Raw genomic sequence first — 64,795 nt, forward strand, 5'->3', positions numbered from 1 at the left:
CATGCATCCTCACTACCCCTTCACAATGACTTTTATTTTAGCCTCTCCGTGCTATTAGTCCATGTTATCAAGTGACTAATTGCTATGGCTATCTTTTAGCAGGCATGACAACCAAGATATCTGATGTCAGAATACATGGGCTCAGATAGGGAAATTCCCTTCGTGCCATAAAATGATAATGCTGAAAGTGACCTTAGAACATAGAATTTTGTGGAGTTTTTCCTTTTATTCTGCTTCATCTTTCACAATATGACTAATAAGGAAATATGTTTTACATGATTACACATATATAACCTATATGAAATTACTTATCATCCTAGGGAGGGAGGAGGGGAGAGAGGGAAGGAGAAATTTGGAACTCAAAATTTTACATAAAAATGAATGTTAAAAATTGTCTTTACCTATAATTGGAAAAAATAAAATACTATTTAAAAGAAAAAAGAACCTAGAATTTTACATCATTAAACATAGAATATTAGAGCTGGAAAGGAACCTAAAACATGGAATGTTTGAGGGGGAATAGACTTCAGAATGTAAAATATCAGAACTGGAAGAGATCTTAGAACATTAGAACTCAAATATAGAAGTCCTCAGAAACCATCTAGTTCAACTCTCTCATCTATGAAAAAAAAAAAAACTGACTTCTTGAGAAGAACCATGTCCAAGGTTAAACAATGTGTTGGTTGTTGAACCAGGACTTGAAATGAAGACTCCTGATTCTAGGTCCAGTGCCATGGCCATTACATTGTAATGTACTGTAATTTTTACTTTAATAATTTATTTTAATGTAAGTTCAAACATTCATTCCTAGGAAGATGTCTGAGAATTTTTAATAAATGCTCCCCAATCCACAGCAGGCAAGGTAGGTGTCTATATTGCTGAATTGCCTCTCCCAGAGGCTCTAATACTCTGTCTGGCCTTCTATTGCTGCCTTTATTACCTGCTCAGATTCCCGACCCAAACTCTGTTCTCCCTGACCTTGCCTAGTTCCTATGCCAGACACATAAATGCAATCCACTGACCAAATAACCTCTGCCACACAACTAATCTTCATCTGAGTGTGATTAATTGCCTCAACCTCTACTTACTAAGTGGCAGCATTGGCAAGTAATTCCCCACCACATTCTACCTTGAATTACACCTTATCTGTATAGAAGCACATATATATATATATATATGCATAAGAGAATGTAAGCTTTTGGAAATTATGGATTGTTAGTTTTTAACTTTTCATCCTCATTGGTTAGCAAAATGTACTGAGCATGGAGGATATTTAAAATGTTTGTTGAATTGAATTGAATCAGAATCACCATCATTATCCCTACACTGACTATTCATGGAGTGGTGAGAAAGTTTTGTGCATCTCTGAGTGAGAATCCTATCCTCCTAACAACAACAACAACAGTAACAATGATTATTAATAACAATAACATCTTGCTCCTATGTAGCACTACAAGGTTTGCAAAGCTCCCTACACATGTTGTTTCACTATATCTTCATATAATCCCTGTGAGCAAGGTGCTATTATTATTCTTAGATGAGGAAACAGACAGAACAAGGTTAAGTGGCTTTCCCTAAGGTGTCACAGGTAGTAATAGACAGAGACAGGAGATGAATGCATGTTCTCTGATGCAAAGTTAGAGTTCTTTCTGCTGTACAGCACTAATAATATCAGGTATCTTCTAATTCTAAATCCTATGATCTGTATTTTCTATATAAAGAAACTGAGGCCCAGAGTGGAAAAAATGGCTTATGCAATATCACAACTAATAAATGAGGGAAGTGGGAATCTGCCACCCCAGAGCATCTGTCTCCAAATCCACTGCTCTTGCCATCACACTATTCTGTATCTTAGAAATATACGACTAATGTATAGAAACATCAAGGAAAAAAAGGGTTTCCAAAGAAAACATGTCGAACTGTCTAGTAAAGACCCAAGGGACCAAAAGAGATAAAGAACAGAGAATCAATGTGGTTGGCATAAACAGAGAAGGCTTTTCCTAGAGAGAGTTTCATAGGAGCCTGGCTTCAAGAGCTAAATTAGGAGATCTCTGAGTAAACGGAGTTATCTCAAACTCCTAACAGACATTATTCTACTCCAGGTGGTGCTCTACCATGTTCTTAGAAGGTCAGCAGGTCCTATTAGTTTACGTCAGTGACAGAAGAATTTTTTTCCACATATGGTTGTAATATGTACAAACAAAGAGAGGTAGGAAAGTTTAAAAGTAGTCCAAAGAATTGGAGACAGAATATTTAGTAGACCATACTCCCTATGAAGTAATCTTCCTTTGCATAGATCGTCATAATTATATAAGGGAGACACTATGGTGCAGTGAAATCAGGACCTGAGTTCAAATCCCACATCTGACAATTATTACATATGTGACCTCAGACAAGTCACCTAACCTCCCTAGGTCTCAGTTTCTTCATCTATAAAATCCAGGGCTTAGACTAGACAACCTCAAGGGGCACTTCTAGATCTAAATATTGATCCTAGAGACCTATTGGAATCCCTGTCTCTGAAGGTCTTGAAGTGAAGGCTGGATGATGAGTTATAAGGAATGGTTTAGAAGGAGTTCTTGGCAGGTAGGGATTAGACAAGATGACCTCTGAGACCCCTTCTACTCTGAGTCTATAATTCTATGGAACTAAAGACTGGAATAGGGAAATGAACAGCCAAAGATAATAAGATGAATAAGTGATAGGCACTAGAATAAGAACCCATTTCTTCTAACTGTCCAGGGCTATTGCCTCGATATGCATGTGACATTGGACCAGAAGGATTAGGGTTAGGGGAGAGGAAGTGAAAAGGAAGAACACATTCAATGATAATGTGGCCCTGAGAACTATGTGGAATAGCATGGATGGAAAAGATATTTCCCAGAGAGTTTGATGGGGACCTGGAATCAAGGGCTGAGCTTGGTTGCTTCTTACTGATCAAGGTCACTGATTGACAGCTGAGGTTCTATTCCACTGTTCTTAAAGTATCATTAAAAAGTTAAACTACTTTCTCATGAGGCAATATTAGAAACCTAAGGATGTTTTTCCCGAGAGTGGCTGCAACTCCTTTGCCTGCTCCCAGGACTGGTCATTCTAAAAGGGCGGAGTCCCACTTACCTCAAGGACTTTGGGCCCCTGTGCCCTGAGGCATAGATTGGAGGTCAGATAATTACTTTGTTTGACCTCTAATGAGGAAGCTGGGGAATGAGTCTCAGTGGCCTCCTAATCAACTGAATCAACAAAATGTGAAAAGCCCAAAGCTGTTCCTGGATCCAGGTGCTTGCGACCCAGTTTCCCTAATCCTGCTCTCTCTCTTTTCTCTGCTACGTGGAAGATTGGTCTCTCATCTTGGATCACCTCCCTGCTGTGTATTTTCTATTCTCCATAGGGAGAGATGAAGAGACAGCACAAACAGTGCCCTCAGTAATAGTGTGCTGAAATAACTTTAAAAAGCCAGGTAAGAACTGATGGAGGTGGGATGGGTGAGACTCATTCAGATATTCACGCAGTGTCCATCTCTCCTTTCTGGCTTAATATCAATTACATCCCTGCCGCTATAATTATTGGTGAGGAGACTTTAACTCTACAATCCACATGCTATCTCAAGAGCCAATTTTGAACAGTTAAATATTAATATGAGTAATAGCCCAAATACCACCCTAGCCTGGTGATGCCCAGGGAATAGGGACCAGGATCCAATTTACCCACAAAACCTTGCCTCACCTGCTTATATTATCTCAGGCTCTCTCTTCACCAATATCTAATAAAGGAATGATCTCACCCCAACCACAGGGAGAATCCTTGACTTTGGGCCTTTGCCTCACCAGCTGTGGTCTCTCAGGGAGGTTGAGAGGGTATTAATGAATGAGTGAAAAAAGCATTTATTAAGTGAGTACTAGTGCTAGTCCCTCTTTCCCTACCCGACAATGTCCCCCAATCACAAAAGAAAGTTAGGTGAATGACTCAATATTATAATGTCATGGTCAGTCTCTCTAAAGTCCTATTTTATCTCCAAAGCCCCATTTAGCTTGGAAGTAACCCTTACTTCTAAATATCTATGCCAGAATCGTGCAGGCTCTCACAGGTTCTGCCAAGGTAAAATGGACTTGTGAGCCCAGAGCATACTGATTTTTTTTTCTCTCCAAGGGCCAGTTTTGTTAAGATCAGTCACCTGGTTAACTAAAAGATGCTTTTTTCCTCTGCCATAGCAGTTCTCAAAGGCTATCTACTAAGTCACAAAGGAGCTGTAATCTGCACTAATGGAGGGACAACTCACGCCAAGGAGATCACAAATAATTTTCAGAGTTGAAATAAGTAGGGATCTTTCAGGTTATAAACTACTTAGTCTTGAGGTTGTCAAAAGTAGGGTGAAGGAAGCTGAGACTCAGAAGGACAGTGTGGAGGGGCCATAAGGCAGCCTAAATAGCCTTAGAGTAGGAAAAACATACTGGCTATGCAAACTTGGACAAGTTCATTAACATCTCAGTGTTCCAGGTAACTACTTAAGACATGGAGTTTCAGAATAGTATATGATCTATGATGGTAAAGGAATTTTCCCCACTAAGAAGTAACTTATAGCAGTGAAGTCCCAGATCCAAATTTTATTTAAAAAAGAAGTATTGTATAAAGAAAAGAATAGTCAACTTAAAATCAGGATTAGGGTTCAAGTTTTGGCTTTAACACAAACTAGTTATGTGATTGGAAGCATGTCTTTGTTTCTCCATCTGTAAAAAAAAGAAAGAAAATTAACACTGGGATAGTCTGTAATGAGGAAAACATAAAGCACTACGTAAACCATAAGGCACTATGGACATTTTGTTTGGTACAGAGTTATGAGTCCATTGGTATAAGGAACTCCCAGTCAGGAGACTCTCCCTGCAGATACAGAACAGCAACTATTTGGAAACTTGTAATTTTAGAAAAGTGCCTAGGAAATAGAGAGGTGAAAGGATTTTCCCAAGGTCATACAGTTAGTATCTATCACAGTTAGAATTTGAACCCATTTTTTTAAATCTGACATAAGCTGTCTATCCACTATGCCATACTCCTCTATATGATGGAAATACACTTTTTGTTATTCTTGTTATCATTGTCATCATCATCAGATTTCACATTATCCAGGCAATTGTACACCTGTTCAAAAACTTAATCCCACCAAGAACACATATGGGCACTATGCCCCACTTTGACAGTGACCACTCCAGAAACGAGAATGGTAGATGGAGGTTCCATTAACATCTGTTGCTTTCTCTGTTTTAGCCAAACTCCCCTCCAATCAGTCTTTTTCAGGTGATGAGAAGGGGAAACACAACCATCATCTCTGAATTCCTCCTCCTGGGACTCTCTGAGCAGCCAGATCATCAGCTCATCCTCTTTGGGCTATTCCTGACCTTGTACCTAGTCACCATGCTGGGGAACCTGCTCATCATTCTGGCCATTGCCTCCACCTCCCACCTCCACTCTCCCATGCATTTCTTCCTGGCCAATCTCTCCTTCATTGATACCTGTTTTACCTCCACCACAGTCCCCAAGATGTTCATGAACATCTGGGCCCAGCATCAGACCATCTCCTATGTTGGGTGCCTCACTCAGATGTATTTCTTCATGACCTTTGCTCTTCTGGATGACTTTCTCCTTGCTGCCATGGCTTATGACCGCTATGTGGCCATTTGCCTCCCTCTCCACTACACCACAGTCATGAGCCCTACACTCTGTGTTGTGCTGGTGACTATGTCCTGGCTCAGCTCCCACCTCATTGCCCTCTCCCTCACTCTCCTCATGGCTCAGTTCTCCTTTTGTGGATCCCATGTGATCCCCCACTTCTTCTGTGACCTTCTACCCCTTCTCAAGCTTTCCTGTTCAGACACTAGCATCTTTCAGGTGGTGATGTTCATTGATGCCAGCTTGGCTGGTTTCATCCCATTTGCTTGCATTTTGTTCTCCTATATCCACATTATCTTCACTATCTTCAGGGTCCCTTCTGCTGATGGAAAGCACAAAGTCTTCTCCACCTGTGGCTCCCACCTCTCAGTGGTTATCCTCTTCTAAGGGACTGTCATTCTGGTATATTTGCGGCCCTCGTCTTCCTACTCAGCAGAGACAGGAACCATTGCATCTGTGATGTATACGGTGGTAACTCCAATGCTAAATCCCTTCATCTACAGCCTGAGGAACAGGGACATAAAGGGGGCTCTGAGGATGCTGTTCAGCAAAGGAATGATTTCCTCTTGGTGAACTGCCATTGTCCTTAGCAAAAACTCAGGGACCAGTAGTCAAGCATCCACTCTGATGATTGATGTTAATAAAAGTGTCTTGGTTTGACAGTCATGTGGCCCATTTTTTGTGAAGTGTTTCTCAAAAATCTTCTGTATGTACTTTCCTTAATGACTCAAGTATCAGATAACCCAAGCATCATAAGACAACAACATCAGAGTAAGGGTATCTCAGAAGAAGCTCTTTTCTTCTCTGGGACAAACCACTTTTTGTCCCCAAAAAGCCATGATGCAATCTGAGGGTAAATGAGGAGTCTCTGCATGCTGAGGGGATAGAATCTATTATTGTACTGATGGGCTAATTAACAGCAGACTGACCCCTTGTAGGAGGTCAGGGACCATACCAGAAGATGGAAAAGAGATTTTTAGTGAATACAGCCTGTAAGTGAATACTCTTTCAGAAGCAAGAAGTCATTCAGTACAGACAAGCAAACATTGTAACCCATAGGTTATACATGACAGGAATGTACAAAGCCACCAAGAGAGGCCAACTGGTGACAAATAGAGTGTGACATGAAAATGTGGCAGTCCCTTCCTTGAGAGAAACTTATTTATAGTGCAGGGTGGACCAGACACAAAGTCCAGAGCACCCAAGTCAAGGCAGCATGTGATGAGAAGGGCAAGGGAATGAGAGTGAGAGACTGACAGAGAGAGAGAGACAGAGAGACAGAGACAGAGAGAGACAGAGAGACAGAGAGAGAGAGAGCAACAGAGACAGAAACAGAGACAGCGAGGGAGGGAGGGGAGGAGAGAGGGAGAGAGGGAGAGAGAGACAGAGACAAGAAAAGAAGGAGTTAGAGGTACCCAAAACGAAGTTTTCCCAGTTAAGAGTTTGGCTAAAACCTAGCCCTGCATCTGGAGGAATTGAAGAGGATGGGATTGCATAAAGTAGGGCAGTGATTAGTGCCCAAGTTCAAGGTCAGGACATTTCAGTGGAAGATCTCTCTTCTTCCATAATCTCTTTTTCTTCCATTGAGAGCTGGGGCCTAAGCTGAGAGTACCTTCAGTTTGGGAACATGGTCAGTGACCTGAATTCATGTATGTAGGCAGCCTGATGTGAAGGACTAAAGACCTAGAGCAGAGTTCTTAATCTCTTTTTTTGTCATGGCCCCCTTTGACAGTTTAGTGAAGCCTATGGACCCCTTCTCAGAATAATATCATCAAATTATAAAATAAAATATAGAGGATTAAAGGAAATCAATTATATTGAAATACAGTTCTCAAAATTTTTTGAAAGTTCACAGAGTTCTTTCTGGTTAAGAGTCTTTAAGTTGAGGAAAGCTTCTAAGTACTTACAGGATGTTCCTTTGTGGAAACTGAAGGTTGTTTATCCTGGAGAAAAAAAACAGACATGGATGCTGTCCCCAGATATCTGCAGGACTGTCAAGTGAAAGAGGAATCAGAACTAGTAAGCCATGGGAGGGAGATGCAGAGAGGCATCCTATAGCTCAATATAAGGTAAAACTCACTTCAGGTAGGGGTTGGACAAGATCATTTCACATTTCATAGCAAATTTCCACTAGTCTATAAAAGCTTGACAGCAGAAGAAATAAGAATTTCTTATGTACTATAAATTTTAAAAGTGAAATTCTCCTTATTTATGAGTGTCTCAGGAAGCAAAATATGGTACAGTGGAAAGAGCTTTGGCCTGGGAGTCCGGGGTTCAAATCCCACCTCTGATTCTGTACATCAGTGTAACCTTAGGCAAGTCACATCAGATCTCTTGTCTTCAATTTGCTCAGCTATAAAATAAGAGAGTTGGAATAGAAGGCTTCTAAGGTCTTTTCAGGCTCTAGAGCTCTGCCCTTCTGATTCTGCTCCTCCTACTCCCAACTTCTTCCATCTCTGTGAACCCTGGTTCCCACTCTCTGGACCCCAGAGAGCTAGGAACTCCACTCACGATCTGTGGTAGATAGTGTGTCCTGATCAAAGATGCTGTAGAAGAAATTACCGCTTCAAGGACGAGTTGGACAAGACACTCTGAGGTCCCCTCCCTTATGCTGACTTCTTTTGGATGTTCCGGTAGAATTTCATGAATGGAATCCTTACTGATTGTGTACTGAATGTGGCCAGAAATTAACTTAACTTGATTTCTAGGATGGGCCTGCTTTCATAGACAGGGCCTTGACTCCCTGTGTCCCTCTGTGCCTCCCTGGGACTGTAACTCAGGATTTTTCCACAGCTGGTCATTGATATGCCACAATATGATGAATCAGGGCTGTGCTTTGGGGATATCTCTTGTTATATACACTCTAGGCAGTGACTAGAAAGGCTGGAGGGTGGTAGGCACTATGGAAAGGAGGGAGAGAGAAGAAGTATTTCTAGCAAGACAATCTATAAGCCCTCAAGTTAAAGAACGAACTTGTGTAAATAATAGGTGAGGCAACTAAGTAATGCAGTGAACAGAGTGCTGGGTTTGAAGCCAGGAAGATTCCTTTTTGTGAGTTCAAATCTGGCCTCAGACACTTATTAGCTGTGTGACCCTGGGCAAGTCACTTAACCCTCTTTGCCTCAGTTCCTCAATCTGTAAAATGACCTAGAGAAGGAAAGGGCCAACCACTCCAGTATCTTTGCCAAGAAAACCCCAAATGAAGTCATAAAGAATTGGACATGACTAAAAAACAACAGAACAAAAAAAAAAAAAGTAAGAACACCACCAACTATAACCCAGAAAGGATACATCCCTTTTGACATTGTCCAGAGCTGCTCTTGCCCTGGAGGAATATTTTAGTGCTTAGACTACAACCTACTTACAACAAATATTAAATGCTTACTAGTATAGGACCCTGTGGGTATCACTAGGGATCTACTGGAGATAAAAGATGAAATATTAATGACTCACATTTAGAAAGCACCATCTAATTTACAAAACACTCCCTTCACAGAAACACTTTGAGGTAAGCATGACAGGTATTATTGCTCCCATTAGTAGGCTGTTCAGTCGCTGATTATTTGTTCAGTGCTTACTAGGTGCCAAACACTTGGAGAGGTGAATTGTCTTGCCCAAGGTCACACACCTAGTAAGTGTTAGATCTGCTACTAAAACTCAGGTCTTCTGACTTCAGGAACAGTCCTCATTTCAATACAACATGTTGCGTTATGACACAGTCCTTGATCTCAGAGAACTTAAATTCTAACAGGGTAAATAAAATGTTTACAAATAGACATAATACAAGAGAGAACAGTCTATGTAAAAGAGAGACTGAGATAAAAACTAGGGGAAATCTGAGGTGAGAGATATCACTTTTAATAAAACACAGGCAAGGGGGTGGTTGGGGAAGGTTTTAATCGAGGAGGTAACATCAGAGTTGGACCTTAAAGGAAGAAATGCATTTCAATGGGAAGAAATTGGAAGAAGCAGCATACATTACACAAAAGTAGGGGCTCCCAGTTCTAAAATAATGTAATCTTATGACTCAAAATGGACAAAATCACAGAGACTAGAAAGAGCAAGATGAGAATAATCCATTTGATTCTAATGTAGAGCATGAAAAGGGTAGTAGTATAAGATAGAATGATAATAATAATAGTATTTATGAAGCACTTTAAGGTTTGCAAAGCATTTTACACATGCTATTTTATTTGATCCTCACAAAGACCCTGTGAGGTAGGTGAGGAGGAAACTGAGGCTGGCAGAGGCTGCATGTGATCCTAAGATCACGTACAGCTATTATGTGTCTGAAGCAAAATTTGAACTTAGGTCTTCCTGACTCCAAGTCTTCTCTATTTTCTATGTCTGCGAGTAAATTAAAAGAGTAGGTTAGTGACAAGTTGCAGAGGGCCTTGAATGACAAGACAAGTAATTTATTAATTTTTCATTAGGCAATGGGGAAACAAAAGAAGTCTTTTGAGCAGAGAAACGGCAGGATCCGGACACTGTATTAGGGACATAATTTGGGCAACTAATAATTGTGTATAATTCCACATACATAATAATTCCTTTATACAATTCGTGTGGAAGGATGCATAAGAGAGGGGAAAGACTGGAATCAAGAAGATATGATACAGACACAATTCTTATTGCCGACATCTCACCAGTCATAGGAGACATATTAAGATGAAAAGAATTTTTGGGCGAACAAAAAATTGGGCAATAGTAAATAAAACAAAGACAGCAAACACTTTAATTTTAAGTTACAATGTAATATTTCTTCTCTGGCCCTGCTCTCTACAGTTTATATCAGTTCCTTTATTCTCCTCTACATCAAGTTACAAGCCTGTCTCCTCTCTCTACACTTCTGACAAGGGTTAACAGTTTGATCCCTTTCTGATGATGCTAGCTGATGTGAGACTCACAGCTCTAAGGAATAGGGACTAGACCAGTGATTCCATTGCCATAGGGCATTCACAAATGAGTAAATTCTCTCTACCAATGCCAGTTAGCACCTTCTTTACAACTTATAGTCTTAGAAAGTTGCCTAGAGTACTGAGAGGTTAAGTTAATTTACACAGGATCATACAGCCAGTATGTGTCAGAGGTGAGAGTTGAACCCAGGTCTCACAATCTCTGACACTAATTCTCCATCAACCACACCACATGGCAACAGCAGCAGCAGCAGAAATTGCAATGGCAGATGTGGTGGTGGTGGTGCTAATAGTCATAGTCAGCATAAACCTAGTTGAGTCATGCAGATACATTCATAGAAAGAAGGGTTTGTGATGACAATTCAGAATCAGGTTATCAACACCAGTAATTACTGTTTGGTTATTATGTAAGGAAATTATAGAAACTGTGTAACTAGGGACTGTAAAAATTTATCACCCACTAAAAACCTAGCAAGATATAACCTGTTGGATAAAATTATTCATCAGAAGCTCACTGCCTTCCATAAACCAGCAAATTACAAAAGCCCATATCATTAATATGGACCTCAAAATCCTGGAGGAGTCAAAGAAAGTTTCAAGAAATAAGAAAAGCAGTGCCTTTCAACAGAACCAGTCTGAGTTGCAAAACATTTGCAAACTATTGGAGATGTGAACATCTGGAAGACAGTGAGACTCACAATAACTGGAAATATTTGGAATGTTTCAAAATTAATCTTCCCCCCTGGAAACCCAAACCATATTGACTGAATTCTAATTTTACCAGCATTTTGCTACAGCTATGAACAAATCCCAATACCTGCTGGTATCGATGTTAAATTAAAAAACAATTATACTTTTCTTTAATTCTGAGCATTGGAACCTGTTGCATGAAGTAGAATCTCTTGTGACTATAAATTTGATTTGCTTATTGCCTATGATTTCACTTTAGTTCTGTCAAAAGTATCTCTCAGTGGTTCTTAACATTTTTTGTGTCAGGAACCCCTTTGGCAGTCTGATGAAGCCTCTGGATATCTTCTCAGAATGATGTTTTTAAGTTCATAAAATAAAATACTTGGAGTTGCAAAGGAAATGGATTATATTAAAAACAGTTATCAAAATATTTTTTCTCAAAAACAAGCCCATGGATTCCCTGTTGAGAATCTTTAACCTATGTTTACAAATCAGCAGCAATTCACTGTACAAACAGAAACATGCCAACGGCCTCCAACTGGGAATGCTGGATAATTTGTCCATATTTAAACCAGGTCAAGATGGATGTAGATTGCTGGGAAAGTCAGGTAATAGTCCTGCAAAGGTAGTGACTAGATCTTTCTGATCCAAGTCCCCTGCTGTTTTGCTTCTTTCCTTTGAAATAAAAAGTTTTTGATTTAGAAGACCGCAATCCCAGCTATTGTACCTCTTGAATAATGTGAAATTATGATACATAGATCAGCTGTTCAAGAAATATCTCTGACCTTTACTCATGATCAAACAGAATTCAGAGAGTACTATCTCAACATATCTATGAAATGTTAGTCTATAACTTTCAGACCCAGACATAATAGAACAATTTCCCCTGCTTTACAATAAAAATCCTCTGATAGCTAAAGGAGATACCTAAATGTCTTATGTAAAGTTCAGTGTCACTATGCAACCTTAAATACAGAGTGATGGGGATACAGATGTGCAATCATTTTCTTGTAAATATCCTATGGGTGGTCCTGGCCAATTCCAGTGTAACTTGCTTTATGAGCTGAGTGTATTAGATAGGGTATGTAATGTGCCTTTTCTGTCTTAGTCCACGGCTTTATTGGCTTATATCCCTAAAGACTGATCTCCTCTAACAATTCTTGAGGATGTTGTTTTCTAAAAATCAGACTCCAGAAACTGAGAAAAATGCTTGGAGAATACTGGTTGTGTCTTTTACAGCCAACTCTCTATGACACATGACTGTCCCCAAGGTTCTACTTCCATGCCTTATCTTATGCATGATGTCATCATGACATCACGCATTTTATCAAAGTTGGTGGGGAAGGGAACAGCAAGAGGATGACTGAAAGAGAAAAGATTGGTTGAGTCCAAATTTTCCCTTGTGGCTCAGCAATGCTGTATGAGCTGCGCTGTTTGCCGAGCTTTAATATGGGAAAATCTATAGAAGTGAAAAGAACAACTCAACCAGTCTTGGGGAACTTTTATACATGTTAAATTTATTCAAATGCCTAAATGCTATTCCTTTGGATACATACTGGTTGTTATTGGTATATATTAAGGTCAGATGGAAAGCCAATCCTAATTTAAAGCAGAGCCTAGCACTGTTAGTGGCAAGTCAAGATATGGCATAACTTTGCCTAACAATATTGACAGATGCACTCATTTTACAGGACAAATTGTAAAGAAATATGCAGAGCAGTGCATATTGAACAACATTTTCATCACCTATGTTACCCTACATCTAGGGGGGCAGTAGAATGATGAAATGAAAAATTTAAAGTAATATCACTAAAATACATGCTGAAACTAAACTTCAGATGGTCTTCCCATAATCCTCATAAGTAGAACATCTACCACCAACAGGAAAACTGGACCTACTCCATATGAAATTCTGATGGGCAACTAAGTCTCAGAACTGCCACTGGGTGATAATACTGGGCTGAATTATCGCTAGATACTAATGAAATGCACCTAAGCCTTTTCTGTACAGACACAAATTGCCTTGCCCAAAGAACCAGAAGAACTCTGTCATCCTGTCCAACACAGTCATTGGGTCTGTGTGAAAGTTCATTGGTGGAAGACTTCCTGGAATGACACTCTAAGGGACCATATTAGGTTCTCTCTAGCACTGCAACATCAGTAAATAAACAAGGCCTTTCCGTGTAGATCTGTGCTTTGCAGTGAGTGGATAGAACAAGAGTTAGGAAGCCCTAAGAGCAAATCCCACCTTGCTAGCTTGCTAGCTGTGGGATCCTGAGCAAATCGTTTAATCTCTCTTAGCCTCAGTTTCCTCACCTATAAAATGGAGATAATAATAGTATTTACATTACAGACTTGTTATGAGAATCAAATGAGTTAGTATTTTAAAGCACTTTGCAAACTTTAAAGTGCTACAAAATGCTACTTATTATTATTATTATTATGACATTGGTTCCACCCTCTGGAATGACTGACTTACTACTGCCCACCTTTCTCAGAAAGTCTAAGCAAATGCTGGTTTAAATTCTGTGATGGAAAGATTCCCTACTAGTGAAGAGAACTTATCAAGTCAGAACATAAAAGATGCAAACAACTTCATTAAGCCTTCCTGAAAAAGGAACAAAAACTCTTACTAACCCTTGAGTCCCAAAGTGAGGTTAATTAGCCATGCTTTGAACCCTGTTGTTGGGGCTGGCTTGCCCAGGTCACCCTTCCTTGGCACCTTCCTTTAAGTAGCACCAGGGATGGTAAAACAGGCTTTGGGATGTTGAACTGACAACACCCTTGACACCTTCATTCACCAAATTGCCAAATACCTAAACCTGACTAACTTCTAGATGTGAGGACATGAGTCTGTCCATAGGGAAGAGGGTATCTTCAACATCACACAAAGCAGATGAATTATTATCTAGTTAGCAAAGAGATATGTGTACCTTAATAGGATAGCAATGCTGTGTCTACATCCCTACCTTCCCTAGCACCCTTATACATAGAATTATCTGTATACAAATGAAGTTTAAAAAGCTAAACAACGATCCCAAATAAGAAGAGGATCCTTCCAACTAGTTAGGTAACTGGATGGACCTCGGGAAACTAGAGGGCATGATTTGGGAGGTATTTCTGCATCCATCTCTTACTTATATCATATCCTTGTCCTCAGGGTTATGCTTGGTCATTGCTTAGCTCTGCAACAGCAGCTGTCTATTGGGCATTTCAAGCTAAATGTCCTGCAGGCATCTCACACTGGACAGGTCCAAAACAGAATTCATTATCTTTTTCCCAAAACCCACTTCCTTCCAAACATCCCTGTTGCAGTTGAGGGCAAAAACATACCCAGCTTCATAATGACTCAGTGTCATCCTTGATTTCTTACCTTCACTCAGTTCATTTATTCAATCAAGCACCAAATTTTGTTATTTCTATCTGGACATCTCTAGCATGTGTCCCTTTCTCTCCATTACACAGCTATAACCTTAGCTAGTGAGTGGTCCTCATCACCACTCACCTGGATTATTGTTTTCACTCTAATCCATCCCCATACAGATTTTCCTAAACCACAAGTCTTGCCATGTTGCTCTTTACTCAATAAATTCCAGTGGCTCCCTATTATCTCCAAGATCAAATATAAACTCTTCTGGTTGACATTTAAAGCCCTTCACAACCTGATCCCTTTCTACCTCTACAATCTTATATTCGACTGTAATCAACACATTCTTGTGTACTGCCACACTGCTTTACTTGCTGCTCTTCACACAGATATTCTGTCTCTTGAATAATGCCTTTTTACTAGCTATCCTTCTTGCCTAGAGTGTTCTCCTTCCTCGCCTTCACCACTTAGAATCTCTGGCTTCTGCAAGACTCAAATCAAGTGTCACAAAAAAGAGACTTTTCCTGGTACCCATTGCTTAAATGGGGACTTCACCTCTAAAGTTACCTTGTGTCTACTTGTATGTAGTACACATATGTACTTTTGTATGTATTTTGTTTATACCTGAATGTGTACAGGTTATCTCCCCCAATAAAATGTAAGATTGCAACAGCCAGGGACTCATTTCACTTTTTCTTGTATCCTCATGCTTAACACAATGTCTAGCACATAATATGGCTTAATAAACTGCTTGGAAAACTGATTGATTTATATATTACTGACCTACTTGATTCTTTTATGAAACCTCCTCTAAACCCCATCACTACAATTAATGATTAGGACAGGCTTTCATGTGGAAGAGATGAACTTTGTTCTGTTGGACCCAAGTGGGAAAACTAGGAACTATGTGTAGAATTTGCAGAGGCAGATTTCATCTTAATAACCTCACAACCTCACAATTAATTCTCTATATTTGGAATGCACTGACTCATGAGTCTGTCATGGGATCCTCATCATTAGAGACTGGTTGACCACTTGCCAGAAACATTTTATAGAGTATTTCTATTGAGGAACATCTTAGACAAGATCACCCCTGCAGTCCCTTCTAACCTCTAAGATACTGAAATTCTGTAATTCAATGCATTTTGAGTTCTGTCCCAGCTCTGAAATGATCTGAAAATATGTACTTCCAATCAGGCCAAGATTCTCACCTAGAAAATTAGTCAAGCATTATACAAGTAAACAAATAAGTTTTTTAGAAGTGGCAGGGATTTCCAAGCCATGTAACCAACAAGATGTAGGACTAAACTTTTTCTCTGATCCTCCTGAATGCTCAAAATTCCACAAAATAAAAATTATGAGCAAGAAGTAAAATAATTGCAGCTGTCTCCATAGGCCAGGACACCAGAAAGTCTAACAAGGTAAAAATCTGATGAATTAACACCAGAAAAGGCTAATCCTTAATCTCTGAAATATTCATTCAATACCTCTTCCCACACCAGTTCACATGCTCTGGCAGGGTAACACAACCTAACCTATGGGCTTGTGCTCCAGTACCCATTCAGCAATTTTCCTACCTCTGCTGTAATTTCTGCCAGCACATTCTGCCCCGGTTCTCATCGCACTGTTCTGTAACTACAAGTAGCAGAACTCAACTCTCCCCACTCACACCCTCTAAAGAGAGGAAGTGGAAAAAGCAGGGGGAGGGGCAGTGCAACTCAGCCATAAAACTGAAGAGGGAACTGGGGCAAGGTTCCGGCACGTATTGGTATCAAGGGTCCCCAAATCTGAAGGAAAGGGGACTAGCATCCAATGGGGTCAGTGCTGTCTTCCCAGAAATCACCTGCGGCAGAAACTGAAGCTGGTGAAAAATTTATTTCTCAGTGTGAGAGGAGGCTCAGACAACTTTGAGGTCTAGCCCTCAAAAGATCACCATCAAAGGGAAAGGGGTCAGAAAATAAGTGATAGGATAATATAAGAGGAGGGGGACCAAAATTATCTAAGATCTCAGAAGCAAGATAATATAGTTAAAAACCTTTAACACAAGCAGATAAATGAAGAAAGAAGCTAGGTAAGGTGGCCTCTAGTATGTCTAAATGAGTCCAAACATCTCTAATAAATATTAGAAGACAAAGAAAAATTGATCAACACTTGATGAGTCAGAAGACCCTGTGGATTCCCAAGAGAGCATGGAAATAACCACAGTGATTATTAATCTGCAGCTCCAAAAGAAAAAAAAAACCTTGCATCAATTGTAAAGTGTTATATGATAGTGATATTTTTTTCTTGGCAGTGACCTTTTAAAATAGAAACATATAGTATAATGGTTAGGTTTAACTAGGAATCACAAGAAAGTACAATAGAGTGCATAAATAATCATTACCTATCATATACATTGTACTTTAAAATGATGACAGTTGTTTTAAGCTAAACAAAAGGTTTTCATCTTGAAAGAATTCTTTTTATCTCAATATATTCATGGGAGACTTTCAAATGATCTGAATATTTTATTACTTGCGGAAAAATGAATCTAATTTTCCTGATCTGTTTTTATGTAGTAACAAAATTTATTTTTGAATCTTTTTTTTAAAAAGACTGAAAAAATAAAAGAAAAAGTAAGGTATCTCAGTAAAAGAACATAGGATCTTTATATAAGCAAAATGTATTGATCTCAAATACAGGATGCCTAGAGACAACTTAAGAATCATAGGTATTCCAGAAGAATATGATAAGTCAAAAAACAAAACAAAACAAATCTGAACCTAAGCATCAATTTTTAAAAAAGGCAGGTGTTCAATATAACAGTCATTTGAAGCATTCATTTTTAAAATGGTCAGATTATTTGCTTTGAAAACACCCAAACAACAGAAACACAAGAAAGGCAAGCAAACACAGTAATCAAGGAAAGCGTAAGTAAAGGAATAAATTACCCAATAACAAAAGGGGGGAAAAACCTAGAAAAAGAGATGCCAATGGAGTTAAAAACATCATTGTTGGCATTGTCATCATCTTCATCAATAATAAGAACATAACAAGGGAGCCATTAAGAGATTTCTTTCTAAAAGCACACAAGGAAATAAGGGTGAAGGTAGAAATAAAAAAAGAAGTGATGGCAGAAGAATAGGTCTGAAATACCATGGATTAAACTTGACAATAGGTGAATCAATATTTTGTAAAACTAAACTGCAGAATGGGAGGGCATATAAGAGGAGAGAGAAGAAAAAGAGAGAAATGTGTGATATACCTTAATCAAATCAACGGTAAACAACTCCTACAGTCTCTTGGGAAGAGATACTAAATAAAAATGAGTGAATGGCAAAGGTAGAGGATTAAAAAAAAAAGGAGAAATAAAGAGAAAATCTCAATTAAGTGATAAGAGGGGATCCCACTGAACAATACTCCCATAGGGAGACATATGTGTGTATACATACACACACACACACACACACATGCATGTGTATATAAATATGTACATATATCACTGAGAGGTGATGACTTTATAACAAATATAATCAACAAAGATTTGGTAACCAGAGATACAGCAACTTCTGAGAAAATCTTATACCTCCATAGGCAGCGTCTTGCCTCAGAAGAAGGGAGATTAGAACTCTTAGAAACAACCAACATACTAAAGCATGGGAGGGCATGGATGCAGAGAAGAGATTTCATGGCAAATTGGAAAGAAAACTATCTCAATCTTCTGCAGGAATGAATATTTCTAAGAGTGAGGTACAACAGAAATTCAAAGAGAAGGGGGCAAGATCAACAAGGCAATAACAGAAATTTTCAGAAAGAACTCAAAATAAGTACTTTCAGAAGTTTTAATTTCATGAGACAAAGAGACTAGATAAAGAAAGAAAGAATAAATAAATATAAGGACCATAAATCAATGAATAAAAGTTTGGAATTGATATAAAGGGCAAAAAATTAATGAAGATAATGAAGGAAAGATAACTTTTTTAAAGAAAAAGTGAAGAAAATTATAAAAAGCCAACAAGAAAAAGAAGCTTAAGGGGAGGGGAGGAAAAGGGATTTTATTTGACTGATTAACTCAGAGAATCAAAAAGGGAAACAATTAGATAATTAAATAAAAGGAAGAAAGAAAAAGGAATTAATAAGTTAAGTAAAAAGTTTATAACTAGCAAAGAAGTGACAAAAAAGAGGGAGATGGGGCTTAAGGATTAGGGGAATTTAGCCTGTAGCAATATGGTTGCCTTAAAGTAGGTTAAGCAAAATTAATTCAAGAGACACAGTACTATCTTTGCAGAGGAAGAGGACCCAGGTCCTGTCAGGAAAAAAATTAGAGACAAATGGAGGAAACTATAAGCCTAACTCCGATAACTAAATACAATGGATTAAACAATCCAATAAAAGAGACAAACTTGTTAAATAAGAAAACAAAACCCTATAATTTGTTGCTTAAAAGAAACATACCAAAAGAGGAAAGGCATTCATGAAATAAAAATAATAGGTAGAAACAAAGTTGACTTTGCATTAGATGAATCAAAAAAAAAAAGAACAGGAGTAGCAACCATGCTGTCAGACAAAACAAAAATAAACATTCAAAAAGTAAAAATGGATAAACAAGGAAACTACATTATGCTGAAAGGGCATGGATATCAAATCAACATCTCATCTAAATTAATAAAAATCAACTGAATTACAGGAAGACATAGAAAGTAAAATGATAATAGGAGGAGATTTTAATTTCCTCTCTCAGTTCAAGACAAATTTGACAGAAAGATAAACAAAGGAAAAATATAGAATTTTTAAAATTGCTAGAAAAACTAGAATTAAAAAATCTGCTTATAAATGACAGTACTAAGGAATATACATATTTATCAGCACCACATGTCACTTTTCCAAAAATTGATGATGTATTAGGACACAGACATATGCAAATAAATAAAAAAGACAGAAATGGTAAACATATCCTTTACAGACTATAACACAATAAAAGTAGTAATCCATTCAAGGAGCACAAAGACATAGACCCAAATGAAAACTTAACAATGAAATTTTAAATAATGAATGGGCAAAAGAACAAATCATAGATACTATTAATAATTATGTGAAAATGATAATTATTAAACAACATACCAAAATTTCTGGGCTAAGTTAAAGCAGTCATCAGTAGAATCAATTATTTGGTATTGGGCTAAAAAACAAAGAAGTAGATCAATGAAACAGATTTGAAAGGGAGAATCAGAAATAATAAAATTCAATAACTCTGTGTTGTTCAAACCTAAAAACATAAATTAGTTTGGAAAGAATTCTCTGTTTATGAGAACTACCAAGAAAATGAAAATTAATCCAGCAGAAACTAGGTTTAGATCAGTCAATAACTATACATTAAGTGCTCAGCACTGTGTTGAGCTCTCAGGATACAAAAAGAGACAAAAGACAGTCCCCACTGTCAAGGACTTCACAGTCTAATAGGGAGACAAGCAAACAAATATGTACAAACTAGCTATGTACAGAATAAGTAGGAATTAATTAAGAAAGGGAAGGCACTAGAATCAAAAGTGGTTGTGAAATGCTTCTTGTAGTAAATGGGATTTTATCAGAGATTTAAAGCAAGCCAGGGAAGCCAGCAGGCAGAGACAAGGAGCAAGAGCATTCCAGGTATGGGGGACAGCTAGAGAAAATGAACCAAGAGATGGAGTGTGTCTTGTCCATGGAACTAACTGCAAAGAGACCAGTGTCACTGAATCAAAGGGCACATGGTGGAAAGTAAGGTATAAGAAGACTGGAAAGGTAGGAGGGGGCAATAACATTTTACACTATATTCCACGATTAATTCAAAATGAATGTGACCTTAATTTTAACACCATATTCCACAGTAAATTCAAAATAGACATGTGACTTTAATATTAAAGCTCATGCCATAAATAGAAGAAAAGTAGATCATACACCTTTCACAACTATGGAAATATATATATATATATATCTTTAACCAGACAATGGATAGAGACACTTACAAAAGATAATTTCAACTACATGAAAGTGAAAAGCTTCTGCACAAACAAAATTAATGCTTATCTAATTTTTGTGGTATGATCTTAAAGTCAGTTAAATGAGGAAAAATATTTGTATCAAGTTTCTCAGAGTTTGCTATTTAAGACATATTAAAAAATATATATGTGCACATATATGTATACATGTATATAAAACAAAAACATTTCATAATGGATTGTGGTCAAAAGATATGAACAAACAGCTCTCAAAAGAAGAATTAAAATTCTAAACAATTATATGAAAGAGTGCTCCAAATGTTGACTCTTAGAGAAATCCAAATTATTAATAGAGAAATGCAAATCAAAATAATCCTGTTTTTACTTTTACCATCAATTGTCAAAGATGACAAAATATGTCACTGTTGGTGAGGTTGCAGAAATAAAAGGACACTAATGCAATATTGGTTGAGTTATGAATTAGTATGACCATTTTCTTTTTTTTAAATATTTTATTTTTTCCAGTTACATGTAAAAACAATTTTTACATTCTTTTCTTTTAATTTTGAGTTCCAAATTTTCTCTTTCCCTCCTTCCCTCCCTTCCCCCCTCATTAAAAAGGTAAGCAATTTTATATAGGTTATATACATGCAGTCATGCACAACATATTTCCATATTAGTCATATTGTAAAAGAAAAAAGACCCCCCAAAAATAATAAAGGAAGTTTAAAAAAAAGCATGATTCTATCTGCATTCAGACTCCATCAGACTCCATCAATGCTTTTTGTAGTAACAAAAACTGGAAACAAAATAGATGGTCATCAGTTAGGGAATGGCTAAACAAATTGCATGCATGAATACGACAAAATGTCATTGTGCTTTAAGAAATAACAACTGTGATAAACTCAGAAGCTTGGACTTACTTGAACTGATGCAAAGTGAAATAAGCAGAGAAAGGGAAACAGGACACACAATGACTACAACACTGTAATTGCAAAGAACAACCACATAACATTAAAAACCAAACCTTGTAAAATTGCAAAGGATAGAGTCATATTCCAAAGAAAAAGAAAGTGGGGAATGAGGAGAGAAAATACTGTAGATTTTTATTAATTGAAAAAATAAAATATTTTTTAATTACAAACAAACATCAACCTAAAGAAAAGATGTAAGAGCCTCCTCCCATTTCTTTCCAGAGGTGAAGAGTCTATAGTTGTGAAACACTGAGTATATTATTGGATTTTTTTATGTCTTAATTAGTTTTACTCATTTTTTACTCTTCTTTCTCTCTTTTCTTCAAAAATATATTTGTTTTTTGATAGTTTTCTTTGAGGGGAGGAGTTTCAGATGATGTAAAATCAAAGGATATTAATAAAAATTTCAAAACAAAAAGAGCTTTCTCCATGATGACCATGTGGGATGGGTAGTGCAAGTATTATTATCCCCACTTTACAAATGAGATAACTGAGACTCAGAGATATGATTTATCCATAATCATATAGCTATGAAATATTAGCACCATAATTCAAAACTGAGTCTCTTGACTTCCTGTCTCCTTATCCTACCTTCAATGCTCTTTCCACTATCCTTATATGTCCTGAGGTCAGAAGACCTGATATCTTCGTGACCATTCTGCCACTTATTAGCTATATGACCTTGAGCAAGTCACATATGTCTGTCTTAATTTTCTCAGCTATAAAATAGAAATAATACAATTCTAGTGGATTAATCAGGGGACTTCCCTAATCAACTTTTGAGGTTAAAGAGATGAAGCTGTGCTTGGGACTTTGCATCTCCATGTGGAAGCTATTAAAATAATTTTTCAGTTACGTTTTATTTGAATTCTAGTGCTAAGTTACACAATAAATGTAGCTAGAATGGATTGTAAAACTATAAAACTGGATGGATGCTACAAGAAAAAAAAATTTCTATGATTATGACAAACCAGTATCCTTATATTCAGACATCCCTATATCTACAATAAATAGACTAGATAAAGAAAACAAACCAAATCTTGATAAACTGTGTATGCCACAGCACTAAAACAATACACATCAAAAGGAATAGGCTCAAATTTTGCCCTATTTACAAACTTTTCATTTCCATTTTTGAGAAAGATTCTAACCTGGACAAGAAACCATCGTGGTACACCAAATCCTCTTGGAAAAATCCTTATCAATCAGGAAGTGATGCTTGCTCTACCAATTTAATGTGTTCCCTTGACTTTGGGGTGGGTTTTGTTGGATTCCCTCTTGTAGTTGGTTGGTTCTCAGCATTCCCAGGCCTATAATACTACATCAAACATAACAGTATCTTTTAGATATACTGACATAAAAACAAAGCAATAGAAAGGAAGTTCTTTGACAGAATATTATTGATTAAAACAATTAGAGCAGTACAAAGTAACTAGACTGGTATAATTAAACAGGCCCAAACTTACAAAACCAAATGGATCAAATTTCATTTTAGAGCTATTAGTAATGTCAGAGGCCATGTCCAACCCCCTCATTTTACAAATGAGGAAACCAAGGCCAAAGGTGTATAAGTGACTTGCCCAAAATAACACAACTAGTAAATATCAGGGGCAGAATTCAAACTCAGGTCTTCCTTACTCCAAGTCCAACAGACTATCCACCACATAATTCATCCTAGAGAATTAATACTTCAAGCCTAGTTGGCTTGAAGTATTATGAGTTACTACTACTTCATTGCACTGGTTGAAAAAAAAGGTTGAGGGAGGAGTAAAGTTATAGAGTTAGCCCTTTTCTGTTTATAATGAGATCTGAAGAGAATTAAGTATAGGTCAGAGACCAGTAACCTGTGAATGGGCTTTTGTCCTTGGGGGACATCTGCATGTGTACATGTTCTCAATCACATTACCCTATAAGAGAGAAAGCACATGGTCAAGTACTGGGAATTATTGAATCCCAGCCTCCTGGATAGGGGTGAGGGTGAATTTTCTAGACAATATTGGGTTCTTGGGGCATTGGGGAACCCAGTCATTTTAGAGAGGGGAAGGAGGGATTCATTAGCAATGCCAGTGTCAGGGTTGTTTTCCTAGGAATCCTGAGATTGACCCAGCCTTCTAAAGAGAGAAGGAGTGTTTTAGACAATGCCAGCCTCTTAGAGAAAAGAGGATCTCAGAATCCAAATTTCTAATGACAGAGAGAGAATTTTTGGGTCAGCCTCAAAAGGGCTCTGGAGTCACTCTGGAGCTACAAAACACGAGGCATAATATGAACAAGCAATTTCCCTGAACTTTTTCCTCCCCTGGTGTCATGGCCTATTTCAGATGATAGAGGTCCAACAGGAGGGTGTTTGTCTCTCCAGCAACTGCCAATTAATTTTCCTTCATGATGGGGAATCTAAGCCATCATTGTGTTGTTCCAAGACTGTGTGTATTCCTGTATATGTTCCTATCTTTGGGGTGAATAAAGGATTGTCAGTGTCTGGAATGCCAAGGGTTATACTCTCTAGGAAACCCCAGTTCATTTTTCTTCCAGGGGAGTTTCAGGCACTTAGAATAGTACCATAAGACTAGAGTTCTGCCTGTAAGCATCCCTGGGGTCAAAGCAGGACTGGACAGAATGTCCAGGGGATTGCCTCTTTAATGACTCCAAGTTTCTTTCCTTTCCAAGGGGAGTCCAAATCACAGGATTGTGCTATGACTCTGGAGGAACAGTGTAAAGTCCCAAGGGTAAAGTGGAACTCATCACCGAGGGGAATTGTATCAATTGTCTATAGATTAATGTGAGCTTATTATGTGTTTTCTATGGAGTGAAATAAAGGATATTCTGTACCCTATATGCATCATGACCTTGAGTCTTCTCATGGGAGCTGGGAACCTAAATATAATGTAAAGAACTAGATACAAACTAGATTCTGAGATTTGATTTACAAAAGGGAACTTGGGGTGAGGTAGGGCAAAATAAGTAAAAGAGATATATTTTAGGGAATACTCCCAAGATTGAACCCAATCTCTGTAATTCTAGAGCATTGGGTGGTGGCCTACAGTTTATTTAATAATACATAAATATAACTAATGTTTATTAAGCTTTTACCTTGTGAAGAGTATTGTGCTAGGCCCTGTAGTAGAAATAAGGTTTAAATAAGGCATAGTTCCTGCCCTTATGGAGGTCACAGTCTAGTTACATAGGTTCCCAAAGTGGACAATACTGCTCCCTGGGGGGGGGGGGGGGGGGAAAAGTGTAGGGGGGGGGGGGGGGGGCGGGGGGGGCCGGGGGGGGGGTAGTAGCCTCAGGTGCAACTGGGAGCAATGAATAAAAATAAGGGGATGGTGGAAGCATAAAGAAAGAAGAGAAGAACATTTTGAAAAACCATTTGTACATGTTTCATCTGTTGTATAACAAAATTAAAGTCATAGTGATTACATTATTTTCCAAATAAACACACAAAATGCAAGTTATAACCGATCAGTGGTCAAGTGTGCTAACAGGTCTTAACAAGCAAGTGCTGGCAGACAAACCTGTGCATTGTGGGGAAGTCCAGCATGCACTGGCAGGGATATGTGCATGTAATGACTCCTTTACAATATGATACTATATGGTTATATGAAGCACTATTGCATCATCAAAATTTCAATGCAGGAAAAAATCCATAAATTTATAATAAATTATTAAATTTAAGGTGTGTCATTTTTCTAAATTATATTTTTTGAAATTATGCAAACTTCAAAAAAAAACCATTAAAGGGTTAAAGAAAGTAGATTTCCAAGGGGGAGCTGAGGAATTTTTTTAAAGGGAGTGGTAGGCCAAATAAGTTTGGGAACCTCAAATAAGCCTCCTTATTTTTATTCAATGCCCCCCAATTGCACCTGAGGCTACTACCACCCCCCTAGATCATTCCAGCACCCCTTAGGGGGATGGTAACTTCCACCTATGTAACTAGACTATGGACTCCATAGGGGCAGGGACTATGCCTTATTTAAACCTTATTTCTACTATAGGGTTTATCACAGTACTCTTCACAAAGTAAAAACTAAAAACATTTGTTACTAGACTCTGAGTCTAGTAGAAGGGCAAGTTGTATATAATAGATTTGCAGTTTCATGTACAATCATCTTTTTTTTCTATTCTGCTATGTTGTGGAAATGTTTGTTTTATTTCTTAAGTTTAGAATAAATCAAAAAATTAATTTAGAAGGAAAAGATACCACACAGGTAACTACAAAAATATTATTACATAACACATTAAAGAATACAAAGTAAAGGGATGTGTGAGAACCATATAAAATTCTATGTGAAAGTAGATACCCATCAATTATAAAATGGCTAAACAAATTGTGGTACATGAATATAATGAAATATAACTATGTTGTAAGAAATGTTGAATATGATGGATACAGAAAAACATGGTCTGATGCAAACTGAAGTAAGCAGACTCAGGAAAACAATATACATAGTTACTATAACAATGAAAATGGAAAAAACAACCACCACAAAACATGTGAAACAATGTTCAAGGATTATAAAGAAAAGGCTTAGCCCCAAAGAAAAGATAGGGAAGCCACTTCCTTCTTGCTCCCACCCTTTGAAGAGGTATGGGGTCCATGGATATGGAACATTGTATTTTTCTGAATACATACACATACACACACACACACACACACACACACACACACACAAATCAGTTTGGGGTGATTTTTTCTCTTCTTTTTCTTTTTTCTCTTTTTCTAAAAATTTATTTGTTTTAAGGGATGATTCTCTGGGAGGAAAAGGGAAAGACATTAGGGGAAATCTAGGTGACATTAAAAAACAAAATATAACAATAAAATCTATTAAAATGCTATATGAAGTCAAATTGCTATCAACCAAGTCAAATCAGAGGAGGCTTCCTGGAGATAATATCTGAGGTAGGTTTTAAGGGATACATAGATTCAACAGAGGTATTATGAGGAACAATGTTTGTCATATGTGAAGATCCACAGAAATCAGAGCTACTGTTATTGTTATTATTTGCATCAAAACTTTTCCAGACTCCCCTAGCCTTGGGACGTAAGTCATCAGCAGCATTCCCCTGTCAGCCACAGACCCAGAAGCCCATGAGGATGTGAGGAGACAACACATCTCCATGGGCCCTAGGGAAGAGGAGGGATGAGGGATTGGGTAACAGGGCAGGGCGGGGAGGGGAAGGGGTGCGGCATTGTAGCACCTGCTCTTGGCAGCCCTGGGAAGGACATAAGATGATGTTTCAACCCTACTTTGGTGGAAGCGGGAGATAATTTCCTGCTAATTCCCTCACACTGTCTCTGCATTAACTTCTAGACTGAAGAAGACACTTTGGGACTCACTCTTATCCTAGGTATGTCCTTTATTAGAATCTGAACCCCTTGTCTCTTATTCTGTACCTCTGTATCATTAAGAAAAAGATCCACTCAAATGTTTTCTTGACTATCTCTTTGGTAAGGATAAAATGTCCTCTTCTCTGCCTCTGAGCTTAGATGGGTTGAATAAACTATATGTATGAGGTATCAAGAACTAGAGCTCCGTATTGAGAATGGTGAGTGGTAGTGAGTAAGTAAGACGGTGAGATCCAGGAGGAAAAATGAAGCATAGACATATGGATCCAAGCATCAGGGTTAGAGACAAAGGATAAAAATAAAAGAGTGAGGATGGAATAAGTGAAAAAGAATTCTGCCATTTCTGAGTAATGTAAATTATAGTAGAAAAAGTCCTTGACTTGTGAGTCAAAAGACCTGAGTTCAAGTACTACTTCTGACATTCAATAGTTCTATGACCTTGGGCAAGTCAATTCTCTTCCCTAAGCTTAAGTTTTCTCATAATTAGGAAAGATATTGACAAATGGGAATACAACCAATGGAGAGTTATCAGCATAAGGGGATGGACTCAAAATTAGATTATACTGAAAATCACTTGAAGGAAAAGGAGACATACAGCCAGGAAAAGAGAATGGTGGAAGTGGGGGAGTGGCAGGGAAGAGGAATATGATCACTTTGTTCAAATATGTGAAAGACTGCCAAAGAGAAGAGGAATTAGATAAATTCAATTTGCTGTTCTTGGACCCATGCCATGGGCTAGAATTCAGAATTTAGTGCAAATAGCAGGGAGGAAGTCTTTGGCTTGATGTGAAGGGAAAACATCCATAATGATGAAAACTGTAAAAAAAAAATTAAACAAATTACAAGTTTCTTTCCTCTGAAGGTCTTGAAATGGAGGTGAAATGACCACCTCACAAACATACTGCAGAGAGGATTTCTGATTAGGTGCAGGTTGATCTAGAATCTAGATGAACTCTGAAGGTACTGCCAACTCTGGGATGCTAAGTCTTGCTCAAAGGCAGCATGGGGATTGTGAAGCCATTCTCTGGCTATTGGTTTTCATGTCAGTAAATGAGGTGTTTGGTCTAGATGGGTTAGATTTATCTGGTTATTTCAGGTTTACAAAGCATTTTCTGTGCATTATCTCTTTTAATTCTCAGCAACATTTACAAAGTTAAGTATTAGAGAAGATGTAGACAGATAGATAGATTAATATTGCCATTTTCTAAATGAATAGCCTGAGTCTCTAAGAAGTTAAGTAATTTTCTCAAGGTCATATGCCTAAGAAGTGGCAAAACTCGGGCTTGAACTCGGGGCTCCTATCTCCAGAGTCACTGCCCTTGCCTTTATTCATTGTATATTGATGACCTCTAAAGTTCCTTCCAAATCAAACATTCTAGTATTCACCCTTTGATCACAAAGCACTGAAGTCTTGTTCTCCATCTTACAGATGAAGAAATGGAGAGGGCCACAAAATCTCTCTGCTCCTCAATGTGTGAAGGTGACACTTGACTTCTGAATGTGGAAACTGAGGCACAGAGCTCTCAGGGAAGAAGTCAACAAACTGATATGGACTGAGTCAAGTTTCCTCTCTCCTTTTTCCTTGTGGTAGTCACTACCTAATTGTTGTAGAGAGAGAACTAACCTTGGAGTCACAGGACCTGAGTTTGTGGTACCTTACTACCTAGGATATATCATTTAACCTCTCTGAGACTCAGTTTCCTCATCTGTAAAATCAGTATTGGACTAGATGATCTCTAAGGTCCCCTCCAGCTCTGTAGCTATAATCCTACAACCTATGGATTTGGCCCCCAGGCCACAGTTTGCCAGCTCCTAATCTAGTAGATAGATAAGCCATAATAAAATATAGAACCTTACATGATAAATCCATTATAGAGGTTCAAAGTGTTATTTGAGATCCAGGGGGAATAGGGCATTACTGACCAAGAGTGTCCTGGAAAGCTTCTTGAAGAATACCTCTTCTGTCACAGAATTATCTATATACTGCATATACATACTCAATGAAGTTCATATATCATTGCATACCATGTGGTACAAAATATATATAGCATTAGTGTAGAGCAAATGTACATGCAATTTAAAGATGGAGATCATGATTTTATTTTCACTTGATGGCGAGTGAATGGAATGTGGCAATAACAAGTTATTTGAAAATACAACTTCTTTCCATTACAAGCCATATTAAATATTTTGATTAACCACAAACTCTGCCTGTTAAATTCTGGTTTTGTGTTTTGCTTATATTGCTGTTTGGTTTTATCATATATATTAATGCCATGAGTTTGCATTATGGCTCCTTTAAAGAATGAAATTCTAATGCAACAAATATATTATCTTTTTTATAAAAGAAAGATAGGAAGGAAGGAAGGAAGGAAGGAAGGAAGAAATAAAGGAAGGAAGAAAGAAAGGGGCAGTTACGTGACGCAATGAATAGAGCACCAGCCCTGGAGTCAGGAGGACCTGAGTTCAAATCAGACCTTAGACACTCAACTCTTAGTAGCTCTGTGACCATGGGCAAGTCACTTACCTCCCCCCACCATTGCCTCACCAAAAAGAAAAAAATCCTGAAGAAGTGACATTTCATTTGGGCAAAGAATGGGAGGGAGATCATTTCAGACACAGGGACCATTGTGAGTAAAGGCAATGAGGCAGGAGAGCTCCAGGCATATTCAGGGACCTGATGTTAATGCAGTTTGGCTAGAGAGCAGAATGAGTGGAAGGGAACAATATGAAGGAAGACTGGAAAGGTTAGGGTGGTATGAGATTTGCCAGGCAGAGGAGTCTGAACTTTACTTAACAGGCAGAAGGGGGTCACCAACAGGTTATGAGCAGAGGGCTGACAGGCAGGTCAAAGTTTACTATTTTGATAAAGGATATCATCAACCCTTCACTACATTATTGTCACAGATTAGAAGCAGGCTGCAATATTCTGCCCTATGGGAATTTATCCAAACTCATATTGAACCTAATTCTATTTCCATTCGGTCCAATGTATGGGGAATGAATTCCATCTTGCACCTTAGCTTTTGTCCCTACCACTTTGGGAGATTGTTGGTGATCTTTAAAACCCTCAATGCAATTATGTTATTTTTTCACTCTTTGAGACAGTATGTTTTATTGGAAAGGTCACTGGATTTGGAATCAGGAGACCTAGATTCAAATCCAAGCTCTTCCATTTACAAGCTATGTGACCTTGAGCCAATCTCTACACAACTAGATAGTGCAATGGATAGAGCACTGGGCCTGGAGTGAGGAAGATCTGAGTTCAAACATGGTCTTAGACACTTTCTAGCTGTGTGACCCTGGGCTAGTCACTTAACCTCAGTTTTCTCTACTATAAAATAGAGCTTTAACAACACCTATCTCCCAGGGTTGTAGTGAGGATCAAATGAGATATTTATAAAGTGTTTGGCAGAGTGCCTGGCACATAGTAGGCACTTAATAAATACTTTTTCTTTCCTTCTCTGATGCTCAGGTTCTGCATCTTTAAAATAAAATCATTGGATTAGATGATCTCTAGAGTTTCTTTTAGCTTTAAATTTTATCATCTCAGACCCCTTCCCCACTCTGCAGCAGGTGTTATCAACCACCCCCCAATATCACCACCACTTCCTTCTTGAAACTCTTGAATTTGTAGTTTGGTGACATTCTACTTTCCTAGTTCTCTTCCTACCTCTCTACTTCTTCAAAGCCCAGTTTAGGTCCTATCTACTTGCAAAAAGTCTTCCCTCAAGTACACTCTTAGGAGTTATGGAAACAAAGAAGATATGTAGACAAAGGACAGTGACTATCTTTTACCTCTCTTTGTATCTTCAGCACTTTACACAATATCTGACACATAGTAGGTATTTAATAAATGTTTATTGACTAACTAAAAGAGTCAAAGAGATAACAACTGAGCTAAGCCTTAAAGGAAGATTAAGAATTAAAAAAATCCAACCCCAAAACAGAGATTATTTGTTTGTGCGTTCCAAATATGAGAGATGGCTTGAATGAATGAATAAACAGAGATGGGAGGTGATGTATATTAAGTTCAAATAAAAAGGCAGTAAAACTGTTTGGCTGCAATGACTAGTATAAGAAAGGAAATCATGATAAAGAAGATGGGAGAGATTTATAGGAACGAGATTATGAAGGGCCTTAAGTGATGAGCTAAGGAGTTTATTTTATCCTTACATGATACCAGCCCAGGATCCTAGGATCATAAGTTTAGAGCCATAAGAGGTCTTAGTCAAGTTTCATCATATTATAGATAAGGAAACTGAGGCTTAGAGACATTTAGGTGACTTGTCCTAAGTGGCATATGAAGTAAATGATAGAACTGGAATTTGAACCAAGGTCCTGAGACTGTAAATCCGATACTCTTTCCACTACACCATGTTATATTATCAATAAGGAGTCACTAGAATCTTTTGAACAGAAGACTAACATGGTTCAAACCTGTGTATTGGGAAGATTATTTTGGCAACTGTGTAAAGGATAGGGAGAGACTGGAAACAGAGAGATGAAGATGCTATTACAATAGTCTGGATGAGTGAAAAGAATCTGAACTAGTATGGTAACAATATAAGTGGAGAAAGTGGGATAAGGCCAAGTGAGTTTGTATAGGTATAATTACTAGAACTTGGCAACTAATTGGATATGGGAGAAGGAAAAGGTTGAAAAAACAAGAAGAATCCAAGAGGATCTTAGTGTAGTTTTAAGTTTTAATAACTTTAGAAGTCTAAATGCTACAATCATACCAAAAATCATTTGAAAGTTTAATTATGTAAATTTATTTTTTACTGAGTTTTGTGCATCTTGAATAATAATATTTTAATTTTAACAAGATGGGGCACCTTGTCATTATATATTGTGTTGTGACAGTTTCTGTATGGCACTTTTTTAGACCAATGGATTGGTAAAAGAAGTTTTCTTCCTTGGCCACCTCAGTCTCTTGATCTATCTCTATTATACTTTTTCTTGTGGGGTAACGTCAAAGCTACCACGTATGCATCAAATCCTCATTCTTTGCATGATCTTAAGGCTAGGATTACAAATGAAATCCTTTCAATCACTGAACAGCAGCTGCTGGAAGTTTTTACAAAGTTCAGAAATTGAGTGGAGCAATGTAAAGCACAAGACAGTGGTTATGTTGAATTTTAATAAGAAACACATCAATAGATATTTAAAAGTTAAATGATGAAATGTCAAGTGCTTCTGGAAGTTTGTATCATTTATACTTCTAAAGTTATTAAAATTTTAAATTGCTTTAAGACTATTGGGACACTTCATATAGATTTAAGAGTTTTCTATGTAGGGGTTGTAATAACTGAGGTCACATGAGAGAACAGGATCATCAAGGGAGACAGAAAAAAAAAGAGAAAAGGGACAGAGCTTTGTGGAACATCAATTCTTGGGAAGTAGAAGGATGGTGACTATCTAGAAAAAGAGACTGAGAAGTAGTCATGATGAGACATGTAGAAAGAGGACCAAGTGAGAGCAGTTCCATGAAAACCAGGGGAGAAGAGAGAATCCCGGAAAGGAGGTGGGTGTTCAGCAGTGTTAAAAGCTTCAGAGAGGTGAGGGAGATTGAGGACTGGGAAAACTGAATTTAGAAATTGATATCATATTTCAACAAAGGGTGTCAAAAGGCAGATTCAAGGGACTAAGAAGTGGAGGGATTGGAGGCAATTAGTATAGATTGCTCTTCTTTCTAGGAGTTCAGTAGTGAAAAAGGAAGAGAATATAAGATAACAACTTTAGGGGATGGCATGTCAATGGAAAGTTGTTGTTGTCATTGTTGTTGTTGTTGTTGTTGTTTTAAAGAATAGGAGTAAGGGAAAACATAAGCATATTTGTAGGCAACAAGAAATAAATGGATGAATGAAAGGGGCTTGGGAAGAAAGGTAAAATAATGGAGCATGCTCATGAAGAAGAAGGGAAGGAATAGGATGAGACCAAGGGCATAAGTGGAGAGTTTTGCCCTTATAAGTAGGGCTCACACCTATGCAGTGCTTTTAGATTTGCCAAGTGTATTCCCTACAATGACTCTATGAAATAGACAAACATTAATGGCAACCTTTTACAAATGAGCAAACTGAATCTTTGAGAGGCTATGTGACTTCCTCATAGAATGTATAAAACAGAAGATGAAAAAGGGTTTTGAGGGGTGGAGAAGGTGAGATAACAGAGCTCATGATGGGTGGCCTCAACTCTCAATAAAGTGAGAGGTGAGGTAATCGGCTAAGAGAGAGGAGAATGAAAGTGGAGTTGGGGTCTTCTACTCATTTAAATAATCCAATAAATATTTATTAAGTGTCTACTAAGGCTCTATGTTCCCTACTGGGGTTAGACAGATGAAAAATGGCATGACCCCTGATCTTAAAGAGCTTACATTGTTATGGGGGATACTTTATGTATGTGATTAAATATGGTACAAAGGAAATATGTTACATTAATCAGTTCCATACATTCTGTGAGCAACTATTAATGACCACATCTTAATCTGCTCATTCAACTACCTAAAGCCTTCTTCACTCATTTGCTTGGCCTATCCTGACCTAGATGGGTTTCCATAACTTGAAATTTTTCTTTACGTACTTCCTCTTTCAGATAATTTTTCAAAATGTTAAATAACATCTTGATCTGAATATAGATTGCCCCCCAATATAGCTCATGCTCCCTAAAATTAGGTCTTTGGAAAATAAATGATTAATTTTCAATTTCATTGATAGAACGAACTCTTGGATGAAGAAATTCCCTCTACCAATTCAGGTTAGCACCTTCTCTGTAGCCTAGAGAACTTCCCAGAACACTATGAGGTTAAGGGGCTTGCCCTGGAACTTTGCTGTTGAGTTTTAAGTAACCCCATTTGGGGTTTTCTTGGTTTTCTTGGCAAAGATACTGGAATAGTTTGCCATTTCCTTCTCCAGCTCATTTTACTGATGAGGAAACTGAGGCAAACAGGGTTAAGTGATTTGCCCAGGGTCATATAGCTAGTAAGTGTCTGAGGCTGGGTTTGAACTCAGGAAGCTTAGTCTTTCTGACTTCAGACTCAGTGCTCTACCCATGTGCCACCTAGCTGCCCTGAGGTTGTACAGCCAATATGTGTCAGAAGCAGTGCTTGAATATATATCTTCCTGGTTCCAAGACCAACGCTCAAGTTCTATCCCATCCCACAAAGGAAGGAAGGCACTAAGTCAGGGAAAAAGTCTCATTCCCAAGTTACTAGGCCACTGGGCAGAATATCATCAGGAAGACGTTCCCCCAAGACCCATGGGACTTTCCTTTCTACACACTCTTCTCGTTTAGAGATTGGAGAGGGAGGGTGCAGATTGTGATGAGCAGTACTCACCTACCTTCTGTTTATTCTGCCTTTTCTCCCAGGTGCCATCCTACAGGATGACCTTGGAGAATATCACTTGGATTGATGGAGCTCCAGATGAATTTATCTTCCTGGGTATCACTGACCGCTGGGACCTGCGTGTAGCCCTCTTCCTGATATTCCTCCCCATATACCTTCTGAGCTTGCTGGGAAACATGGGCATGGTATTGTTGATAAATGTAGATGCCCGGCTCCACACCCCGATGTATTTCTTCCTGGCCAACCTCTCACTCCTAGATGCCTGCTACTCCTCAGCCATTGGCCCAAAGATGCTCATAGATCTGCTACTGTCACATGCCACCATCCCCTATGCTGCCTGCGCCATCCAGATGTTTGTCTTTGCAGGGCTGGCAGATGCTGAGTGCTGTCTCCTGGCAGCCATGGCTTATGACCGCTATGTGGCTATTGGGAACCCACTCCTTTACACTACAACCATGTCTCGACGCCTATGTCTCATGCTCTTGGCTGCTTCAGGTTTAGGTGGTGCATTGAGTGCCTTTGTCCATACAACATTCACTTTCCGCCTGCACTTCTGCCGCTCCCGCGAAGTTAACAGTTTCTTCTGTGACATCCCACCACTGCTGGCCATTTCCTGTGATGACACTTCCCTCAACGAGCTGCTGCTTTTTGCTGTCTGTGGTTTCATCCAGACAGCTACAGTGTTAGCCATTGCTGTGTCCTATGCCTTCATCCTTGTTGCTGTGATTCGCATGAATTCTGCTGAGGGGAGGAGGCGAGCAGCCTCCACCTGTGGCTCCCACCTTACGGCTGTAGCCATGCTGTATGGCACACTCATCTTCATGTACCTAAGACCTAGCTCTAGTTATGCCCTTGACACTGACAAGATGGCATCTGTCTTCTACACACTCGTTATCCCTGCCCTCAACCCACTTATCTACAGTCTCCGCAACAAGGAGGTTAAGGAGGCCCTTCGAAGGACGCGGGACCAACTCTGCTTCCCTTCCCAACTGCAACAGTGAAGGAACTAGAAGACTGGGTTGGGAGTTGGGCGGGGGGAGAATATCGCAAAGAAATGAGGGAAAGGGTTCTCTCTCTCAACCATTATCATATTTTAAAATGGCTAAAGAGCCAGAGAGGATAAAGAACCCTTGTTCCCATAGAGATACGGAAGGAAAATGTGCTTCTGGGTAGTCTTGGGATTAGGTTTAAGTCTGGGGTGGAATTATAGAGCTTTGGAACTGGAAAGAATCTTAAAAGAACAGAAAACTTTCGAACTCAGAGAGACCTTAGAACTCCGAACTGGAAGGGACTGTAAAAAACAATCCAGTTCAACCACTCAATTCACAAGTTTATTGATATTTTGTTTTTTATACCACTTTCATTTCCAAATATATCCCTCCCCACTCCTCCACCCAGAGAGCCACTACTAAAATAAAATAAAATAGTTTGGCAAAACTATCCAATGCATCAACCAAGTCAAAAAGTATGCAGTGTTCCACAATCATAGGGAAGTGCATTTTCATCTCACTTTTTGGGGGCCAATATTGGTCATTATAGTCATACACAGTGTCCAATTTTGTCATTGCTGTTCTTTCCATTTAAATTGTTGTAGCCATTGTGTCTAGTTTTCCTGGTTCTGATGACTTCACTTTGCATCAATTCATAAATCTTCCCATGCTTCCCTGTATTCTTTACATTGATCATTTCTTATAGTACAAGAATATTCCATTGCATGCATATACTACAACTTATTTAACCATTCTCCAAAAGATAGGCATCTACTCTGTTTCTAGTTCTTTGCTATTATAAATAGTACTGCTCTGATATCTTGGTGTGGGCCTTTCTTTTTGTCTTTGACCTCCTTAGGGGTATATGCTTAGCTGTAGGATCTGAGTCAAATGGACTTTTTTGTCACTTTATTGCATAATTCCAAAAAAAATTTTTTCAGAATTCAACCACTATTTTAAAGCTAGATAGTGACTATGGTTGAAACCTAGCTCTTCTAATTCATAGCTCAATATTTTTACTCCAGTAGATAATTAAAATGTAATACTGAGCCCTTCCCCACCTACCCACCCAGGCCCCTTGCATTACCCTGAGGGAGTTTACCACTCCCTAGGTTCAGTAGGGTGTTTGGGGTCATCAACTCTCCAGTGCCTGGCACATAGTGGGCACTTAATAAATGCTTATTGACTGACTTATTCAGTCTATTCTTGTGCTCTCTCCCCACCCCATCAAGTCCATCTTTATGGTAGACCACACAAAACATATATAAATATAAAAGGCAAAAGGCCTTCAATGGCTGCCATGTTCTTAACCTCCAAGGGAAAGATAATCTAATTCCACTTTAATCCTTCTGCTTCCTTACCACAGCAGAAAAATGTCAGTTCAGACTTCATGGCCCTGATGGTGAATCTTGGACTATGGTTCTATCCTTTTCTTTTTTTCCCTGAAGCCTCAGGGAGGCAGGCTGGTGCAATGCTGATTATAGGATCATAGATCTAGAATTCGAAGGAACTTCCTTTTACATATTAAGAAACTGACATGTAAACCCAGAGATGTAAAAATGACTTGTCTATGGCCTTGCAGGTCTTAAGTAAGAGAGCTTAGATTCAAATTCTGGTCTTGTGATCTGAAACCCTTCCACTTGTATCATGGTGATGCCTTGAGGCTGGCTGACAAAAGCTGAACTCACTTTTCTTCATATGCCAAGCTATGCCAAATGGATTCCTTCCATGTTGCCCATAACTCTCTAGCCCTTGTCCCATCTTGCCAAATCCACTTGTGACCACAATTCTCCTGCTGCTAAGTTCAGGTTCCCTCCTCTCTTTCCATGTGATTGTTCTTCTCTAAACTCTTGCTATCTGCTCTTTAAATACTGCTCCACGAGGATGTTACCTTTTCTCCTCTCAGTTCAACCTGCCTGCTTCCCTCTCTCATCCCACTCATCATCCACCTAATTGAACCCTGAGGCTAGACATGAGACACTCTGGGAGTCTTGTGCCTTGGAGCTTTCTCTCCCCATGTTGCAGCTATGGCCTTAACTGAAGCTACACTAGACAGCATAATTTTTGGGGGGGGGTGGGGCTTAGGCAATGGGGTTAAGTGACTTGCCCAGGGTCACACAGCTAGTAAGTGTTATGTGTCCGAGGCCAGATTTGAACTCAGATCCTCCTGAATCCAGGGCCGGTGCTCTATCCACTATGCCACCTAGTTGCCTCTAGACAGCATAATTTTAATAGGCAGAAGCAATCTCCACCTACATTACAATAAATAATAAAAGAACCTCTATCAACTTAGTCTTATAATAAATAACTTCAACACTTTGGCAGTCTGAGATAACATCAGTATGGGTGTATCATCCACCTATACAGACCTTGGTCCATCTATGTTCCAACAGGCGGTCTTCATGAGTTACTGTGCTCCCCACCCCCTCCAAAAAAAAAAAAAGATCACTTTCCAATCAACCTTTGAGAATCCTCTCTGCTCTTAGAGAGGCTGATCCTTGGACAAAATTATTGGGCCAGGATTTAAGATCTTTCTAGTTTGCTAAGACCTGCCAGAGCCTAGGGAACCCAAGAGCACATCTCTACCATGAGGTCTTGGAGGAAGACTTCAATACTAGAGAGTGATATAATCTTAGAATATCATTGTAATAGTGATGATTGCCCCTTAGCTGATGTGTTGGCAGGCAGGGCTGTCAGTTACTCTTACTCTCCTCCTTTTGTGGGCTGGGCTACTCTTCCTCCTGGAGTGTGACTTCCTCTCTAACAACAATCCTGGCATCTCACCTCTAGAGAAATGATTTTCCTCTCTTCCCAGGCCATGGTAACGAGAAATGCTTGTCTCAATGCCAACTCAACCAGTCACCTGCCAATGTACTGAGACTGACAAATTTGCCAGAAATACCTTGGTGAATATGACTGTGGCCTATAAGGAACGGTCCTTGAAGCAAGCACAAATATTTCCTGCATAGGTCCAGTCCAAGCAACTGTGCTGAAGCCTGAGGTCAGCCTACTTTCTGGCTATGATGATTTAAGAGTTTGTATTACGAGATGAAGAGTTATGTGATTGGTTGCTGAACTTGAGTAGCAATATAAAAGGGGCAACCCATTCTTCCTTCTTTCTCTTCCTTCTGGCTCTGAAGTATGAGGACAACTCTGATCTCCCCGGTGCCAAGCTTGGGTGGAGGGTTCCTACCCCATCTGCCACCTGGACTTGTCCTGCCTGGACAAACCTGTGCCTGGGATGGAGCCATCTCCCTTTGATATTTGCTCTTCCTTGATCTTAAGCCTATGGGAATACCCAAGCAACCCTGTGAATCTGGGAGATCCAGAGCTGTTATCAAAGGCCCCATCAGTGGTTGGAGCTGAATGTCTTCACCTCCAGTATTCACCAAGAGCCATTCTTGCAATAAATTCATTTTCTAAAAGCTAATGAAGACTGACTGACTAATTGTTAATGGGTTGCTCTCTAGTAGGAACTTGAACATAAGTACGAGAAACCTAACACCTACGATCCTGGGGTGAGGGGTGAAGATTGGTAAAAATAGTCAGGTCTTCCTCTGGGGATCTCAAACTATGAATGTGAGTGTGAGTTGGATGAATAGCACTGGAGCAACAAATGCAACAAATCTATTTTTTATGCCTTGAGACATTGTGAAAAAAAATGAATCAGTGATACTCTTTTCAGCTCCAAGCTCCCAATCAGAAATCTGTCTTTCTGGCAAAATAAAGGAGTTTTAAATCTTTCTCTTCTCCCAGGCTGTTCTCAATCACCTCCTAGTCAGTGCTGGATTAGAGCAACAATGCACACAGTTTGTTGTTGTTGAGTCATTTCATACTATTCACGACCCCATTTGGGGTTTTCTTGGCAAAGATATTGGAGTGGTTTGACATTTCCTTTTCAGCCCATTTTATAGATGAGGAACTGAGGCAAATAAGATTAAGTGCCTTGCCTTAAATGTCTGAGGCCAGATTTGAACTCGGAAAGATGAGAATTCTTGATTCCCAGCCCAGTGCCCTATCCACTGCACCACCTAGCTGCCCTACACAGTTTGACAATTCTTTAATCAATAGCCTTGCAACCTTTACTAGCTCAAGAAAACAAAGTAAGCTTTTAAACATAAAGAGGTAAATAAAATCTTAAGACACACTGATAAATTTCCTCTGGGAAACAGATACCCATCCTCCTAGGAGAAATAGGAAAAGAGAAGAGGGGAAAGGAGGAATCATTGGCCTCATTCTGCAGCCCAAGCTGATTTCAATAAGGCAGCATCCCACCCTTGGTGGCCTGTCTATAAATGATTCATTCACCAACTGGCTCCAGAGCCCAGGAGCTAGAGACTTCCCATATACTTCTCCATGGTGGCAGTTTTGCTTTGTGCTTCCAAATCTTCAGTTCCCTGGTTTCTCTCTCTTCTACCCACCAGAAAAAAGGCAGGAAGGGCAGCCCCCTCCTCCTGTCCCAAGGTCAGAGCAAAAGGAAGGGGGGAGGTTGAAGAGAAGGAGGCTGAGAAATTTTTGCCCAAACTATCAGGCATCCATTTCTATTACCCTAATCTTCTTGATGAAGTCTATGGTTAATAATATAGTGCTGCATTTGTAATGAGAACGATACTTTCCAAATGGGATATTAAGACTGGGCAGATCTCAGAGACTGAGTTTAAACTCCTCCATAGAATCATCAATTTAGAGTTGGAAGACTCATAGATCCACAGTTGGAAGGGACCTTCAAATAATTGGTATTTAATAGATGTCATCTAGTCCAACTCCCACATTTTACAGATGAAGAAAATGATGTTCAAGGATATAAAGTGACTTACTCAGGATCACAAAGGTGGTAGTACTTGGCAAACCCAGGATTTGGACACAGTTCTTCTCACTCCAAATCTAATATTATTTCCATGGTACCACACAACCTTCCTTCTTTTTATAGATAGGGCAACTGGGACCAAGTGAAGAGAGGTATAGTCACTTGCCCAAGGGTACACGTACAGTTAATAGGAGGATAAAGACTTGAACCCGAGTCTCCAAATTCATAGTCCAGAACTCTTCTCTCCTTTATGGGCTGCCAGTATTAACTCTGAGCACTTCCCATTTTCCCCCACCCCCACTTATGTCTCATTAGGGTCCCCTTGGCCTGGGTTCTCCTCAGAGTAATTTGCTCAAACCAGTGGGGAATAGAAAGAGTCCATTCACTCTATTCTCAGAAACACATGGGCTACTGAGGCAGAAGCTACATTCTTATCTTGGCTTATCATGATAGTTTCCTATCAGAGAAACTGGTCCCTGTTTCTGGAGGAGTTACTACCCTCACCCCACTGCCTGACTCCATGATTCTCCTGGCCCCTCCAAGCTCCACAGAGGCCCCAAACCTGGTTCCACAGAGGAAAATATTAATGAGACCCCCAGAGACCAAATCCCAAACCTCAAATGTGCTCTGTCTCCTGGCTTTGGGGACCTGGGGGAAGGGAGAGAGGTCTGTTTCTGATTAGGTGCTGGACTGGTCTTGAGTAATAAATTTTACCAAGGGGATATAACCCCTCCACCTCTTTCCCTCCAATTATAACTCAGCTGTATCTAAAGAAGAGTCCTGAGACTCTACAGGGGCAGGGAGCTAGACCCCAATGAAGTCAGCTGGGACTGATGGTATATGCATATGTTTATTTGTTCCTTTGTGTACGTGAGTGATGGTGTACCTGTGGGTGTTTGGGAGAGACTATAAGCACCATAGTTTATGGGAATGGTTTTTGTAACCGTATTGAAGGATGTGGTTGTGAGTATATGCGACTTTTGGAATTCTAGAATGCCAACATTGGATAGAGACCTTAGAATAAAGAATATTCAAACTGAAGGGATCTTACAACATAAAATGTTAGAGCTAGAAATAAGTTTTAAAATATCTTGTCCAACATCTCCTCAATTATACAGCAGGAGAAATTGAGGTCTCCAGTCCAGTGACTTGCCCAACTGCCTTGGGTGTGTATGTATTTATGCATGTTTGTATGATAACTATGTATGTGAGAGCATTGCTGTGTATTGTATCCATTTATGAGGGTGTGATTGTATGTCACTGTGTGTTGTGTGACCCTCTGTGCTTCCTCATGAGTGTGACTGTCTGCAGTTATTTAAATATCTGCTGGGACCAGTTGAAAGAGGCATTCGAATAGGCTGGTTAGTTTGTCTCTGCAGTTCGTTTGTAGAGATATTCATCAGTTGGGTTTGTGGGGTTGTGGTCAGTGTATTCTCTCTCCCCTATAGCATCTAAACTAGCCCATCTCCCAAGCATGGACATCCTGATCCTGTCCCTGGGCCATTGAGGTCTTAACTTGGAGGGTGAATGAAGTGGGGTCTGAGAAAAGATTTCACATAGGAGAGCACAGACCCACACAACAAGTAAAAGAGACGATGCCAGGGAGACTGGAGAAAGAGGTAAAAGAGTTAGCATCTTCTCTATGGACTTGTCAGAGGGCTGTTGGCCTGAAGGAAATGATCAAGAGGGGAGCCCCCTTCAACCTACCAAAGTTTTCTTCTGGGGCATGACCTTTCTCCCTCCCTAAAGACTTCTTTCTGCCACTGAGTACCCACTCTCACTAAATATCTGAAATGGGATTAAGATGAGGTGGAGAAATTGGAAACTTATGATTATCTTACAGGTGAGTCTGTGTCTGTGCAAGCTCTGTATATGAGCTTTCTATTGGGCTACATGTGAGTAAATGTCCCCAGAGGATTTGATTTATCATTGTTATTGTCATCCTCAATGTTTCATACGTATAGAGAGCTCTACGATTTACAAAGGTTTTAGCATCTATTACTTCATTTTGGTTTCAGGTGATTCTGTAAGGGTGAGAGGCAAGAGAGCCAGAGATTATTATCTTCATTTTACAGACAAAGAAGCTGAGGCCCAGAGACCTGAAATTATTTGTCCACAGTCTTTACAAAGGGATCCAGAGAGAAAGCCGGACTTATTCTCACATCTTTTGACTCCCCATACTTCTGGGTCTTTCCATCATGCCACATTATTACAATGTGTGACTCCCCTTCTCAGAAACTCCTTAGAGGCTTGCTGTATTGTCTTTAGAATCAAACACAAACTCCCCTGTTTGGTATTTAAAGTACTTCACAATCTGACCCTAACCACCTCTCCGTGGTTTTTACATATAATTCCTCTTCACACACTCTATATTTCAGCTAAACATGGTTTACACAGGACATTCCATTTCCTCTCTCTGGGTCTTGGCCTGTTTCCCCTACTTGAAAGGAAATCGCTCCTTGTCTCTGTCTTAGAATCCCTAACTTCCTTCAAACTTAAGCAGAAACTTGGGCAAAAATGATTTTGTTTTCACTTTGTATTCCCAGCACTAACACAGTGCCTGGTAGATAGTAGGTACTTAATAAGTGCTTGTCAAATGGACATACAGATATATAATGATAACAACAATAATTAATATACATGTAGTGCTTTAACAGTGTATTGATATTCATTAGCTCATTTGGTCCCCGTAGCAACACAGTGAAAGAGTGAGACTGGGATCCTCATTCCACAGATAAAAACCATGGCCCAATGAAGTTAAATGAATTGCCCAAGGATTAGACAGGTAGCAGAGGCAGAATTTAAAACCAGATCCTTTGACTCTAATTCCCATGATATTTACACTACATTTATGAATTTGTTTTTAATTGGTATTTGAGGGATGAGGAAAGAAATATAAACTGAAAATGTTTCCAATTGTGTGGAAAGAAGCTAGATGTAGGCAGAATTACAGGAAAGAATACCAGCAGAACAATCAGGGAAATATGAACAGTGGTAATCCAGCATTTAGGGGCACATGGATTCTCAAAAATGCAGAAATCGAAGGTGGTAAGCCATCCATCTGTAAGAAATGACCACCCAGCACTCACAGAATCAGAATCACAGAATATCAGAGCTGGAATATAGAATGTTAGAGCATATAATGTTAAAGCTGAAAAGGACATTAGAACATAGAACATGGAATTTTTTTATAGCTGAAGGAAACTATAGAACTTGGAAAATTAGAGAATGTTAGAGCAGAGAAGGATCCTAGAACATAGAACATTAGTACTAAAAGGGACCTTAGATTACAGAAGGTTATGGGCAGTGAGGTGGCACAGTGGATAGTGTGCCAGCCCTGGAGATAGGAGGACCTGAGTTCAAATCCAGCTTCAGACACTTACTAGCTGTGTGACCCTGGGCAAATCATGTAACCCTAATTGTCTTTAAAAAAAAAAGTAATAGTAACGTAGAATGTTAGAACAAAGTGCACAGGGTATTAGAGCTGGAAGGAATGTTACCTCATTGTAATTCCTTTTATACATTCTTCATTTCAGTCAAACTGCCCTGCTACCTGTCCCTTGTACCTGACATTCCATCTCCAGTCTTACACAAGTCTAGAATGTGTAATATCCTCCTCTCCATCTAGAAGAATCCTTGCCTTCTCTTGAAAGTATGGTTTAGGCCCCACATCCCACATGAAACTTTTCCTGACCTACTGGTTACTAGCATTCTCCCATTCTTGAAATTATGGTCAATGTACTCTACATTTACCTACTTGTGTACAAATTATATTCCTACTCCACCCCCAACCTAAATAGAATATAAGTTCATTGAGAGCAAGAACTGTTTCCTTTGTGTCTTTTATCCCTGTGCATTGCACATAGTAGGTATCTAATAAATGAATTGAACATTAGAACATGGAGTATTAGACTTAAAACAGGTTTTAGAACAGAGAACATAGAATATCATAAGTGTCATGGTTCTGGAAGGATTATAATTACAGGCTGAGAGCTGGAAGATACTTTAAGGGTTATCTAATCCAACCCCCTCAATTTCTAGATGAAGAAACTGAGGCCCTCAGAGGAAAGTTATTTGCCCAGTATCACACAGGGAGTAAGAAGCAGTCAGGATTTAGACCTAGTTCCTCTGACTCCAAATCCAGTGCTCTTTCTAATGACCTTAGGGTATTAGAACATAGAATGACAGGGCTGACAAAGGCCTAATATAAATCAACTAGTCTATCACCCTCAGTCTGAAAATACTCACTAGTCTTAAACTTATTCTCTTTTTTCTTTGGACCTACTTCTCCTTTCTGGCTTTGCTCTGTATTTCTGTGGCACTGCCATTCAACCAGTCTCCCATGTTTGAAAGCTAAAAAACCTTCTTTAATTCTTCCCAATTTATCACTTCTCACATATGATTTATTTCCAAGTCCTATAGATTCCACCTTTACAAATCACTTACATCTATTCTGTTCTCTCTATTTCTCCTGCTATCCAATCACTATAGATTCTCAGTGCCACCTTCAGGGACTATTACAATAGCCTCCCAATAAGTCTTACTGACTATATGACCCTTCTTTCCCTGTTAGTCCATTCACAACACTACTGGAATATGCTTTCTCAAATATGGGTCTGGTTGTACACTCCTTTGCTCAAACCCCCCAGTGATTATTCCTTGCCTAACATTCAAGGCCCTGAGTTCCCTGGTTCCCTGGCACTGAGAGAGAGAGAGAGAGAGAGAGAGAGAGAGAGAGAGAGACTCTCTGTGGCCCCATTTGGGGTTTTCTTGGCAAACATGCTAGAGTAGTTTGCCATTTTCTTCTCTAGCTCATTTTATGGATGAGGAAACCAAGGCAAACAGGGTCAAGTGATATGCCCAGGGTCACACAGCTAGTAAGTGTCCAAGGTTTATTTGAACTCAGGAAGATGAGTCTTCCTCATCCCAGGACTGGCTCTCCATTCACTGTACCACCTAGCTGTTGAAGGCCTACCCATCCTTTTGCAAGGTGGGTGATACCTCCCCCTGGGGGGCACTGGACCGATCTTGGGGTACGGTAGTAGTCTCAGGTGCAATCGGGGAGTGTTGAATAAAATAAGGGGGCTATGAGAGCATAAGGAAAGAAGAGAAGAAAATTTTGAAAAACCATTTATACATGTTTCATTTGTTGTGTAACAGAGTTAAAGTCATAGTGATTACATTCTTTTCCAAATAAACACACAAAATACAAGTTATAACCAATCAGTACTCAAGTTCACCAACAGGTCTTAACAAGGCAGGCAGGCATGTTGCACATTGTCAAGAAGTTCAGCATGCATTGGCAGGAATATGTGTGTGTAATGACTTGTTTGCAATATGATACTGTACAGTCACATAACACAATATTGTGTCATCAAAATTTCAATGCAGGAAAAAACCCACATATTTGCAATAAATTATTTAATTTAAAATGCATCATTTTTTTAAAAATACATTTGTACTTTTTTAAATGACACAAATTTCAAAACATCTGCTAAAAGGTTAAAGGAAGTAGATTTTTGGGGGAGGCATGGAGCAATTTTTTTTAAAAGTTGACTGTAGGCCAAATAAGTTTGGGAACTTCTTGTTTAAAGCCACCTCCCCCTAACAAGCCTTCCATGATCTCTTCTTCATGAGTACCAGCCTGCCCTTCAGCTTTCACATAGCAGTGTTTGTACCTCCTCATTTTACTTAAATGTTGTATTGATGCTTTTTCTTTTTATATTATTACTATTTCCCAGTGACTACTCCCTATACCCAATGCAAAAGAACACTCCCTTGTAAAAAAAAAAAAGAACAAACAGAACACGCCAACACACTGCCCAGACCTGACAGTGTATGCCTCATTCAGTACCTGCATAACCTACAATCTCCCTACCAAGAAAAAATACATTTCATCATTAGTCCTCTAGAGCCAAGATTGGTTATTGGATTGATATGAGTTCTGCTATCCATTAATGTTGTTTTTCTTTACATTAATGTGGGCATTCTGTATATTTTTTATGTTTTTATATATTTCTTTATACTTTCTATATATGTTTTTTGGTTAATTCACTCTGCATTAGTTCATGCAAGTCTTTCCAAGTTTCTTTAAATTCTTCATATTTGTGGTTTCTTATGATACAAACCTATTCTATTACATTCAGTGTTTTCAGTCATCCCTCATTCAATGGGCAGATACTTTGTTTCTAGTTTGGGGGTATTATGAAAAATGTTGCTAGAAATACTTTGCTATATTGGTGTACATGTAACAGGTTAAGAGCAAAGAACATAATGTGTTAGTTGAAAGAAATGTTATTTTGTGGTACTTCCTTTCAAACAGTCTTTATTTCAGTATAACTGGCCTGCTAGCTATTCCTTATACATGACATCCCGTCTCTCACCTCTATAACTTTGCATGAGGAATGCATAATATGTTTTCTCTCTTTCTTTGGCTTCCTGGGAATAACTGCTGTGTATCGTGAGTCAAACAGTAAGAACGGATTGTTTTGTTTTGTTTTGTTTTTCAAGAAGAATTTCAAATTGTTCTCCAGAATAATTAGACTAATTTACAGGTCCACTAACAAGTATATCTACCTTCCTTCAGTCCCTCCAACACTGACCATCCTTTCTTTTCCAGACTGGGTATAAGGTGAAAACTTAGAGTTGTTTTAACTTACATTTCTCTTATTAGTGATTTGGAACAATTTTCATATAGTTGTTGAGAGTTTCTACTTCATGAACTCATGTTATTGTGAATCATAGTTATTGATGTGAGTATCTTTTCTTTCTACTACTACTACCACTACTACTACTAGTAATAATTGCTAACACTTCCATAGTGCTTCCTGTGTGCTAGGTACTGTGTTAAGTGTTTTACAATTACTGCCTCATTAGATCCTCACGACAAGCCAGGGAGATAAGTGTTATTATCCCCATTTTATAGATGAAGAAACTGAGGCAAATGGAGGTTAAATGACTTGCCCAAGGTCACATAGATAGTATCTGAGGGCAGATTTGAACTCAGGTCTTCTTTACTTTAGGCCCAGCATTCTATTCACAGTATCACCTAGCTGCCTCACTAGAATGTAAGCTCAATGAGGGAAAGACTGTGTATATCATCTCAAATTTGGCTCTCCCCTAGAATGAAAAACAGTCTTCTCCTCAGAGTAGGTGTTTAGTAAGTATTTATTAAATAAATTTTTCAGATGAGGAAACTGAGCCCAGAGAGGGAAGGTGACTTAATCAAATTCCCTTGAGTGGAGGACTAACCAGAACATGGATGAGACCAACAGGTCCTCTGATGGGGCCCCATTTATCCTTCTGGGCTTGTCCACAAGCCCCGGGCAACTACGGCCTCTCTTTGCCCTATTCCTAGTCCTGTATATAGCAGGCGTGATGGGGAATGGCCTCATTGTGGCAGCCATCCGGGCCAGTCCAGCCCTCCATTCCCCCATGTATTTCCTGCTGGCCCACCTCTCCTTCACCGACCTCTGCTTCACCTCTGTCACTGTGCCCAAGATGCTGGCCAACCTATTGGCCCATGACCGCTCCATCTCACGGGCAGGCTGCCTAACTCAGATGTATTTCTTCTTTGCTTTGGGCGTGACTGACAGCTACCTACTGGCTGCCATGGCCTATGATCGCTACATGGCCATCCGGCACCCATTGTACTATGTGGTCCGAATGTCCCGGGCCGTGTGTACAGGACTCGTGGCAGCTGCCTGGATTGTCTCTCATACCCACTCATTGCTACACATCCTGCTCATGGCCCACCTGTCCTTCTGTGCCTCCCGGAGTGTGCCCCACTTCTTTTGTGACCACCAGCCCCTGCTGCGACTTGCCTGTTCTGACACTCGCCATATTCAATTGCTTATCTTCACAGAGGGGGCTGCTGTGGTGGTCACACCCTTCCTGCTCATCTTGGCCTCCTATGGCGCCATTGCTGTTGCTGTGTTACGCCTGCCCTCAGCGTCTGGACGGATCCGGGCTGTGTCTACCTGTAGCTCCCACCTGGCCGTGGTAGGTCTCTTCTATGGCACCATCATTGCAGTCTACTTCCAGCCCACAGCACGATATGAGGCTGAACGGGGCCATGTGGCCACTGTCATGTATACAGTAGTGACCCCCATGCTCAACCCAGTCATTTACAGCCTCAGAAACCGAGATGTTCAAGGGGCACTCCGGTCTCTCTTTACTGGACGTAGGATCTCAGTTGAGCCTACCTAAGGACTAGACTTGCTTCCCTGAGAGACAGAGAAGGCCAATAATCAACTGAATCATAGGGTACTAGAGTTGGAAGAGATTATCTAGTTCAACATCCTCTTGTTACAGATGAGGAAAATGAGGCTCATAAAGGGTTAATAGCTTCACCAAAGTCATACAGCCAGTAAGTGGCAAAGTTGAGATTTGATCTTAAATCTTCTGACTTCAAATCCAGTGCTTTTGCTGTTTTCAGGCATAGATGCACTCCCACATGCAGAGACGTCCCCTCAATCATAAAGTCACAGAATGTGAGAACTAGAAGTTCAGCTTTAGGCTCTACTGTCTTAGTGTTCAGAGGAGAAACCTGATGCCCAGAGGAATTAAGTGACCTGTCTAAGGGGAGATAAATAGCAGAGCTAGAAATCAAATCCAGGTCTCACACTCCAATTCAGCACCCTTCTTTCCTCCCCCTCATCTTCTCTGGCCCTTTCAGAGTTTTCCTTGAACTCTATGCTGTGAGAAAATGGAACCTAAGTCAGCAAAGGCATATTCCCAGATTACAACCCCAACTCTGTCTTACTTCAATTCATAGGATTATAGAATTAGACCTGGAAGGGGAGAGGAAGGAATAAGCATTTATATAACACCTAATATGTGTTAGGCACTGTGCTAAGTGCTTTATAAATAGTATTTCTTTTGATCCTCACAAGAATCCTGTAATATAGTTGCCATTATCATCCCCGTGTTACAGTCAAGGAAACTGAGGCAAACAGAGGTTAAGTGTCACACAGCTAGTAAGTGCCCAAGGCTAAATTTGAACTCAAGTCTTTCTATTGTGCCATGTAGCTTCAGGAAGGGACCTTAGAGGTCACCATATCCAGAACCTTCATTTTACAGATGAGGAAACTGAAGTCCAGAGACTTTCAGTGACCTGACCAGGGTCCCACAATGAATGTCTGAGACAGGATTTAAGACAGTGCCCTATCCACTGTACCACACTGCCTATCAATTATACTTCATTTCAAGCACACCTTCATTAAGCACCTGCTGTGTGCAGAACACTGTATTCAGGACTGGAGAAGATACAAAATTAAAATAAGACACAGACCCTGCCTTCCTGTAGCTTATAGTTCAGGATGGAGACACAACATGCCTATGTATAACCTGATCTTTCATAGGCTCAGTCACCCAGCTATTCATAGTACAATGACTCGAACTTCTTTCCATGATTTTATCAGTGGATACAGTCCTTCTCCCAGCACAGGCCACAAACCCTTCATGTCTTAATAGAAGGTCTCTCTTTATGAGCAATTATGCCTAAAAATAATCATTACCTGGGAGTCAACTCTCTGGGGAGGAGCCTGTCCTGATGTTGGCTGGTGCTCCAACTCACACAGTCTTTGCCAGGCCTGTCCTTGAAATTTTGCCAAATTAGCAGGTTCTGCTAGACCTTCAAGAGACCATAATCCCCTCCTTGTCACCATGAGGCACAGAATGGGAATTTTAGTATATTCATACAAAATAATATCTAATAAGCATACAAGAGAAATGTTAACAATGTATTAAATAAAATCTGAGGGGTCAAAGGCCTTTCCTAACAGGAGAGATCAGGGAAGGCTTCCTGAAGGAGGTAGCATTGAAACTGGGCTTCAAAGGATAGACAGGAATTCAACAGACCAGGGAAAGGGGATGGAAAAGAGAGTGTTGCAAACACAGGAAACAACATAAGCAAAGGCATAGAGGTGGGAGATCATGGAGGCATACAAAGGAAATAACAATTAGTCCAGGCTGGCTGCTGCATAGAGTGAGTACAAGAAGGAGAATAGTGTGAGATAGGCCAGAAAGGGAGGATGGCTCCAGGTTGTAGAACCTTGAGTGTCTGGCTCACAAGTGTGAATTGGACTCTCTTTGCCACAAGGAACCTTTAAAGGATTTTGAGCAAAAGAATTACATGACATAATCTGTAAATAAGGAAGATTACTCAACCCTAAATAGCTGTGTCTCACAAAAGCCTTGGGGATGTGGGCTCTTCCATCTTTCTCTACCATTGCCACCAGCACTGTGCTGTCCAGCATAGGAGCCCTCTTCTTTTCCTTTGTGTCACTCAAAAGGGAAATTGATTTTTTTTTCAAAAAAGCTTTAGAAGCACTTAAGGGAAAGGAGGTAAAATAGAAGAGAATTCTTTAGCCCATAACTGTTGAATTGCAGAAAATAGGAATTGAATCTATAAGATCTCTAATAGAGTCATGGAGGTCAACCCAGCTTCCTGGGCTTACAATTTCCCCTCCCACTGCCCTGACATCTAGGCCTAGCCCTCACCTGTCCTTGTGAGCAGTCACGGAAACAGCCAGATTTCCCTCTCCTAGACATGCCACCAACCCAACCCCTCACAGGATTTAAAGCTAGAGCAGAACTTGGAGACCATTTGGTCAACCGTTTCATTGTAATGAGGAAACTGAATATTAGAGGGAGGTAATGACCTGTCCAAAGTCACACAAGTTATGTGACTTGTGAGCCAGGTGGTGGGAACAGAGAGCCAGGACTAGAATTCAGGTCATAGGATCAAAAATCTAGATTTGGGAAGGATGTCAGACACAATCTAGTCCAACTTCACACAACTTCCTCCCTACCCCCCACCATCTCCTTATTTTACAGATAAGGAAATAGCCCTAGATATTAAGTACCCAAGGTCACACAAGTAGTAAGTTTCAAAAACATGGGATTTGAACCCATGTATTCTGGCTCCAGATAATGGCTCTTCCCACTATATCACTCTGTCCTTCTCCTGTACCAAACTGGTGGCCACCTAGCATTTCCAACTCTTCCCTCTAACTTCTATGTGAGCACTTTCAAGCCACATCCACTGGGACATGAGCAAAAATCCCTCCATCAAAGTGAGCCTTTTTTTTCAGTCTTCCCATTGCCCTTGCTTATCTGAAGTCTATGTGGCTGCCAGCCCTATCCCCAAACACCCTAGCAGAGGCTTTCTGTACCTTCCAAGGTGACAACATTCTCATCTGAAAAACCAAGTTGTGCTGATGGGAGGGGCCTAAATAGCTGCTCCAAACTAATTTATGTGAATTTTAGTGGGAGCCTCATGGAGTTAAAGTCCCTGCTTTTGGTGTAGTGAACCTAATGGGAATGTCAGGGGACATAGGAGAGGGACATTCTATGGTAGGTCAATGGGGGAGCCACTGAGGAGCGTGGAGGGCTTCATTGTGCCCTTTACTTCATAATCTTTAGGCAGTCACCTGTTCCACCTGTTCCTATTAGACTGAAGTTCATTGTTTTTTAGTATTTTCGACATTTATTGAGAGAGAATTTGCTCCCTGTTCTTAATTTTAAAAGCAACCAAGTTTGATCTTTTATTCCAGCTCACCTGAGCATGTTTCTTGGTGTGGTACAGTGAGAGAGCACTAGATATGGAATCAGAAGATCTGGTTTTGAATAATAGCTCTGATCCATACCACCTATGGGAGCTTGGGCCTATCACTCAGTCTGGGCCCTAATTCCTCACCTGTAAAATAAGAGGGTTAGATCATATGGTCCCTTCATGCCTTAAATCTATGATCTTATGATGCCACCAAAATCAACCTACTCATCTCTAGGAAAGACACAACAGGTGATGTGCTGACCAGCTGACTTTTCTAACCCTGGCCATAATATCTATCACTAAACAATCATATAATTATCACAAAATTGCAACTGCTTTTTAGAATTGGACAATCCCTTTGAAAATAGATTACAGCTGGCAGGGACTTTATGACATCAAAATGTTAGAATGGAAAGGACCTTGGAGCAAACGACATGACAATGGCACGTATTTCAATAGCACGTTAAGGTGTAAAATGTGCTATGCTAACCAAAATCTTGTGAAATAGGGGGTGTAAGTATTACTTCTCCCATTTTATAGATGAGGAAATTGAGGCTATGAGAGATCAAGTGACTTTCTTAGGTAGTAAGTGTCATAACCAGAACTTAAACCCTAGCCTCCTAAGGCCAAGTCTAGTAATCTTTCCCATGTACCATGCTATGGGTTATTACTGATCACGTAGCCCAATTACTTCACTTTTTAGAAGAGGAAACTAAGGCTTAGGAACAAAGTGACTTTCTCAAGATTAGACATGATGTTTGACTCATTTCAAGGCTCTTTCCACTAGCTTATACTGCCTTATGACTGGAGCACTCTTCAACCTTCCCCTTTCCTTCCCTTGGTAGTCAGCTTCTATGAAAACTCTTTCTGTAGGTGCTTGGAGATAGAATGACCATCTTGATGTAATGGAAAAGCCACAGGATTTAGAGTCAGAGGCCCTGGGGTCAGGTCTTGATTCATTACCTCCCTGAATCTTAGCTTTTGGCTCTGTAGAATGAAATTTAATAGATGATTCTAGGGTCACAGATTTAGAAGTTAACTAAGCATGCATTCTCAATTTACTGATAAGGGGACTCAGTTCTCAATCCTCTTTGCTGTCTTCACTGGCTAGCTCCCCTTCTACAGGTTCCAAAGCATGCTGGTCATGGGAGTGATGGCTCTAGACTGAGGATGACCCAATAGTAAGACACCGCCATCCCTCCACTGCTCCTCTGATTCTAGCAACAGCCTTCAGCAGGGAACTCTTTCTGATGAAGTCATTATGAGTTGGGGGCACTACAAGGATGGGGGGAGGGGTGTTGTCATATCCCCAGCCAACTTGTGCACCAGCTATGTTTGCACCCAGTCCCAGAAGCAAAAAATTTTTAGAACTGAAGGGAGGGGTAGGACCTTAGATATCATCAGATCCAATATTCTCATTCGACAAATGAAGGAATTGAGGTCTAGATAAGGGGAGTGATTTGCTTAAGGTCATGTAATAATTAACAGAGCTGGGATTTGATCCAAATCTCCTGATTCCAAATCCAATACTTATTTTGTTATATCATGCTCTCTCCTGTCCTAGTCATTCAAAGAAATGAACTCAGGAGCCTGTAGGCAAAATAAGCCTTAATTTCAAAAGTAAATTTTGAAATCTGAAAACTGAAGCAGAAAAGCTATTTCCCAGAGCAGGGTAGACTGTTCTGAACCCTTGGAAAGCAGGGCTGTGACTAGCAATCTTGGCAACCCAGGTGAGCATGGCACAACAAGCCTGGGGCAAAGAGAACAGAAGGAGTTTTCAAAGTAACCTTTTTAAACCAAATTCACCTCTGTGGTTCTGGGTCATTCTATATTGCTCCAGATTTGGAAGGGAATTGAGAGATGTGATAGGAAACACAAGGTCCTATGGGGGAGTGGGGGTGGGGGTGGGGAAAGAGTGACAGAAATCCAAAAGTGTATACCACAGTCTGTACCTCAAGTCCACACCTCTTTCAGGAGGTAGATAGCATGTTTTATCATGAGTCCTCTTGAATCATGGTTGGTCATTGTGTTGACCAAAATTCCTAAGTCTTTCAAATTGTCTTTACAATATATAAACTGTTCTCCTGGTTCTGCTCAACTTATTCTGCATTAGTTCATACAAACCTTCCCAGGATTCTCTGAAACTGTCACTTGTATAATTTCTTATAGTACAATAGTATTCCATTATATTCATAAATCATAATTTGTTCAGCTGTTCCCTAATTACTGAGCACATTTGTAGTTTCCAATTCCTTGCCACTACAAAAAAAATGCTCCTATAAATATTTTTGTAATATAAAATTTTCTCCTTTTTCCTTTATCTCTTTGGGATATAGGCCTCATGGTTGTATTACTGGATTAAAGAATATATATAATTTAGTAACTTTGGGGGCATAATTCCAAATTGCTTTCCAGAATGGTTGGTCCAATTCAAGGTTTAAGCAGAGACTAAACGGGACAGGTTTGGAGCTTAATGGGTATCAATGGGTCTAGACTTATAGGTAGTAGTAGAAGTGAGTAGGGGATTGTAAGCTCCCTGAAAGCAAGAACTATTTTTTATTTTGTCTGTGTATCACCATCTGAGTACCTTGCATAAGGTATGTGCTTAGCAAACTTTGTTGAAACAGATTGGGAATCTGGGAAGTGTGGCTATGGAGTCAGGTATTTCAAAGAAGTTTGCAGAATAAGTCACTTCCACTTCTCACCACGGCTGGTGCCACCATTTTGATCTATCATAGACTTACACCTTCAGGGTTCTAGGTTGTGGGGGTGGGATTTTTGTTTGAGTGAAGGCTGGGGAAGAATTTCATTGATGTAGGAAACACCAAGAGAAGAAACTCTCCCTACTCCTGTAGATTGGCATCAGTTCAGCAATTTATGGTCATAGGGAACTTCTAGCAACACTAAAAGGTCCAGTGACTTGCTGAATGTCACATAGCCAGTAAGTATCCAAGTTAGGACTTGTACTAGATACTTTATGACTGTAAGAGTGTCTCACCACGTCTGCCTTTACATAGCTGATTCTGGGATAATCCAGGTCATCCCATATATAGGACTTTTGTAGTTTTAAGTTACTGGCCACTTTGTTGTTGGATGTTATTCCATGGCCAGCTTACCTGTGGGTCTGGGTTATTGCCTCTGGAACCTTAACTTGGAATTTTTGTATCAGATTCAGGAGGTAGGAAAGTCGCTGTCAGGTGGAGAGGGGTAATTCAGGGTAAAGATATAGTCCCTGAGATATCAGTGAAAGTAGAGGAGGAGCTTACTTCTGTGGACTATCTGCTACCTTCCTATTTTAACAAATCATTCTTGCTAACTAGGTGATAATTAGGCAACAAATAGTTGCCAGTCCAAAAATTGTGACAAGAATGGTGCATGGAGGACTGATACCTCTCCTCGCTCATCCATCTTTCCTTCCTCTACCTTCTCCAACCCTGTCCACATACAGGTGTGATCCCAGCCACCAACTCTTCTTTGAGCTTATGGTATGTAAAGATCACTTCCAGACAGAGGATTGCAAAGGACTCTAGAAAAGTGTGAAGGGGAGGAAGTTGGATATTTGTCCTAGCAGAGGTGCCAACCTTGGCACCCAGGCTGAGCAGATGAATGCTTGTGTGGTCTCACCCTCGCCATGAAGGTTGATGGCAAAAGAGATCATGTATCAGTCCAAGGGAAAGGGAAACATAGATCTTCACTTGCATTCCCCCAATGTTGGCACATGGTACCCATATCGTTCCCGTTAGGAAATCTCAGACATAAGGGGAAAAGCCCAGGATCCTCTAGAGTTGAGATGAGGTGGGGGTTTCTGGTGGAGCCATACTCCAGGCTGATCAGATATCCTTAACTACTCTACCTGGATCTCCACAGGTCTTCTGGTTCTTACATCCCTACCCATACTGAGCTCTTTCTTCTTTCCAATTTTGAATTTTGGGTATATGCCTTAAAAATTTAAGTGTGACAGCATCTGAGATAAAGTCTTGGTAATTCTAGATTATTCTAGATTTAGCTTCTGTTATGACAGGATAATTCATTTGCCCTTCCTACCACAAAAATCAGTCTGAACTAAGTTCCTGTCTCAACCTCCTTTATTCTGGATTATTCCAGGTAATTTCAGATCAAGGGCTCCAAAAATTCCATATTGTAGTATAAACTACTTTGTGATTCTAGCTTATATCAGGCTTAGACTCATCATTGTTCTAGGCCATTACCACTCCCAACTCTGTAGTTCTAGGTTATTCTGTATCTAAGCTTCCTATTGCTCTAGATATTTCTTCCAGTGGTTCCAGGAATTTTGTTTCACCCCTATGAATCTAGGTTATCACAGGCCTAGGCTTCCTGTGATTCTAGGCTATTGCCTCCAACCCCACAATTCTAGGTTTGCAAGGAATAGGTCTCTTGTAATTCTAGGTTACAGAATACTGGGCCAAATCTAATGATTAGTTTTCATAGGAGAAAGTGTAAATTCTTACACTTAGGCACAAAAAAAATCAACTTCACAAGTATAAGATGGTGTTGATAAAACTGACCTTGTAAAAAATTATATAGAGGGAGTGGAGCCAAGATGGTGGAAAAAAGGCAGTAACTCACCTGAGCTCTCCCCAAAACCCCTTCAAACACCTTTAAATAATGCCACAAACCAATTCCTGGAGCAGCAGAATCCATGAAAGGACAGGGTGAAATAATTTTCCAGCCAAAGACAACTTAGAAGGTTAGCAGAAAAGGTCTGTCACACCTAGGTGAGAGTGAAACACAGTCTAGCTCAGGCTACACCAGCTCAGACCCAGCCCCAGCAAACCTGGAACAGGACTTGGGAGCCATTGAATCAGCAGTGGCAGCAGCTTCTTTCAAAGATGTCAGTCCAAAGATGGTAATGGAATTAACAACTAGTCAGAAGGAGATTACAGAGGTCTCTTTGCTAGCACTGAAGCAGAGTTCTGTGTCTTTGCCCATGCTGAGTTTCAGGTCACAGTCCTGTATGGTAGTCCCAGGGCCAGGAGGAGCAGTTGTAGCACACCAGAGCTTGCAGCCATAGTAGAGTGGGAACCCTAATCACAGTTTCAGGGAAGAAAAGAGTGCTTGTAGAGGGAGCTGGGTGGTGCAGTAGATAGAGCACCAGCCCTGGAGTCAGGAGGACCTGAGTTGAAATCCAGCCTCAGACACTAGACATTTACTAGCTGTGTGACCCTGGGCAAGTCACTTAACCCCATTGCCTAGCCAAAAAAAAATAAGGTATATACTAATGACCAATTACAAGGGAATAAATAAGGATAGAATGATTTGGGACAGCTAGGTGGCACAGTGGATAGAACACCAGCCCAAGAGTCAGGAGAACCTGAGTTCAAATCCGGTCTCAGACACATAACACTCACTAGCCTTGTGACTCTGGGCAAGTCGCTTAACCCCAATTGCCTCACAAAAAAAAAAAAAAAGAGTGCTTGTGGAGGCTCACAGACCAGAGCACAGGCTAGGAGAGTAGAAAACATGCCTCTTCTTAGATCACACCACCTTGGAAGAACTGAAAATTTGCAGATCCCCAGAAGTATCTCTGAAAACACGTGCACAAAACCCTTGAAGCTTGGGACAGTGCTCCCTCCACCCTGGAAGCAGAGCCTCACTTTAACAAAGAGTTAAAAGTCAAGAAATATGCTAGGGGAAATGAGTGAATAACAGAAAAAAAATTCTGACAAAAAAAGTTACTATGGTGACAAGGAAGATCAAAACACACACTCAGAAAAAAATAACAAAATCAAAGCTTCTATGTCCAAAGCTTCCAAGAAAAATATGAATTGGTCTCAGGCCATGGAAGAGCTTGAAAAATATTTTGAAAATCAAGTAAGAGAGGTAGAGGAAAAATCAGAAAGAGAAATGAGAGTGATGCAAGAAAATCATGAAAAAGGAATCAGCAGCTTAGTAAAGGAGGCACAAAAAATAATGAAGGAAATTACACCTTAAAAAACAGAATAGGCCAAATGGTAAAAGAAGTACAAAAAGCCAAAGAGGAGAAGAATGCCTTAAAAAGCAGAATTAGCCAAATGGAAAAAAGAGGCACAAAAAATCACTGCAGAAATAAAACTCCTTAAAAATTAGAATTGGCCAAATGGAAAATGAGGTCCAAAAGCTCATTGAAGAAAATAATTCCTTAAAAATTAGAATTGAGGGGCAGTTAGGTGGCACAGTGGATAGAGCACCAGCCCCGGAGTCAGGAGGACCTGAGTTCAAATCAGGTCTCAAACCAGAGACTTGACACTTACTAGCTGTGTGACCCTGGGCAAGTCACTTAACCCCAATTGTCTCACCAAAAAAGAAAAAAATTAGAATTGAGCAAATGGAAGCTAATGACTTTATGAGAAGTTAAGAAACAATAAAACAAAGCCAAAAGAATGAAAAATAGAAGACAATGTGAAATATCTCATTGGAAAAACAACTGACCTGGAAAACAGATCTAGGAGAAATAATTGAAAAATTATTGGACTACCTGAAAGCCATGATCAAAAAAAGAGCCTAGACATCATCTTTCCAAAAACTATCAAGGAAAATGGACCTGATATCCTAGAACTAGAGGGTAAACTAGCAATTAAAAGAATCAACCAATCACCTCCTGAAAGCGATACCAAAAGGAAAACCTCCAGGAATATTATAGCCAAATTCCAAAGCTCTCAGGTCAAGAAGAAAATATCACAAGCAGCTAGAAAGAAACAATTCAAGAACCTTGGAGCTACAGTCAGGATAACATAAAATTTAGCAGCTTCTATTTTAAAGGATCAGATGGTTAGAATATGATATTCCGGAGGGTAAAGGAGCTAGGATTACAACCAAGAATCACTGCCAAGCAAAACTGAGTATAATCCATTGGAGAAAATGGACATTCAATGAAATAAAGGACTTTCAAGTATTCTTGATGAAAAGACCAGAGCTGAATAGAAAATCTGACTTTCAAATACAAAACTCAAGAGAAGCATAAAAAGGTAAACAAGAAAGGGAAATCATAAGGGATTTAATAAGATTAAACTGTTTATATTACTACATGGGAAGATACTTGAAACTCTTAAGAACTTTCTCATTATTAGGGCAGTTAGAAGGAGTATATGCAGACACAGGGCACAAGTGTGAGTTGAATATGAAGGGATGAAATCTAAAAAGAAAATTAAGAGATGAGAGAGGAATGTACTGGGAGAAAGGGAAAGGGAGGGGGCAGCTAGGTGGCATGGTGGATAGAGCACCAGCCCTGAAGTCAGGAGGACCTAAGTTCAAATCTGGCCTCAGACCAAACACTTGACCCTGGGCAAGTCACTTAACCCCAACTGCCAAAAAAAAAAAGAAAGGGAGAGGTAGAATAGAATAAATTATCTTACATAAAAGAAACAAGAAAAAGCTTTTACAGTAGAGAGGGGGAAGTTAGGGGAAGTGAGTGAATCTTACTCTCATCAGAATTAGATCAAAGAGGGAATAACATACACACTCAATTGGGTATAGAAAATTATCTTACCCTACAGGAAAGTAGGAGGGGAAGGGGATAAGAAAAGGGGAGGGGGGTGATGGAAGGGAGGGCAGACTGGAGGAGGGAGTAGTCAGAAGCAAAACACTTTTTAGGAGGGAGAGGGTGAAATGAGAGAGAAAACAAAATAAAGGAGGAAACAGGATGGAGGGAAGTACAGTTAGCAATCATAACTGTGAAGAAAATTTTAAAGCAAATTTCTCTGATAAAGGCCTCATTTCTCAAACATATAGAGAACCAAGTCAAATTTGTAAAAATAAGAGCCATCCCCCAATTGATAAATGATCAAATGACATGAACAGTTTTCAGATGAAGTAATCAAAGCTATCTATAGCCACATGAAAAAAATGCTCTAACTGACTTTTGATTAGAGAAATGCAAATTAAAACAATTCTTAGGTACTACCTCATACCCATTAGATTGGCTAATTGGATAAAAAAGGAAAATGACAGGTGTTGGAGGGGATGTGGGAAAAATGAGACATTAATGCATTGTTGGTGAAGTTGTGAACAGATTCAACCCTTCTGTAGACCAACTTGGTACTATGCCCCAAAACCTCTGTGCCCCAAAAGAGAAGAAAAAAAAAGGAAAAGAACCTATATGTAAAAAAATATTTATAGCAGCTCTTTTCTGGTGGCAAAGAATGGGAAATTGAGGGGATGTCCATCAATTAGGGAATGGCTGAACAAATTGTGGTGTATAATTATGATGGAATACTATTGTGCTATAAGAAATGATGAGCAGGATGCTCTCAGAAAAACCTGGAAAAACTTACATGAGCTGATGTAAAGTGAAATGTACTATGTACAAAGTAACTATATTGTAAGATGATCAGCTTCGAATGAATTAACTATTCTCAGCAATATGGTGATCCAAGACAACTTTGAAGGACTTACAATGAGAAATGCTATTCATCCCCAGAGAAAGAACTAATGGTGTCTGAGTACAGATTGAAGCAAATTTTTTTTTTTACTTTCTTTATTTTTCTTGAGGTTTTGGATTTTTTTTGTTTTGGTTTATGTTTTCTTTTACAAATGACTAATATGGAAATGTTTTGCATTATAACCTATATCAAATTGCTTGCCTTCTAAATGAGGGGGGATGGGAAGGGAGGAAGGGAGAGAATTTGGAACTCAAAGTTTTAAAAATGAATGTTGAACACTGTTTTTACATGTTACTGTGGGAAAAAGCAATACTAAATAACACCCACCTGAAAAAAAAAAAAAGATTATGTGACTGTTTCCTAGCTGTAGGCTCTTCAACTAGTGTAGTCCCAACTACATAAGGTCCTGTCCTCAGGGGAAAGCACGTCTAACATAAAATCTGTTGAGGGAAGGTTGAGCAAGATAGAAAGTGACATAGAATTGCTGAGTGAGTTGGGCCTAAGAGCCTAAAGAGTGAATAAATACTACATGGATAAGACTAGATTAGAAAATCTAAGAGTTTAAAGGGAGCTTAACATTCTCACTGACATCTGAGCAGGAATGTTTGCTACAATACCACTTATATGTGGTCTTTCAGTCTCTAGGTGAAGACATACAGTAACAGGGAATTCACTCCTCTAGAGGCAACCTATTTTACTTTTGATAGTGAAATTATGGTCAATACTGCCACCATCTGGAAAATCTAGTCATACCCATGGGATCTAAAACCAGAGAAACTCTGGGAGGAAATAAATCACGCCACCACTACCATCCTTCCTATTACATTAATCCATCTGTAGTCCTAGGATCATAGATTTGGAGCTCGAAGAGACTTAAAAGGCCTAATTTAGAAGGCCACTGAGTCCAATCCTCTTATTTTGCAGATGAGGAAAATGAGGCACAAAGAGTTCAAATGACTTGCCTAGTGTCTAATGTAGAATTTAAACAAAAGTCTTCCTGTCTCCAAAGCCAGTACCCCAGCCACACTATGCCATGCTTCCCAAGATCCCCTTATGGAACAATAGGACATATTCAAAGATCACAGTCTTTAAAGATCCTTTAGTCTAAGCCTCTTATTTACAGATGAGGAGAGTGAAGGTTAGAGAGGGTAAATAACCTATCCAAGTTTACATAGCTAGTAACAGAACTAGAATTCAGACCCAGGTTTTTTGACTCTTAAATCTAGTGCTTTTTCATTTATACCACACAAGACACAGGTGTTGACTCATTTACACTCCATGACCATCCCAACACAACAGCCTCTTTAAGGCAAGATCTTCTTCTTAAGGTGCCCCAGGATGTTGATGTTGGCATTTTTTAGGTGCCTGCCATTGTGCTAGGTGTTTAGAATACAAAGACAAAAATGAATCTCAGTGTCTGCATTCAAGGAGCTTATATTTTATTGAGGGGAATGTGCATAAATACACATTTACAAAATATGCATAATATTAGGCACACAGAAAAGTGGTTCTTATCTTCTTTGTGGGTCATGGACTCCTTTGGCAGTTTCATGAAACATTCTCCTTGACTTTCTCAAAATAATATTTTTAAATGCATGAAATAAAATATATAGGAATATAATAGAAACCAGTTGTGTTGAAATACAGTTATCAAAACATTTTTTAAAAAAACATATTCATGAACCTCATATTAAGAGCCTCTGGAATTACAAAAGATAAGTACAAACTAAATTTTTGAGGAGGACAAGCATTAGGAACATTAGGAAAGAACAAAACCCCTTCATTTTACAGAAGAGAAAACTGTGGCCCAGAGAAGGGAAGTGATTTGCCCAAAGTCACCCAACTAATAAGAGACTAAGCCAGGATTCAGTTTTCTAATTCCAAGTCTGATGTTCTTCCCTGCCTCCTTGTCTGTTTTTGCCCAAATTAGCTTTGGCCCTCAGCTTTTAATTCTGCCTACTCCCTCAAATGGTACGACTCAATATTGCTCACAGCTTCCATTTCTGTTCTATTTCTATTTCTATTTCTATCCCCTTTCAGTTTTCTCCAGAGAACTGTCATATCTAACTTTTCTAAAATTCTATTCACTTCCTTTAACTTCTTTCTTGTTTGTTTTGTGGTTAGATTTATCTAGTTCTGAGAAGGGGAGGTTGAGGTCCCCGACTAGTATAGTTTTGCTGTCTATTTCTTTCGGCAACTCACTTAACTTTTCTAAGAATTTGGATGCTATACTACTTGGTGTATATATGTTTAGTATTGATATTACTTCATTGTCTATGGTACCTTTTAATAAGGTAGTTTCCCTCTTTATCTCTTTTTATTAGATCTATTTTTGTTTTTGCTTTGTCTGAGATCAGGATTGCTACCTCTGCATATTTTTATTTCAGCTGAAGCATAATATATTCTACTCCAGCCTTTTACCTTGACTCTGTGTGTATTTCTCTGTTTCAGATGTGTTTCTTGTAAACAACATATTATAGGATTATTATTTTTAATCCACTCTGCTATCTGCTTCTGTTTTATGGGAGAGTCCATCCCATTCACATTCACAGTTATGATTACTATGTCTTTCTCCCCATCCTATTTTCCCCCTGTTTCCACTTTTTACTGTCCTTTCACCCTTTCCCTCCTCACCAATGTTTTGCTTCTGACCACCACCTGGCCTCCCTTCTATCTACTCCTTTCCTTTCCTTTCCCTTTTCTCCTCCTACTTCCCTATAGGATAAGATAGATTTCTATAACCAACTAAATATGCATGTTATACCCTCTTTGAACCAAATCTGATGAAAGTAAGGTTCAAACAATGCTCACCCTCCCCTTCCCTGTAATAGGCTTTGTACCTCTTCATGTGACATTATTTACCCTATTCTGCCTCCCCCTTTCCTCTTTTCCCAGTACAATTCTTTTTTCACCCTTTAATTAATTTTTTATCATCTTATCAAAGTCAACTTATACTCATACCCTCTGTCTATATATACCCCTTCTACCTGCTCTAATAAAGATACAGTTCTCAAGAATTACATGTATCATCTTCCTGTGTAGGGATGTAAATACTTTAACTTTATTGAATAACATACTGGGCTTTTTTTCTTTCCTGTTTAACTTTTTATGCTTTTCTTGAGTCTTGCATTTGAAGATTGAATTTTCTGTTTAGCTCTGGTTTTTTCATCAGGAATGATTGAAAGTTCCCTATTTCATTGAATGTTAATTCTTTCCCCTGAAAGATTATGCTCAGTTTTGCTGGGTAGTTGATTCTTGGTTGTAATCCAAGCTCCTTTGCCTTCTGGAATATCACATTCTAAGCTCACTGATCCTTTAATGTAGAAGCTGCTAAGTCCTCTATTTTCCTGACTGTGATTCCACAGTATTTAAATTGTTTCTTTCTAGCTGCTTGCAATATTTTCTCCTTGACCTGATGATTCTGGAATTTGACTACAATATTCTTTGGAGTTTTCATTTTGGGATCTCTTTCAGAAGGTGATTGGTAGATTCTTTCAATAACTGTTTTATCTTCTGGTTCTAGGGAATCAGAGCAGTTTTCCTTGATAATTTCTTGAAAGATGCTGTCCAGGATCTGTTTTTTATTATGGCTTTCAGGTAGTACAATAATTCTTAAATTATCTCTCCTGGATCTATGTTCCAGGTCAATTGTTTTTCCAATGAGGTATTTTACATTTTCTTCTATTTTTTCATTCTTTTGATTTTGTTTGACTGATTCTTGATGTCTCATAGAGTCATCAGCTTCCACTTGCCCGATTTTAATTTTTAAAGAATTGTTTTCTTCAGTTAGCTTTTGTACCTCCTTTTCTATTTGGCCAATTCTACTTTTTAAAGAGTTGTTTTCTTTAGTAGATTTTTTTTCCATTTGGCCAATAGTATTTTTTAAGGATTTGTTTTCTTCAGTCAAATGTTGTCCTTCTTTTTCCACAGCTTCCATTTCTATAGCCCTCCACAGGTTTTATAATATTTTCCTGACACCAACCCTATGGAAGCAGGCATGGAAGTAGTACAATCCCATATTACAGATGAACTACAGCCCCGAAAAATGAAGTAATTTGAGCAGGGTAACAGTAAAGGTAGGATCTGGGATTTCAGTGCAGGTCTTCTGAATCTTAAGACCAGGGCTCTTTCCAACACACCACTATGCACCACAACAAATATGTGAATATACCAATTTGCCTCTGCCTTAGGTTATAGAATTGAAAAATTGCCTAAAACCTCTCCCTTGCACCTGTAACATTGTACTTTGCAACAAAATTGTTTGTCTGTCTCTTGGTATTCCCCTTTCCCCATCTCTTGAAAAAGAGGCAGAGAGAAGAAACCATCTAAATTTCATAAGAACAGGTTCCATGTCCAGCCTATCTTTGTGTGAAGGAGGTCCAGAATCTTAGATAGAGGTAGGAATAAAAAGCTACAGTAATGAGCTCTGTAACACTTTTTCCAGAGTTACTAAGTACCTCCTTGAAGATTATGGACATTTTTGGAGGTCCTTAGTACTATCATGGAACTGGCTGGTAGGTCCATGTTGACAACTGATTAAGACACGCCCCCCCCCCAAAAAACCGAACAAACCACTACCCCCATCACCACTACAACAACTAAATACCAGGGAAGCCTGAATAACTTCCCACTGAGAAGGAGTAAGCTGGGCTGGAAAAAAAAAACCTAGACTTGCAGGGTAAAATGTGTTGGTTAGCAGCAGACATGTCACCCTAGCTCATGAAAGTAGTCTCCTGAAAGAGTGCTAACATTCCTTCTGAGGAAGCAGGAGCCCTGCAACAGGTATCAGTTCCAACAGACAGCAGCAGCAGCT

The 64,795-nt window shown here is 39.4% G+C and overlaps 3 protein-coding genes across 3 annotated transcripts; all 3 read left to right on the forward strand.

The window, feature by feature from the left end:
• Nucleotides 1–5,292: 5,292 nt before the first annotated feature.
• Nucleotides 5,293–6,234, forward strand: LOC114047122 (olfactory receptor 1-like). Its single transcript, XM_027867864.1, is given in 1 exon segment — nt 5,293–6,234. A coding segment is annotated over 1 exon segment (942 nt).
• Nucleotides 6,235–28,335: 22,101 nt separating this feature from the next.
• Nucleotides 28,336–35,252, forward strand: LOC114046923 (olfactory receptor 5C1-like). Its single transcript, XM_027867555.1, has 2 exons — nt 28,336–28,386; nt 34,275–35,252. The coding sequence occupies exons 1-2, from the start codon at nt 28,336–28,338 to the stop codon at nt 35,250–35,252; spliced, it is 1,029 nt and encodes a 342-aa protein (XP_027723356.1).
• A 12,052-nt stretch (nt 35,253–47,304) lies between these two features.
• On the forward strand, nt 47,305–48,255 carry LOC114046938 (olfactory receptor 1K1-like). Its single transcript, XM_027867573.1, has one exon. It carries the CDS (start codon nt 47,305–47,307, stop codon nt 48,253–48,255), a length of 951 nt encoding a protein of 316 aa, XP_027723374.1.
• Nucleotides 48,256–64,795: the final 16,540 nt, after the last annotated feature.

Source organism: Vombatus ursinus, unplaced genomic scaffold (assembly GCF_900497805.2).
Source record: "Vombatus ursinus unplaced genomic scaffold, bare-nosed wombat genome assembly UNPS02014786.1, whole genome shotgun sequence".
NCBI classification, from domain to species: Eukaryota; Metazoa; Chordata; class Mammalia; order Diprotodontia; family Vombatidae; genus Vombatus; species Vombatus ursinus.

Bases quoted from the DNA above. Each gene is read 5' to 3' on its own strand.
- LOC114046923 (XM_027867555.1), top strand. From the start codon at position 28,336: ATGAAGAAATGGAGAGGGCCACAAAATCTCTCTGCTCCTCAATGTGTG. The intron at 28,387-34,274 runs GTGACACTTGAC...CTTTTCTCCCAG, and splicing joins CTGCTCCTCAATGTGTGAAG to GTGCCATCCTACAGGATGAC.
- LOC114046938 (XM_027867573.1), top strand. From the start codon at position 47,305: ATGGATGAGACCAACAGGTCCTCTGATGGGGCCCCATTTATCCTTCTG.